This window comes from Triticum aestivum, chromosome 5D, assembly GCF_018294505.1.
Source record: "Triticum aestivum cultivar Chinese Spring chromosome 5D, IWGSC CS RefSeq v2.1, whole genome shotgun sequence".
NCBI lineage: Eukaryota > Viridiplantae > Streptophyta > Magnoliopsida > Poales > Poaceae > Triticum > Triticum aestivum.
The window spans coordinates 102,306,252-102,378,121 of NC_057808.1; the positions used below are offsets into that span (position 1 = coordinate 102,306,252).

Here is a 71,870-nt window from a genome sequence, read left to right on the forward strand (position 1 = left end):
GACAAAAGCTCGGTATGATGACTACTTGATAGTTTAGTGCACCATGCTTTACGGCTTACAACCGGGACTTCAAAAATGTTTTAAACGCCACGGAGCATATAAGATGTTCCAAGAGTTGAAATTGGTGTTTCATACTCGTGCCCATGTCGAGAGGTATGAGACCTCTGACAGTACTTTGCCAATAAGGTGGAGGAGAATAGCTCAACCAGTGAGCATGTGCTCAGATTGTCTGAGTACTACAATTACTTGAATCAAGTGGGAGTTAATCTTCCAGATAAGATAGTAATTGACAAAGTTCTCTAGTCACTATCACCAAGTTAATAGAACTTCGTGATGAACTATAATATGCAAGGGATGACAAAAGTAATTACCGATCTCTTCGCGATACTGAGATCGGCGAAGGTAGAAATCAAGAAAAGAGCATCAAGTGTTGATGGTTAACAAGATCACTAATTTCAAGAAAAGGGCAAAGGCAAAGCAGGGGAACTTCAAGAAGAACGGCAAGCAAGTTGCTGCTCAAGTGAAGAAGCCCAAGTTTGGACCTAAGCCTGATACTGAGTGCTTCTACTACAAAAAGGACTGGTCACTGGAAGCGGAACTACCCCAAATAATTGGCGGATAAGAAGGATGGCAAAGTGAACAAAAGTATATTTTATATACATGTTATTGATGTGTACTTTACTAGTGTTTATAGCAACCCCTCGGTACTTGATAATGGTTCAGTTGCTAAAGAGTAGTAACTCGAAACGGGAGTTGCATAATGAACAGAAACTAGTTAAGGATGAAGTGACGATGTGTATTGGAAGTGATTCCAAGATTGATATGATCATCGCACACTCCCTATACTTTCGAGATTAGTGTTAAACCTAAATAAGTGTTATTTGGTGTTTGCGTTGAGCATGAATATGATTTGATCATGTTTATTGCAATACGGTTATTCATTTAAGTTAGAGAATAATTATTGTTCTGTTTACATGAATAAAACCTTCTATGGTCATACACCCAATGAAAATGGTTTGTTGGATCTCGATCATAGTGATACACATATTCATAATATTGAAGCCAAAAGATGCAAAGTTAATAATGATAGTGCAACTTATTTGTGGCACTGCCGTTTAGGTCATATTGGTGTAAAGCGCATGTAGAAAATCCATGCTAATGGGCTTTTGGAACCACTTGATTCTGAATCAGTTGATGCTTGCAAACCATGCCTCATGGGCGAGATGACTAAGACTCCGTTCTCCGAAACAATGGAGCGAGCTACTGACTTATTGGAAATAATACATACCGATGTATGCAGTCCGGTGAGTGTTGAGGCTCGCGGCGGGTATCGTTATTTTCTGACTTTCACAGATGATTTGAGCAGATATGTGTATATCTACTTGATAAACATAAGTCTGAAACATTTGAAAAGTTCAAAGAATTTCAGAGTGAAGTTGAAAATCATCATGACAAGAAAATAAGGTTTCTACGATCTGATCGCGGAGACAAATATTTGAGTTACGAGTTTGGTCTTCAATTAAAACAATGTGGAATAGTTTCACAAATTTGTGCCACCTGGAACACCACAGCATAACGGTGTGTCTGAACGTCATAACCGTACTTTATTGGATATAGTGCAATCTATGATGTTTCTTACCGATTTACCACTATAGTTTTGGGGTTATGCATTAGAGACAGCTGCATTCACGTAAAAAAAAGGACACCATCTAAATCCGTTGAGACGACACCGTATGAACTGTGGTTGGCAAGAAACCAAAGTTGTCGTTTCTTAAAGTTTGGGGTTGCGATGCTTATAAGAAAAAGTTTCATCCTGATAAGCTCAAACCCAAATCGGAGAAATGTGTCTTCATAGGATACCCAAAGGAGACAGTTGGGTACACCTTCTATCACAGATCCGAAAGCAAGATATTCATTGCTAAGAATGGATCCTTTTGAGAGAAGGAGTTTCTCTCAAAAGAAGTGAGTGGGTGGAAAGTAGAACTTGATGAGGTAACTGTACCTGCTCCCTTATTGGAAAGTAGTTCATCACAGAAATATGTTCCTGTGACTACTACACCAATTAGTGAGGAAGCTAATGATGATGATCATGTAACTTCAGAGCAAGTTACTACCGAACCTCGTAGGTAAACCAGAGTGAGATCCGCACCAGAGTGGTACGGTAATCCTGTTCTGGAGGTCATGTTACTTGACCATGACGAACCTACGAACTATGAGGAAGCGATGATGAGCCTAGATTCCACAAAATGGCTTGAGGCCATGAAATCTGAGATGAGATCCATGTATGAGAACAAAGTATGGACTTTGATTGACTTGCCCAAATGATCGGCGAGCCATTGAGATTAAATGGATCTTCAAGAGGAAGACGGACGCTGATAGTAGTGTTACTATCTACAAAGCTAGAATTGTCGCAAAAGGTTTTCGACAAGTTCAAGGTGTTGACTGCAATGAGAGTTTCTCACTCGTATCTATGCTTAAGTCTGTCCGAATCATGTTAGCAATTGCCGCATTTTATGAAATCTGGCAAATGGATAAACAAAACTGCATTCCTTAATGGATTTATTAAAGAAGAGTTGTATATGATGCAACCAGAAGGTTTTGTCAATCCTAAAGGTGCTAACAAAATATGCAAACTCCAGCGATCCATCTATGGACTGGTGCAAGCATCTCGGAGTTGGAATATACGCTTTGATGAATTGATCAAAGCATATAGTTTTATACAGACTTGCGGTGAAGCCTGTATTTACAAGAAAGTGAGTGGGAGCACTACAACATTTCTGATAAGTATATGTGAATGACATATTGTTGATCGGAAATAATGTAGAATTATTCTGCAAAGCATAAAGGAGTGTTTGAAAGGAGTTTTCAAAGAAAGACCTCGGTGAAGCTGCTTACATATTGAGCATCAAGATCTATAGAGATAGATCAAAACGCTTGATAAGTTTTTTCAATGAGTACATACCTTGACAAGATTTTGAAGTAGTTCAAAATGGAACAGTCAAAGAAAGAGTTCTTGCCTGTGTTACAAGGTGTGAAATTGAGTAAGACTCAAAGCCTGACCACAGCAGAAGATAGAAAGAGAATGAAGGTCATTCCCTATGCCTCAGCCATAGGTTCTATAAAGTATGCCATGCTATGTACCAGATCTATTGTATACCCTACACTGATTTTGGCAAGGGAGTACAATAGTGATCTAGGAGTAGATCACTGGACAGCGGTCAAAATTATCCTTAGTGGAATAATGATTGTTTCTCGATTATGGAGGTGACAAAAGGTTTGTAGTAAAAGGGTTACATCGATACAAGTTTTGGCACTAATCCAGATGACTCTAAGTCTTCATCTGGATACATATTGAAAGTGGGAGCAATTAGCTAAAGTAGCTCCGTGCAGAGCATTGTAGACATAGAAATTTGCAAAATACATATGGATCTGAATATGGCAGACCCGTTGACTAAACTTCTCTCACAAGCAAAACATGATCACACCTTAGTACTCTTTGGGTGTTAATCACATAGCGATGTGAACTGGATTATTGACTCTAGTAAACCCTTTGGGTGTTGGTCACATGACGATGTGAACTATGGGTGTTAATCACATGGTGATGTGAACTATTGATGTTAAATCACATGGCGATGTGATCTAGATTATTGACTCTAGTGCAAGTGGGAGACTGAAGGAAATATGCCCTATAGGCAATAATAAAGTTATTATTTATTTCCTTATATCATGATAAATGTTTATTATTCATGCTAGAATTGTATTAACCGGAAACATAATACATGTGTGAATACATAGACAAACAGAGTGTCACTAGTATGCCTCTACTTGACTAGCTTGTTGATCAAAGATGGTTATGTTTCCTAGCCATAGACATGAGTTGTCATTTGATTAGCGGGATCACATCATTAGGAGAATGATGTGATTGCATTGACCCATTCTATTAGCTTAGCACACGATCGTTTAGTATTCTGCTATTGCTTTCTTCATGACTTATACATGTTCCTATCACTATGAGATTATGCAACTCCCGTTTACCGGAGGAACACTTTGTGTGCTACCAAACGTCACAACGTAACTGGGTGATTATAAAGGTGCTCTACAGGTGTCTCCAAAGGTACTTGTTGGGTTGGCGTATTTCGAGATTAGGATTTGTCACTCCGATTGTCGGAGAGGTATCTCTAGGCCCACTCGGTAATGCACATCACTTAAGCCTTGCAAGCATTGCAACTAATGAGTTAGTTGCGAGATGATGTATTACGGAACGAGTAAAGAGACTTGTCGGTAACGAGATTGAACTAGGTATTGAGATACCGACGATCGAATCTCGGGCAAGTAACATATCGATGACAAAGGTAACAACGTATGTTGTTATGCGGTTTGACCGATAAAGATCTTCGTAGAATATGTGGGAGCCAATATGAGCATCCAGGTTCCACTATTGGTTATTGACCGGAGACGTGTCTCGGTCATGTCTACATTGTTCTCGAACCCGTAGGGTCCGCACGCTTAAAGTTCGATGACGGTTATATTATGAGTTTATCTGTTTTTATGTACCGAAGGTAGTTCGGAGTCCCGGATGAGATCGGGGACATGACGAGGAGTCTCGAAATGGTCGAGACGTAAAGATCGATATATTCGACGACTATATTCGGACATCGGAAAGGTTCCGAGTGATTCGAGTATTTTTCGGAGTACCGAAGAGTTACGGGAATTCGCCGGGGAGTATATGGGCCTTATTGGGCTTTAGGGGAAAGAGAGAGGAGAGGCAGGGCGCCCCCCCCCCAAGGCCTAGTCCGAATTGGACTACGGGGAGGGGCTGCGCCCCCTCCTTCCTTCTCTTCTCTCTCCCCTTTCCTTGACTCCTACTCCTACTACTTGGAAGGGGGGGAATCCTACTACCGGTGGGAGTAGGACTCCTCCTAGGGCGCGCCATAGAGAGGGCCGGCCCTCCCCCTCCTCCACTCCTTTATATACGGGAGGGGGGGCACCCCTTGGAGACACAACAATTGATCCCTTGGATCTCTTAGCCGTGTGCGGTGCCCCCCTCCACCATAGTCCACCTCGGAATATCGTAGCGGTGCTTAGGCGAAGCTCTGCATCGGTAGAACATCATCATCGTCACCACGCCGTTGTGCTGACGGAACTCTCCCTCAAAGCTCGGCTGGATCGGAGTTCGAGGGACGTCATTGAGCTGAACGTGTGCTGAACTCGGAGGTGCCGTACGTTCATTACTTGATCGGTCGGATCGTGAAGACGTACGACTACATCAACCGCGTTGTGCTAACGCTTCTGCTTTCGGTCTACGAGGGTACGTGGACACACTCTCCCCTCTCGTTGCTATGCATCACCATGATCCTGTGTGTGCGTAGGAAAATTTTGAAATTACTACGTTCACCAACAAGACATACATCAAGTGTTCTCAAATCCTTAAAGACTCAATCCGATAAGATAAATTCAAAGGGAAAACTCAATCCATTACAAGAAGATAGAGGGGGAGAAGCATCATAAGATCCAACTATAATGGCAAAGCTCGCGATACATCAAGATCGTGCCATATCAAGAACACGAGAGAGAGAGAGATCAAACACATCTACTGGTACATACCCTCATCCCCGAGGGTGAACTACTCCCTCCTCGTCATGGAGAGCGCCGGGATGATGAAGATGGCCACCGGTGATGATTCCCCCTCCCCCCTCCGGCAGGGTGCCAGAACAGGGTCCGGATTGGTTTTTGGTGGCTACAGAGGCTTGCGGCGGCGGAACTCTCGATCTAGGTTATGTTCTGGAGGTTTGGGGATTTATAGGAGAGGTTGGCGTCGAGAACAAGTCAGGGGGCCCCACAGAGAGTCCACGAGGCAGGGGGCGCGCCCTCCACCCTTGTGGGGCCCACGGGACTCCCCTTCGGTAACTCTTCGTTCCAGTATTTTTTATATTTTCCAGAAAAAGTCTCCGTTGATTTTCAGCGCATTCCGAGAACTTTTATTTCTGCACAAAAACAACACCACGGTAGTTCTGCGGAAAACAGCATCAGTCCGGGTTAGTTCTAACCAAATCATACCAAAATCATGTAAAAATATTATAAACATGGCATGAATACATTAAAAATTATAGATACGTTGGAGACATATCTGGGTCCGCACGCTTAATGTTCAATGACGATTTTGTATTATATGAGTTATGTGATTTGGTGACCAAATATTGTTCGGAGTCCCGGATGAGATCACAGACATGACGAGGAGTCTTGAAATGGTCGAGAGGTAAAGATTCATATATAGGACGATGATATTCGGACACCGGAAGTGTTCCGTGGGTACCGGTTACATATCGGGTCACCGGAAGGGGTTCCGGGCATCCCCCGGAAACTACATGGGCCTAATGGGCCAAGAAGGGGACAGCCAGCCCCAGGGGCTGGTGCGCCCCATGTAGGCCAAAATAGGGGGGAAGGAAAGAGGAGAAGAGGGAAAGGAAGGTGTCGTGGAATTGTCACGGCTGATGTCCTCGAGCTAGGACTTAGTCGTGGAGCCATCGCTACTAGGAAGCTTGAAGGGGTTAATGTGGGACAAGGAACACGAGGGTTTATACTGGTTCGGCCCCTTACGGTGAAGGTAAAGGCCTACGTCCAGTTGAGATGGTATTGATTAGGGTTACGATCACCAGGGAGCTAAACTGCTATGCCCGGCTTTCGATGAGATTGTTATCGTCCTCAAACCGCTACCGGGTCGTCCCTTTATATAGGGAGGCTGACGCCCAGCAGCCCTTAGAGTCCCGGCCGGCTCATAAGAGCGTCCGGCTCGGACTCTCAATCATACTTGCCTTGCACTACAAGTTCTACTATAATAACAATTGTAACTACGGGCCCTAAGCCATATCCGGGTCTTAAGCCCATCTCTGGCCCACCGTCTTCAAGCTTGGCTCCGGGCTTCTGGTAATGACCATTGGAGTAACCCGGCCCCTCCTGGCGGGTGACTCTAAGGTCTATATCCTCAACATTAGGCCCCAGATTGATTTGAGCCGGCTCATGTCAATCTTCAACTCTGCCGACAGAAAAAATCTCCGGCTTACCATTCATGTGAAGGCCATAACCCGGCGTGACGTCATCCTCTGGTCTCCGGATAATCCGCCGTGACGTCATCTTCCATTAAGCCCGTTTTTTACTCCACCAGATCCGCAACGGATCTTTGCTTTTACTGTCATCCCAAAAATCGAGGCGCCGTGGGGGGAGATAATCACGCCGTGGTCTCCTTGAATCTCGCGCCCACTTACGACCTTGCCTTATAAATAGGCCGGCCCGACGGGCTTCTCTGCCACTCTTCTTCCTCCTCGCGCCGCTGCCTCTCTCCCTGAGCTCACACTTCGCCGCCGTCGTCTCGCCTCCGGTCTTCGTCACCCTTGCCGCTGCATCACCCTGACTCGGACCAGATAAACGGCGGCGACTCCCGCACCTCTTCAGCTCCGGTAAGTTCTCACTACCCCATAGAGTAGATCTGCAGTAGGGTTCCTCCACGTTCTTCGTGTTCGTCACCATTGCCCGCAAGTTCGGTAGTTCTCCTAGTTACTGCTCCTTCTTGATCTTAGGCCTGCATAGAACTAGTGCGGTAGTTGTTTTAAGATCCATTTCACACGCAAGTAGCCTTCCTTGTACTGCATAAGAATCTTGTTCGAACCCAAGAACTCCCTCACTTCGGTTTCTAGGTCTAGAAATTTTTTCCTTTGCCCAACCATTTTGATCCAAAAAAGTTACTGCAATATGTGAAACCTGTTTTACCACACTTAGTAAAAACTGCAACCATTGAACCTTGGCGGCTTACAATCCCGGTTTAAAAGAGACCACGCGCCGTAGAATCCTCCGGCTTTAAAGAAAACCATGCTTCGTAGAATCCTCCGGCTTAACTGTGGTAAGGCCGTAGATAACCAACTTACTCTGAATGCCCCTGTGGCTTAAATAACCCACTGTACCAGAGTATATATCATTAGTCCCCTTCATAAGCCGCCACCTTAGTTGTGAATTGTAGATCTCCGGCTTAAAATTAACCCGGACATTTTTCCTTTTTGTCATAGACTGCCAACTTTCACCATGCCTTCTAAGGCTCCCATCACTTGCAACTGGATGAGGTCCAACGTCACCAACGAGACCCTAGCCAATTTTGTTAAGTCCGGATATCTGCCTAAGAAAGAAGTCATGTCCTACCGTGCCCCTGACCCGTCAGAAGAAAGACCACAGCCAAAGGACGGGGAGGTAGTGATTTTCGCAGATCATATGAGCCGGGGCTTCGCACCGCCCGGCTCAAAGTTTTTTAGGGACGTGCTCAACTTCTTCGACTTGTGGCCTCAAGATATAGGCCCCAACTCAGTATCCAACATCTGCAATTTCCAAGTCTTCTGCGAGGTTTACCTTGGAGAAGAGCCTAGTCTGCTGCTCTTCAGAGAGCTTTTTTATTTAAACCGCCAGAATGAGTGCGCCAACGGACCAAGTCTGGAGTTAGGTGGCATTTCCATCCAGCGGCGTAGGGACTGTCTTTTCCCTTACGCAGAGCCGCCGAGCCACCCCAAGGACTGGAACATGACTTGGTTTTACTGCCAAGATACGTCCCCGGCTGATGAAAGCCCGCTGCCCGGCTTTCGCCCAACACGTCTGGAGCCGACTCACCCACTGTCGGACAAGCTGACTCAAGCGGAGCGCCAGCCTCTGCTTCCTACTATCAACAAAATCAAGGCCCTCCTGGGCAACGGTCTGAATGGAATTGACCTGGTCCGGGTCTGGATCTCCTGGCGGGTGATCCCATTGAGCCGCCGCCCCGGCTTAATGTGTGAGTACACAGGGCGAAAGGATGACCCTCAGAGGCACAGCCGCAATGATCTTCCAGAAGACGTTGCAGAGGAGGAGACCAAGGCTCTTTTAAACGAGAGCCTGGCAGACTGCGGAAGGACCGGGTTAGCCCCCTTCTGCAAGACCAATCCAGCCCCAGCGGTAAGCCGCTGACTTTAACTTTTCGTCTGCATATAACCTTCATCTGAACCGTTTTAAGAATTTGTCATTGTATTTTTCAGGCTGATGATAAGTTCTGGCGGGTCAAATATGACCACGAGGCGGCCAAGAAAGCCAGGAAGGCAAAGAAAGCCGCCAAGAAAGCCGCCCCTCACAAAAAAGGAAGCAGGCCTACTGCTTCGGAGCTGATGCAGTTAAGCGACAGCTCCGAGTCAGAGGTAACTCCTGATCATTTAAGTCCTTACTATATTCACTGTTTGTTGCTGTCCACCTTATCAATACTTGCTCACTGACGGGATGACACCGGCGCAAGTAACCCGGTGGCTGAAGAGGTAATGTCACTTTCCTCCGACTCGGAGCCCTTGCCACAGCTGAAAGTCCGAAGGGTAACCCGGAAAGTAAGCTTTTCACATCCTTTAGCTCATCAAGACCCTCAATTTCTTTTGAAGCGACAGGTTCACGAAAGCCGGCGTCACACCCGGACCAACAAGGACACCGACCTCTCCGCCGGGTTACCCGATGCAACAAGGAAGCGCCGAACTAAGGTTATTTCCCACTTGTACCCTTTTCACCCGTTGGCGGGTGTTATCCGTCAGCCACTCAACTCTTCTGACTCCAATTACCAAGAGACCTCCCCCTCTTCGGGTGACTCCATGCAGTCAAATCTGCCGGCTTTCAAGACCGTGCCCGGGTAACAACAATCATCTCATGTTGTTCTAATCTTTTACTCATAGTCTTTGTACTAACCTTTGTTGTTCTTTCAGTGCCCAGGCAAAGCTCACCAAGAGGGTGAAGAAAAAAACCAAGTCGGCCGGAGTGACGGATTTGCCTGAGCCGGCGGTAACAGTCCAAGAACCGCCAGCTGCCTCCGCCACCGAAGCCACCACTCCAATGGACACGGCTCCTGAAGCCACCGCCCCAACTACCAAGGCAACGACCGAAGCTTCGGTTAACCCGGAGGCCTCCGGCTCAGCTCCACCAGCAGACGACCCGGACGTGGTAATCACCCGGATAGAGTTTGTTGAGCCGGGGAGACCGACCGTGTTGGCCAAGTGCTCCGCCAAGGGGGAGTTGCTGCAGCCCCACCGGGCGAATCTGGACCTCTCCAACTACAGCAACCTGAGCATTGGAGAGCTCGTCTCTGGCTACATCAGCCAAGTACATAAGAGCCGGGACGCCGAGGTCGCCATGGTAAACCAGATCCAGCAAAAATCTGAGGTATCCTTCTGCTATCTCCTTACTTACTGCATAGTTATCTTTGCCATGTTAGCCCCCAAGTCGACGACTTATGATTTGAATATGTTGTAGACTTATGTTCCGGCTTACTCAATTGAGCCGGCTGTATGTAGATAGATACATTCAATATGCATTAGCCCCCAAGTGCCAAGTATCTTTGCTTGGAAAGTGCTTGGGACTTATATAGTAACTGCTCATGTCATAACCCGGAAATTTATTCAGGCTGTTGGCAAGAAACTAGAGTCGGACCTTGCGGATCTCAAGAGCCGGCTGAAGACGCAGGAGATGGAGACCCGGAAAGCAAACGCCAAGTTTGTCTCCAGCATCGCCGCTCAAGAGAAGCTGAAGACAGAATTTGATGCTGAGCGGAAGGCCTGGGCTGAAGAGAAGGCCGCACTGGTGACCCGGGCAGAACAGGCAGAGAAGACTCTCTCTGAGAAGACCGCCGAGCTCTCCGGCCTAAAGCGCCAGGTTTCCCAAATGGTGGCCGCCATCTTCGGTAAGTCGCCTCACCGGCTTTCATCAATGTTAGAATGTTTATACCTCATGATTCATCCTTGTCGCCGACTTACTTGATTCTGTTAAACAGGTCCCAGAAGTGCCAACCTCAACCAGAGCGTGGTCACCAAGTTAAAGGTCGTGTATACCCTGGTGGAGCAGCTCTACACCGGGTCACAGCGTGCCTTAGCTGTGGTGGCCCTCTCCAACAAGGTGCCGACTCACCTGGCAGAAGTCCTGCGCCGGCTCACCGTTCTTCCTCAGCGGATCCAAGAGCTGCGACGGGCTTCTGCGAGAGCCGGAGCGATCGCCGCGCTGAGCCGGGCCAAGGCATTCCTGCCGAAGTTAGACCCGGCGAACATCGCCCTTGGCTATCCAAGCCTGAAGGAAGACGGCTCAGCTTTCGATCAGAAGGACTTCGCGGCGTGCGTGAAGGCTGTACGCCCGGTGGCCACCCTCATCGGGAACGACACAGATCTGACCAAGTACCAGCCGGGTTATGACGTGGAGAATCAGAGGATTCCAACCCCTCGCTATGAAGCCCTCAACCTGATCCTATCGGCTCGTCAGCACACCTTCGCCCCGGAGATTGACCCAGCCGGGTTGATTGACGAGGAAGCCCAATTCAAGGCTCTCCGCGGCATCGACTGGAAGTCATCAACCTTCCAGGTCTTGGGATCAGCCGGAGGAGAGGACAGGAACGAGCCGGAAACTTCCACTCAGCGGGCATCGTAACTCGGCCGGCGGTTTACCAAACAATGCTCCACCCTTTTTAGACTTGATGAGTTTTGTGATAGAGTAGGTGCAACAGTCTATCTCTGCCGTGCCATCGTGCACGTATTGAATGCCAAGGTCTTTTGAAATTATCTCTTTGATGTCTCTCCGGGTCATAATCATCCCTTTGTTTTTCTCAACCTGAAAGAGGTGCCTTTAAGTATCCTGCACAGAAAGGCAAATCACAAGTCTTGAGGCGGCTTACCGCCCTGAGAATCAGGTGTTTTGGATAGATAACCCGGAATATGAATCAAAAAAGACTGGTCCTCAATTATATCCTTAACACAGCCGTAATAACACCCTTAGCGGCCTGTAAACATACTTCCGGTTTAAATAACCCGGGTAACCAGGTTGGTATCTTAACTCCGAGTTACCTGTCTTTATGACACCCATGGTGTTCAACTAACACTGTAAACCAAAGTTAAGCCGGCAAAGCGAGACCCGACCGTACACACCTGGACATATTCAGAGTAAACTTGTGATAGAACATAGGAACTTAGGGGCTTCTAGTTCGAAGACGACCGGAAACCCGGCCCAAAGGGGCTAGGCTAAGATTCGGATACGATCACATAGCCCCCAGTGGGTGTGGCGATGCCAATCAAGAGGGTACCGACAGCTATGTTCTCTTTGGTTCGAATACGACCATGTTTGAACAGGAAGCCCCCAAGTGATTTCAAGAATTGTTTAACGACGCTGATTCGAATACGATCCATGTCGGTTCTCAGAGGGGTTAAACCATGATTCAAATATGACCAAAGGTAATTTCCCAATGAGCTCGGCACTTTGCTAATCAAATGGGTATCGACAGCTATGTTCTCTTTGGTTCGAATACGACCCATGTTTGAACAGGAAGCCCCCAAGTGACTTTACTGCTTACGGCTAAGTTAGAAGACGATCCTAAGCCGGATCCTCCTTTAAATCATCATGTAATCTTGCAATAAGAACAACACGTGTATATTTGGAGGATAAAAAAGTACAGAGGTCCTGCTTTATTGCTTATCATAATATATACATGGTTAAGAGAAGTATATACACCACGAGAGCCGGTGGCTCAAGTGTAATAAGGCCGAAGCTGAGCTATGTTCCATGGCCGACGGGTCTCCTCCTCCGATTTACGTGAATCTTTGTGCTCCCGAATGTCAATGAGGTAATATGACCCGTTGTGCAAGTTCTTGCTGACCACAAAGGGCCCTTCCCAAGGCGGGGATAACTTGTGTGCATCTGTTTGATCCTGGATGAGCCGGAGCACAAGGTCGCCTTCCTGGAAGACCCGGGATTTGACCCGGCGGCTATGATAACGGCACAGGTCTTGTTGGTAAATCGCTGAACGGGCTGCTGCCACATCACGCTGTTCGTCCAACAAGTCAAGAGCATCTTGGCGCGCCTGTTCATTATCCGTCTCAACATAAGCCGCCACGCGAGGTGAGTCGTGACGGATGTCACTGGGGAGGACTGCTTCTACTCCATAAACCATGAAGAAAGGCGTGAAGCCTATAGACCTGTTAGGAGTAGTGTTGATACTCCATAAGACGGAGGGCAACTCCTCCACCCAACAACCCGGCGTCCGTTGTAAAGGGACCAAAAGCCGGGGCTTGATGCCCTTCAGAATCTCCTGGTTAGCTCTCTCAGCTTGACCATTGGATTGAGGATGAGCCACTGAGGAAACATCAAGTCGGATATGCTCTCGTTGACAAAACTCTTCCATAGCGCCTTTGGAGAGATTGGTGCCATTGTCAGTTATGGTGCTGTGCGGAAAGCCGAAGCGAAAAAACACCTTTTTCATAAATTGAACCGTCGTGGCTGCATCGCACTTGCTAACTGGCTCAGCTTCCACCCACTTTGTGAACTTATCAACTGCCACCAAGAGGTGGGTCTTCTTATCCTTGGACCTTTTAAAAGGCCCAACCATATCAAGCCCCCAGACCGCAAAGGGCCAAGTGATTGGGATCATCCTCAGCTCCTGAGCCGGCACATGAGCCCGTCGTGAGAACCGCTGGCAACCATCACATTTACTGACCAAGTCCTCTGCATCAGCATGAGCCGTCAACCAATAAAAACCATGACGGAAAGCCTTGGCCACAAGAGACTTTGAGCCGGCGTGATGGCCACAATCCCCTTCATGGATCTCACGCAAGATCTCTTGACCTTCCTCAGGGGAGACACAACGCTGAAACGCTCATGTAACACTGCGATGATGTAACTCGCCATCAATAACAATCATTGACTTGGCCCGCCGGGCTATTTGCCTGGCCAAGGTTTCATCCTCAGGCAACTCGCCCCGGGTCATGTAAGCCAGATATGGCATTGTCCAGTCTGGTATGATATGGAGAGCCGCCACCAGTCGTGCCTCCGGGTCAGGGATAGCCAAGTCTACCTCCGTAGGCAACTTAACCGAAGGGCTATACGGAACATCCAGGAAAGTGTTAGGCGGCACCGGCTTTCGCTGAGAGCCTAGCCGGCTTAAGGCATCAGCCGCCTCGTTCTTCCTGCGATCAATGTGCTCTACTTGGTAGCCCTGAAAGTGCCCAGCAATGGCATCAACTTCGCGGCGATAAGCCGCCATTAGAGGGTCCTTAGAATCCCACTTGCCTGATACCTGTTGAGCCACCAAGTCTGAGTCACCGAAGCACCTTACCCGGCTCAAGCTCATCTCCTTAGCCATCCGAAGACCGTGAAGCAAGGCCTCGTACTCAGTCGCATTGTTAGTGCAAGGAAACATCAACTGTAGCACATAATGGAACTTGTCACCTTTAGGGGAAGCCAATACAACACCAGCCCCCGAGCCCTCCAACTGCCTGGGCCCATCGAAGTGAATAGTCCAATATGTGTTATCCGGCTTCTGCTCAGGCACTTGTGACTCTGTCCAATCATTGATGAAATCCACCAAGGTCTGAGATTTAACCGTAGTGCGTGGCACATATTTGAGACCATGAGGTCCAAGTTCTATAGCCCACTTAGCAATTCTCCCTGTGGCCTCTCTGTTTTGGATGATGTCACCAAGGGGGGCAGAGCTGACCACAGTGATGGGATGACCCTGAAAATAATGCTTAAGTTTCCGGCTCGCCATGAACACACCATACACAAGCTTCTGCCAGTGCGGGTACCGTTGCTTGGACTCAATGAGCACTTCGCTGACATAATAAACCGGCTGCTGGACCGGATGTTCCTTACCCGCCTCCTTGCGCTCTACCACAATAGCCACACTGATGGCTCGTGCGTTTGCCGCCACATACAGTAGCAAGGGCTCCTTATCAACCGGAGCAGCAAGGACTGGGGGCTCTGCCAGCTGCTTCTTCAAATCCTCAAAGGCGGTATTAGCTACATTATTCCAGACAAAGTTATCAGTTTTCTTCATCAACTGATATAAGGGCATGGCCTTCTCACCCAAACGGCTTATAAAACGGCTTAAAGCAGCAATACGACCCGCCAGGCGCTGAACGTCATTTATACACGCCGGCTTAGCCAGGGGGTGATGGCCTTGATCTTCTCCGGGTTAGCCTCAATGCCCCTGTCAGAAACCAAGAAGCCCAAGAGTTTGCCTGCAGGAACACCAAAGACGCACTTGGCCGGGTTAAGTATCATCTTATAGACCCGGAGATTATCAAAGGTTTCCCTTAAATCATCTATCAGGGTTTCTTCTTTTATGGACTTAACCACAATATCGTCCACGTAAGCGTGAACATTACGCCCAATCTGTTTATGAAGACAGTTCTGTACACAACGCTGGTAAGTCGCCTGTGCACACTTGAGTCCGAAAGGCATGGATACATAGCAGAAGGCTCCAAAGGGAGTGATGAACGCCGTCTTCTCCTGGTCCTTAACTGCCATCTTAATCTGATGATAACCGGAATAAGCATCCAAGAAACTTAGACGTGCACAACCTGCCGTAGCATCAATGATTTGATCAATACGGGGGAGGGCAAAAGGATCAGCCGGATACGCCTTGTTCAAGTCCGTGTAGTCCACACACATCCGCCAGGTGCCGTTCTTCTTGAGTACGAGCACTGGGTTAGCCAACCACTCTGGGTGAAAGACTTCAACGATAAACCCGGCCGCCAAGAGCCGGGCCACCTCTTCACCAATAGCTTTCCGCCTCTCTTCATTAAACCGCTGAAGGAACTGTCTGACCGGCTTAAATTTAGGATCAACATTGAGAGTATGCTCAGCGAGTTCTCTAGGTACACCTGGCATGTCAGAAGGTTTCCATGCAAAGATGTCCCTATTCTCACGGATGAACTCGATGAGCGCGCTTTCCTATTTTGGATCCAGGTTTGCACTGATGCTAAACTGCTGAGATGAGTCACCTGGAACAAAATCAACAAGTTTAGTCTCATCAGCTGATTTAAATTTCATTGCCGGCTCTTGTTCCGTAGTTGGCTTTTTCAGAGAGGTCATATCTGTTGGGTCAACATTGTCTTTGTAAAACTTCAACTCCTCTGTAGCACACACAGATTCTGCATAAGCCGCATCGCCTTCCTCACACTCCAGAGCCACTTTCTGGCTGTCGTGAACCGTAATAGTCCCATTGTGACCCGGCATCTTGAGCTGTAAATACACATAACACGGCCGTGCCATGAACTTGGCATAAGCCGGCCGTCCAAATATAGCATGGTAGGGACTTCTTATCTTGACCACCTCAAAGGTCAATTTCTCCACCCTATAGTTGTTCTCATCACCAAAGGCCACTTCCAATTCGATCTTGCCGACTGGATAAGCCGACTTACCAGGTACTACACCATGAAAGATAGTGTTTGACTGGCTGAGGTTCTTATCAACCAACCCCATACGGCGGAAAGTCTCATAATAGAGGATGTTGATGCTGCTGCCTCCGTCCATGAGCACCTTTGTGAATTTATATCCTCCCACTTGAGGAGCCACCACTAAAGCCAAGTGGCCCGGGTTATCCACCCGGGGAGGGTGATCCTCCCTACTCCACACTATAGGTTGCTCAGACCACCGCAAGTAGCGTGGGATCGCCGGCTCAACAGCATTCACAGCCCTCTTGTGAAGCTTCTGATCTCGCTTGCACAAACTAGTGGTAAACACATGATACTGTCCACCGCTAAGCTGCTTTGGATTGGTCTGATAACCCCCCTGCTGCTGTTGATGACCCTGGCCAGACTGTTGATTAAAGCCCCCTTGGCCGCTCTGAGGACCAGAATTTGAGCCGCCCCCCGGGCCATGAAAGCCGCCGGCGCCTGAGCCGCCGGCACCTGAGCCGTCGCCCGGGCCATTGTAGTTTTTAAAGGCTTTCATGATTGCACAATCCTTCCATAGATGAGTCGCTGGCTTCTCTCTAGAGCCGTGTCTCGGACAAGGCTCATTCAACAGCTGCTCCAGCGAAGGTCCTGACCCGCTGCCTCGGGGAGGGGGGCCCTCCCCTTGCGTTGCTGGTTATTGCCTTGTGCGCTGGCGTTGGCCACAAACTCTAGGCTGCCATCTGCCTTACGCTTGCCTCCTCCTTGGTTCCCCGGGTTAAACTGAGGACCCTTGCCATTGTCATTCTTCTTTCCCTTCCCTGTCCTTTCATCATCTGAAGGGGGATCCTTGGTACCATCAGAATCGGCGTACTTGACAAGAGCCGCCATTAGCGTACCCATATCACTGCAGTCGCGCTTAAGCCGCCCGAGTTTCATCTTCAGGGGCACAAAACGGCAATTCTGCTCCAGCATTAAAACCGCTGAGTCGGCGTCCATCTTATCTGACGAGTGTATGATCTCCTTGACCCGGCGAACCCAATGTGTCGTAGACTCACCCTCCTGCTTTTTGCAGTTAGTCAAATCCACAATTGACATAGACTGCCTACAGGTATCTTTGAAGTTTTGGATGAACCGGGCCTTCAGCTCAGCCCAAGACCCAATGGAATTCGGTGGTAGCCCTTTCAACCAAGTGCGGGCAGTCCCATCTAACATCATGGTGAAGTACTTGGCCATGGCCGCCTCACTGACCTCCAGCAGCTCCATAGCCATCTCATAACTCTCGATCCAGGCTGCGGGCTGCAAGTCAGCTGTGTAGTTAGGCACCTTCCTAGGGCCCTTGAAATCCTTAGGCAGACGTTCATTACGGATAGCTGGCACTAAGCAAGGGACACCCCCGGTCCTGGTAGGGATACCCACATCAATGGAAGCCGGGGGGGTCTGGTAAGCCGTCAATTGCGGCACTTGCTCTGCCTCTTGCCGTGCTTGGTCTGCTGCGTAAAAGGCTCCATTATGAGCCGGACCATGGCCAGGGGGCGGGTCATGGCGTCGGACATTACTTGAGCCGGTTGCTGAGACCATGTGCCGGCTGTAACTCGGGCTCTGGCCTGGACGAGGGGTCGAGTGGATCCTGTCCCGGCTGTAGGAGTACGCCTCTTGCTGCGCCAGAGCTGTCTGAAGGAGTTCCCTGACCCGCCGGGTTTCAATAGCCGTCAGAGAGTTGCCGTCAACTGGTAGAGCCGCCAGCCGTGCTGCCGCAACGACCATGTTCTCCAGCGGGTTATTATAATGACCCGGGGGTATTGGCACATACTGAGGCGGGGCAGGGGGCACCTGGGGAGGCCCCATCACTCGTGGCTGAATAAGGGGTCCAGACCCGGGCGCTATGATCCCTGGCGGGTTACTAGACCCTGCACCTGGCGTGTTGAAGAGGTTGCGTGGATCGTAAGCCGGAGGGAGTCGAGATTGGGCCTTTTGATGCCTCCTTCTCAGGACCTCATTGGCCGCGTTTTGATCCATCGTGAGTTGGAAGGACTGCGCCTGGATCAGCTGGGTTTGGGCATCGAGAGCCGCCCTCTCCGCAGCCAGCCTGATCCCTTCCGCTGCAAGATCCTCTTTAGCCTTCACTAGATCCAATTTTAACTGTGCCACCTCCGCGTCATGCCGAGCCTGATCCGCCGGGTCAACCGTGGCGGTTAACAGGGCCGTCATCTTGTCCGTGAGATCCATTAGCACCTGAGCCGGCGAAGGCACCGGGGTTCCCGCTCCAGCAGCGGGGTTCTGAACAGGCTGCGCACCAGCCATAAAAACTCCAACCTGACTTGGCGGCTCAAACAGGTCCGGAATACTGTCACCATCGGAACAACCCATGAGCCTGCCATCCTGAAGTTGGTACAACGAGTTTGACTCATCGGTGGCCGACTCGCCGTCAGAGCCAGCGGCCGTCTCATCACCAGACCCAGCTGGCTCAGAGGGTCCTCCATGGATGCATCCCACAAAAGCGCGCCTTAAGGCAGGCCGGGCCCGGGCGGGTCGTGCGCGCTGAGCCGTTTCGATGAGATCGGCGCAGAGATCCGGCTCAGGTCCCGGCTCACCAAAATCTTGCCAATGAAGACATGAATTCCACCGAAGGGGACCCGGTACCCTACTCAATTGAGCCGGCGTCGGGGCCCCAGTTTGCATCATCGATGTAGAGCTTGCCGCGACGGCTCTTGGTCATCCGGCCCACAGCGTATCCCTTGAGCCCTTCGAAGCTGCCCTTCAAGAACTCAAATCCACCGTGCGCTGGCCCCACGGTGGGCGCCAACTGTCGTGGAATTGTCACGGCAGATGTCCTCGAGCTAGGACTTAGTCGTGGAGCCATCGCTACTAGGAAGCTTGAAGGGGTTAATGTGGGACAAGGAACACGAGGGTTTATACTGGTTCGGCCCCTTACGGTGAAGGTAAAGGCCTACGTCCAGTTGAGATGGTATTGATTAGGGTTACGATCACCAGGGAGCTAAACTGCTATGCCCGGCTTTCGATGAGATTGTTGTCGTCCTCAAACCGCTACCGGGTCGTCCCTTTATATAGGGAGGCTGACGCCCAGCAGCCCTTAGAGTCCCGGCCGGCTCATAAGAGCGTCCGGCTCGGACTCTCAATCATACTTGCCTTGCACTACAAGTTCTACTATAATAACAATTGTAACTACGGGCCCTAAGCCATATCCGGGTCTTAAGCCCATCTCTGGCCCACCGTCTTCAAGCTTGGCTCCGGGCTTCTGGTAATGACCATTGTAGTAACCCGGCCCCTCCTGGCGGGTGACTCTAAAGTCTATATCCTCAACAGAAGGGGAGGGATTCGGCCTCCCCCTTCCTTCTCTCCTCCCTCCTCCTTCCTCCCCCCTCCAGATGAATATGGAAGGGGGGAGGCCGATTTGGGAGGCGCCCAAGTAGGATTCCTCCTACTTGGGGCACCCCCTTGGCTGCCCTTTCCTCCCCTCCAACCTATATATATGAGGGGGCACTGCTAGAACACACAATATTGATTATTAGTCGTGTGCGGCGCCCCCCTCTACAGTTTACGCCTCCGGTCATATTCGCGTAGTGCTTAGGCGGAGCCCTGCGTAGATCACTTCACCATCACCGTCACCACGCCATCATGCTGACGGAACTCTCCCTCGGCACTTTGCTGGATCAAGAGTTCGAGGGACGTCATCGAGCTGAACGTGTGCAGAACTCGGAGGTGTCGTACGTTCGGTGCTTGATCGGTCGGAACGAGAAGAAGTTCGACTACATCAACCGTGTTGTCAAACGCTTCCGCTTTCGGTCTACGAGGGTACGTGGACACACTCTCCCCCTCTCGTTGCTATGTATCTCCTAGATAGATCTTGCGTGAGCGTAGGAATTTTTTTAAATTGCATGCTACGTTCCCAACACTTGGAGTGCAAGTCAGAGAAGCCTCGAGGCGGCCACAAGGACGTAGGGCGCGCCCAGGGGGATAGGGCGCGCGCCCCACCCTTGGGGGCCCCTCATGAATCCACCGACCTATTTCTTCTGCCTATGTATTCTCAAATATTCCAAAACCTATCAGGAGAGCCACGAAAACACTTTTCCACCACCGCAACCTTCTGTACCCATGAGATCCCATCTAGGGGCCTTTTTCGGTGTCCTGCCGGAGGGGGATTCGATCACGGAGGGCTTCTACATCAACACCATTGCCTCTCCGATGAAGCGTGAGTAGTTTACCTCAGACATACGGGTCCATAGCTAGTAGCTAGATGGCTTCTTCTGTCTCTTTGATTCTCAATACTATGTTCTCCTCGATGTTCTTGGAGATCTATTCGATGTAATACCTTTTTGCGATGTGTTTGCCGAGATCCGATGAATTGTGGATTTATGATCAGCTTATCTATGAATATTATTTGAATCTTCTCTGGATTCTTATATGCATGATTTGATATCTTTGCAACTCTCTTCGAACTATCGATTTGGTTTGGCCAACTAGATTGGTTTTTCTTGCAATGGGAGAAGTGCTTAGCTTTGGGTTCAATCTTGCGGTGCTTGATCCCAGTGACAGAAGGGGAACCGACACGTATTGTATTGTTGCCATCGAGGATAACAAGAATGGGTTTTCATCATATTTCTTGAGTTTATCCTGCTACATCATGTCATCTCACTTAATGCGTTACTCTGTTCTATGAACTTAATACTCTAGATGCAGGCAGGAGTCTGTCTATGTGTGGAGTAATAGTAGTAGATGCAGGCAAGAGTCGGTCTACTTGACACGGACGTGATGCCTATATTCATGATCATTGCCTTAGATATCGTCATAACTTTGCGCTTTTCTATCAATTGCTCGGCAGTAATTTGTTCACCGACCATAATATTTTCTATTTTGAGAGAAGCCTCTAGAGAAACCTATGGCCCCCGGGTCAATTTTCCATCATATAAGTTTCCGATCTACAATTTTAGTTTCCAATCTACTTCCATTGCAATCTTTTACTTTCCAATCTATAAACCAAAAATACCAAAAATATTTACTTTACCGTTTATCCATCTCTATCAGATCTCACTTTGCAAATAACCGTGAAGGAATTGACAACCCCTTTATCGTGTTGGGTGCAAGTTGGTGTTTGTTTGTGCATGTATTCGGTGACTTGCATGTTGTCTCCTACTGGATTGATACATTGGTTCTCAAACTGAGGGAAATACTTACTCTACTTTGCTGTATCACCCTTTCCTCTTCAAGGGAAAAACCAACACAAGCTCAAGAGGTAGCATGCGGCTGGGGCGATGCCGGCTCGTCCTTCACGCGGCGGAGGCATTGGGGGGATTCCAACTCCTGCTTCACGTGGCCCCCGATGTGGAGGCCGCTATTGCTGAGCGGGGACGCTGGCTCATCCTTCACCTGCCGGAGTGGGGATGTGCTACTTGTGAGCTACATTGGGTTTTCCCCAAAGAGGAGGGGATGATGCAGTACAGTAATGATAAGTATTTCCCTCAGTTATGAACCAAGGTTATCAATCCAGTAGGGGAATCACGCAACAACTAGTTAGCAACACCTGCACACAAAATAACTAATTCTTGCACCCAACGCGAACAAGGGGTTGTCAATCCCTTGGCGGTTAATTGCAAGATTAAATTGTATGTTGATAGATAGATAGATAGATAGATAGATAGATAGATAGATAGATAGATAGAACAAAAATACAAAATAAAATAAATAAATTAAAATTGCAGCAAGGTATTCTTAGGATTTTTAATATATGATAGAAGTAGACCCAGGGGCCATAGTTTTCACTAGAGGCTTCTCTCTTGAAAATCGCATATGGTGGGTAAATAAATAACTGTTGGGCAATTGATAAAAAAACAAAAAAAAACATGACGATATCCAAGGCAATGATCATGTATATAGGCATCACGTCCGAGACAAGTAGACCAAAATGATTCTGCATCTACTACTATTACTCCACACATCAACCGCCATCCAGCATGCATCTGAGTATTAAGTTCATAAAGAACGGAATAACGCCTTAAGCAAGATGACATGATGTAGACAAAGTAAACTCACGCATGAATAAACCCCATCTTTTTACCCTTAATTGCAACGATACATACGTGTCATGTCACCTTCTGTCACTGGGATTGAGCACCGCAAGATCAAACCCATCACAAAGCACCTCTCCCATTGCAAGATAAATCAATCTAGTTGGCCAAACCAAATCAGTAGATCAGAGAGAAATACGAAGCTATAACAATCATGCATAAAAGAATTCAGAGAAAACTCAAATAATATTCATGGATAATCTGATCATAAACTCACAATTCATTGGATCCCAACAAACACATCGCAAAAAATGATTACATCGGATAGAACTCCAAGAACATCAAGGAGAATATTGTATGGAAGATCAAAAAGAGAGAAGAGGCCATCTAGCTACTAACTATGGACCCGTAGGTCTGTGGCAAACTACTCACACATCATCGGAAGGGCATCAAGGTTGATCTAGAGCCCCTTCATGATTGATTCCCCCTCCGGCGGAGTACCGAAAAAGGTCCCGAGATGGGATCTCTCAAGAACAAAGGCTTGCGGCGGCGGAAAAAGTATTTCGTGGACTCCTCTGTTGGTTTCACGATTTTAGAGAATTTATAGAGTCGGAGTTAGGTCAAACAGAGACACATGGGCCCCACAAGCCACCAGGGCGCGCCCTACCCCCTTGGGCGCGCCCTAGTGCCTCATGGGCCACTTCTCCATCTTCTCATCCCCTTCCGAAGCTTCCAGGGTCTCTTATGTCCAGAAAAAAAACCACCAAAAAGTTTCATTGCATTTGGACTTCGATTGGTACTGATATTCTAAAAAACTAAAAACAGGCAAAAACAACAACTGGCACTGGGCACTAAGTTAATAGGTTAGTCCCAAAAAATGATATAAAGTTTCTTGTAACTGTATATAAAACATCCAAGATTGATAATATAATAGCATGGAACAATTAAAAAATAGAGATACGTTGGAGACGTATCAGGATGCCGGCTCCCGCTTAACCCGGACCCGCGGTAGGTACGGTGGCTCCTCCTTCACGTGTGCCGATGATGGTGTAGCCGGACCCGTCTGACGAAGCAAATGCTCCGTCATGATCTCCACTTGATGGACGAATTTTTCGTCCGCCAGAGCTGACAGGGCCGCTGCTATGGCTGGTCCTCCTCGTCACCGGAGGAGATGACTATCTCCTCCTTGTCGGAGGAGCCTGCCGCCGTGGATGTGAATGGTCCAGGTGAGCGAGGGCGACGACGCCATGATCCGCCTGACGACGAACTGCCGCCTGCCGGCGCGAAGAACTATCATCGCCGCTGGACTCAGAGTGGAGGAAGGGCTCGACGAGGGGAGGAGGATGGTGCAGTTCTGGACAGCGACACAGCACGGCTTAAATAGCCGCGACCAGGCCACGTGGAGGGCGGTTGATACGTCTCTAATGTATCTATAATTTTTTATTGTTTCATGTTATTATAGTATCAATCTTGGATGTTTTATATGTAATTTTATATTATTTCCTGGGACTAACCTATTAACCCAGTGCCTAGTGCCACTTGCTGTTTTTTTGCCTGTTTTGGTTTTCCAGGAAATCAGTACCAAACGGAGTCTAAACGCTACAAAACTTTTTGAAGATTTTTTTCTCGACAAGAGAGACCCTAGAAACTTCAAGAGGAGACTAGGGGGCAAATGAGAAGACGACAAGGCAACAGGGCGCGCCGGGGGGGCTGTTACCTTGTGGGCCCCTTGTGACTCCGTCTGGCCTAATTCCACATCTATAAATTCTCTAAAATTGGGAAACCAACAGAGAGCCACACAAAACACTTTTTCCGCCCTCGCAAATTTCTATTCTTCGGCAATCTCATCTGGAGGCCTTTTCCGGCACTCTACCGGAGGGGGAATCGATCACGGAGCACTCCTACATCAACCTTATTGCCCTTTCGATGATGCGTGTAGTTTACCACAGACCTACGGGTCCATAGCTAGTAGCTAGATGGCCTCTTCTCTCTCTTTGATCCTCAATACAATGTTCTCCTCGATGTTCTTGGAGTTCTATTCGATGTAATCTTCTTTTGCGTTGTGTTTGTTGTGATCCGATAAATTATTGGGTTTATGATTAGATTATTCATGAATATTATTTGAGTCTTTTCTGAATTCTTATATGCATGATTGTGATAGCTTTGTATTTATCTCCGATCTCGGTTTGGTTTGGGCAACTATATTGATTTACCTTGCAATGGAAGAGGTGCTTTGTGATGAGTTTGATCTTGCGGTATTCAATCTCAGTGAGAGAAGGGAACAAGACACGTATTTGTATTGTTGCCATTAAGGGTAAAACGACGGGGTTTATTCGTATTGATTGAGTTTACTTTGTCTACATCATGTCATCTTGATTAATGCATTACTCTTTTTTATACTTAATACCATGGATGAATGGTGGATAGCGGCCGATTGGTGGAGTACTAGTTGTAAACGCAGGCAGGAGTCGGTCTACTTGTCTCGGGCGTGATGCCTATTTATATGATCATTGCCTTGAATATCGTCATAACTATGCGTTTTTATCAATTGCCCCAAAGTAATTTGTTTACCCATCATATGCTAAGTGTTCAAGAGAGAAGCTTCTAGTGAAAACTATGGTCCCTAGGTCTACTTTTATCATATATAAAATCCAAAAACACTTTGCTGCAATTTTATTTTCTTCTTTTATTTTGCAATTTACTTTATCTATCTACCACTACGAGATTTAATCCTTACGAGTAACCGCCAAGGGGATTAACAACCCTCTTGATCGCGTTGGGTGCAAGTATTTGAATTTGTTTATGCAGGTGTTGTTAACGAGGTTCTTTGTGATTCTCCTACTGAATTGATAACCGTGGTTCTTAACCGAGGGAAATACTTATCTCTATTGTACTGCATCTACTCTCTTCTTGGGGGAAATCCCAACGCAGTTCACAAGTAGCAGTGGTCAGTCCGTTTCAATGCGGCGCAGCAGCCGGAGTTGGTTTCTCGAGACGCGGCATCCGCATTGAAGCGGCGGCGACGCCCAAGAGGCCGCGTCCATCTGTTCCGCCTTTCCGTCCGGCCAAATCCCGGCATCAATGGCGGCCGCTGCATGCCTCGGGCTGGCATGAATGCAGCAGGTAAGTGGCGCAACGCGTGGGATAAAAACGCGGGAAGGGCTGGTGGGTGGTTTGAGTGGGTCAGGGCGATTAGAAGCGGGCGTGACAACAGTCCGGAACTTCCGCAAACCTTATTTTTCTTTGGTTTGCCGGATAAATCACGTCAGAACCGTGCCGCGGACCGATACATGAACGTTGGATGACTTCAGCGGTCCAGACAGCACGGTTGGGACGAATGCGAGTGATTTAAGGGTCGGCGTTGAGATGCCCTTACCTGTATCTAAGCTATCATGGGTGCGCACATGACAACTGCTACCCTGCGCGATCGAGCAGCAGCACATGGGAAGACGCACATGAAACCGCACTGATTAATCGCAATGCAATGCAACCACGGGCATCTCATGTAGTACTGCGAATCTGCATATCCCCCCAGATCTGGGTGCTAGCGGTGACATGCAGGGGCTGAAGCTTCGTGAAATGCATGGCGTGGGCTGATTGTACGAATCCACACGCGTAGTTGCGTAGGGAAGAAGATAGGCCACTGGAAAATCTGGACGTTGCAGACGCAAAATAGTATAGAAATCTTGAGATTATGTGTTAGTACTTGATTAATTGGTTAGAGAAACGAGTAAAAATGCATTTGAGAGGAACTAAACGTTCGAAATTCAGTACCAAGCTCCACTCAACAACTACAACAAAATCAGTACCAGGCACACTGGCACGGAAGCACGGAGATCTATGTGCCTGGTGCTTACTGCGGAGGAAGCAAGTTCCGAACTTCAGAATTCATGTTCTGTGGTGACTTGAGATTGTAAAAAAGAAGATGTTTATATTCGTCAGAGAAGAAAGAAGATGATTGTCGTCGAGACAGAATCTCCAGCAACCCTTTTCTGGGCACACTCAAATGCGATTCCCCCACAAATAGGAAAATAAAAGTGTAAAGAAGTGTAGCGCACAGCTCACACAACGACATGATCACATCGGATAAAAAAATTGAGGCAATCACAGAGAGATGAAATAAAAGAAGAAATGGTGCCATGTCCTGTCCTCACTGAGACTCAGACGACCTCCCGTCGCTCTGTCCTGCATCCTTGCCTCTTCTCCACACTCATCTCCAAGGCATAAACCTCTCCCTCCCTGTCTGGCAATCATCATTGTCAACAATGGCGGAACCCAAGGCGGCCAAGAGCAAGTCGTCGTCCAAGTCCAAGAAACACCACCACCAGGGGGACGGCGAGGCGTCCAAGAAGGCGACCAAGGCGAAGGCCGAGGCCACGGCCACGCCGTCGCCGGCGCCGGCGCCGTCGCTCGACGCGCACTTCAAGCCGTGCGCCGACGTGGCGGGCCTCCGCTTCGGCGCGCAGCTCGTCACGCGCGCGCTCACCGTGCGGCGCGCCGGCCCGCTCGAGCTGCCGCACCTGCTCCGAGTCGTCGTCCCCGACGCCGGCGCCGGGCAGAGCACGAAGGGCAAAGGGGCGCAGCCGCTGTCGTTCGCGCCGACGACGACCGCGTACATCCCGACCAACTTCGCCATCCTGGCGCACCACGCGTGGCACACGCTCACGCTCGGGCTCGGCACCAAGAACTCCAAGGCCGCCGTCTTCGTCTTCGAGTCCGCCGCCATGAAGGCCGCCGCCGACGCCGCCTGGCCGCAGGTGCTGCCGCTCGGGGACGTCGGGAAGCGCCTTCTCCGCGCCGCCCCGGGCGCGCCGGAGATGGCCCGCTTCAAGTTCCGCAAGGGCTGCGTCACCTTCTACGTCTACGCCGTCCGGACCGCCCGCGCGCGCGGGTTCGCGCGCGCCGATGAGCTCAGGGCAGTCATCGAGGCCGTCGCCAAGCTCAAGGACTTCTTGGACCACACTGCCATGCTCGCGCTCCCGGGTCAGAGGAGCATTGACGCCGCCGCTCCGGTCGGCATCGTGCATTGATGCAAACTTATATTTGTATAGAGATTTCTTCTTCTTTCTTTTTCTTTTGTTCTGGCATGTGATTAATTTCTGAATGTGACATCTAAAAAAAACTGAATTTGAGCACTTGTTTTGTGGATTGAGATGCTGAGAAATTCCTAAACTCTCTTGTTACTTAGTCGATCGACGATTGGCCTCAGGAGATGTAACTGCAATAAATAGCATATCTTCCAGGTTGGAAAACGGGAAGCTGATCTTGGCTCTCTCATCCTTTGATTCTTCATGCTGTGACGAGATACATGCTTGAAGTACACAAAATTGTCAGAGTTCAGTTCTGAATGTGACCCCAAGTTTTTATGCAAATTTGATCAGGATTGCCGAGCTGCTTTCTGCAATATTATAAGTGAATCTTCAACAGTGTTAAGTCTTGAGGAATGCTTCAGTTGGGGAGCATCCCATACTGAGATGAAGTGCAGAGCTGAACTCCATCATTGCCTCAAGTTGAGCTGTACTTTACAGCCATGAGATTCTACTTCCAGGTCACAGGTCTCCAGAACGAAAGCTATATGATATTCCTCCTCACTGTGAGGCCATCTCCTTCCACAGTTCCACTGCCACTCAATGATTGCTTCTATTTTATTTGTGTGATACCGCAATGTAATAGCCACAAATGCTCTGGAAACATAGGTCTTAATTTGAAGAGTACCATTTTCTCCCTCATAAGCAAGAACCAATTTCCCCTAAAGAAAAAGAAAGCAAGAACCAATTCACAAGTGCAGAAAAAGGCTCAAGAAGCAAGCTCAAGAGGACATGGGGATGCATAGAACAACTCACAATCTTGGTACTGACACAATGATAATTGCATTAGAGCAAGCAAGCAAAGCAGCTTCCTTCACCATCGACATGCCACCATAACCCACATGGATGTAAAACAATGCACACCCACCTGGAGCACACAGCTGGTAGTGGGCAGAAGGTGACCAACCTGCTCACCCAAACTGCCAATGACCAAGCTCCAAAACCAGGCAATGTGATCATGCCCAGACCATGGGAAACCTCCAGGCATGGTGCTGCTGATGGCATGATGCGTTCATGTGCATCGTCCTATATTCTTTGATCTCAAACAAAAGTAGATGCCACAACAAAGGGCAAGGCAAAAGGCGCCTTTACAGATCTTGCACTATGATGTTTCCGCATTACACAGCAATACCAGAAAGTCTACTAAAGAAGTTGAGATCCATGAATTTGACCAAAATAAAATTCAGATATAAACTCTACTAGACGAGATATCAAAGGAAGGATATATTTCGATCTATTAAGTAGCACAATGTGGCGCTTAACGGGAGGAAGGGCTCGATACAATAGTTCAAGTAATTTTATTTAACATGATAAGCAGCAGTGGGTTCATTAAGTACTGAAAACTTTCAAGGATTACAAACTGATCCTGACCAGATGGGCAATGTTAGAAACTTGGAAGGGGCAGGAACACATCATTTGATTAGTCGGGTGTGGCAACGCCTTGGTTAAGCTCAGCAAATCGCATGCCGACCCTCATGGAGTGCTTCAGGAACTTCTCAGCGCAGCGGCGGACACATGACTCCTCTTGCTTGTCCAGAGTCTTCCTCCGGAATGTGTCAACACAGTCCTTGAAGCATGTCTCCACCAGCGCATTGTACATCCGTAGACTGAAACAACAAAGCAGATGTTACAATGTGAAAACTATCAAGAGTAGGTTGAAATTTCTGAAAGAGATGAGGAATATTAAGTGTGGTGGGGGTTACGTATTTATGAATGACCAATCTGTCCACTTCTGACTATATACACAAGGTAAGGATGAAGGGGTTATTCTAGTGGGCAATACTATTTCGAAACAATCAGACATCATTATTTCACCACAAATGTTAATTATGTTACCTGTGGTAACATAGACACAATCACCTAGACGTTCTACAACAGAATCAAAATCCTTTATCAACTCCAGCATAAACCAATGGAACAATTCAGAGAGTAACCTTAAACAGCAATGTAGTGAACTTCTGCAAGAACTAACAAAACTAATCCAGATAACATATGTTCTTGCACTTCTGGTACCAGAATCTACACCAAAATAAAGACCACTGCATCTGAATAGCTAAAAAAACTAACTACACAATTAACAAGTTTTTTTCCTTGCGGGGTAATCAACATGCTATATGATGCAAAGCTGCACGCTTCATCGAGAATAGGCACGAACCTAACTCAGCTAGGTGAGATAATCCAACCACAATAGCCACTCAAACCCAAGTGGCACATAGCAGATAACGAACTACAATGCATTGAAACTAATATCAGGTTTCAACTATCTAGGCAGAACAACAGGCAGCTCAAATTTAAACCTATCTCGCGTGATTTGAAACTTGAAGGGACTGCAAACTCACAAAAATCCTATGGATACCTGGAAACTAAGCGTACTAGTTCTATCGAGCGCACACTCAATATCCTAGAGATCATATATGAAAGAAATCACTGCCCAAGTGCCCAGATACACATCTTCAGTAACTTATCCCTCATCCATGAAAAACGCCTAGATAGTCAGAGGAACAAACATGAGTGCCGACCTAATCACTGCTTTTCGGGTGGCGCAAGAAACAAGCTCCGACCTAAGGCTATCGATATCAGATGACGGACGAGACCGGGATCGAGAGGCCGTATTATCAGGGGTGCGTGTTGCGTGTACCTGTCACGCATCTGGAGCTGTTCGATCATGGCGGACATGCGCATCTTGTCCTCGTCGGGGAGGTTGTCGAGGTCGCCGAGCATGCTCTTGTCCATGGTTGCCGCCGCCGCACGAAGAGGGAAACTAGGGTTCTCGGAGAGGGGAGACGGCGAGACGGCGAGATCTAAAACCTCGAGGGACTCATTTTTCTTTTCTTTTATCAGATCAGATATACCAGGCCCAGGCGTTGTGCTGGGCTCGTCGTCCATATTGGGCCAGGCCCTTTGGGTTTCACGAGTGACAATTCCCTTCTTTCAGATTCAGCCCGAAACATGGCTAAAGCAAGATTTTTAGTCCGGCTATCTTATACTGAGAAAAAATTGAACAAAGACAGCTTAGGGTTTGAGAGAGGAGCGGCCGCTGAAGGGTTTACACAGTCCCTCTCCTTCTGTTGTCATCTTTAACGCTCAGAGGTGAGAGGGCCTCAGATATAAGAGTTTTGCGTTTTTGTCGGTGTCTCCGTACTCATGTTTTTAAAAATATTTTTTCCTGCAGTGCGATGGAGCCAGAGAGGTTTATGTCCTTGCAGTATTCAAATTTGTTGAGTTTATATTATGGAAAACGTTTCGATCCGGCCGACCAGCCTAAGCTTCGGCTGGTCGCGTGCTCCCGGCACGATCTACCTGGATCGAACAACCAGGGAGACCGCACACTCATATGTTTTGTTGTCCCATACTATGTACGTCAAGTTTTTTTTTTTCTTATCTTTTCTCTACAACCCTCTCCTTCACTCATTCTTCCCTCTTTTCTTCCCAATCGAGAGATACAGCTCCATGGCTACCCCTAGGTGCTACTATGAAGGGGCGTTCTCATGCTTGACCCTCCCTCTCCTCTCTCTACCTCTGAAACTGGTGAGCATGACGACGGCAGGGTGACAAGGACAGGACGGTGCTGCCACAATCGGTGTCACACGTTGCTACAAACACCCCGTAGAGTGTGAGCTGCGTTGGTTCTATCGCGAGACATTTTTTTTATGCAATCGTCGTAAATTTTTGCTACTACGAGCATCAACATTTGCTACATCATTAATGATGATGTTGGACACGCGACGGCGGCAACCACATTTTTTGCCGCAACTGTGTCAATTTTGCTACGACCGGCGACATAATTTTTTACCACCTTTCTTTTTTGGCGGTCACTAGCAACGAAAATCGGAAAAGGTGCAGCCGACGACGAGAAAGCTTCAACCAGCTTCTGAAAAGCCTCAACGAGATAATGGTGAGCTGACAACGGCGAGTGGCAATGACATGAGCTGCTTTCGTCGACTCACGGGGGTGCTACGATAGGCGCACGAACACGATATACGACGGCCGGTGGCACTATGCTTCAACCAAAGGTGGAGCACGGCCAGTTGCAAGGCCATCTGACGACTGTGGCGAGGGTGCGGCCCCTGCTATGATTGGCGAGCAGTGCCGACAATGGGGACAGCAATGACGAGCGCGCGGGAGCCCGCGAGACTAGCAGCAGGCGGCGTATCATGTGGGATGCATGGAGGGGGGACAGGGTGTTGGGTGAGTTGCGAGAGGAGGACGAAGAAGTAGGGGAGATCCAACGATGTGAGGGCCTCCAATCGCACAGTGCACGAGTACCGGCCGAAATTTTGACCGGTCGACCGGTGCCTAGCGCTCGCCTTATATAATTATGTCGTATTGTTTTTGTTAGTTTCATCAATTGTGAAGTTGAAATCTTTTATCAACACTATGATCAAGATCTTGGTTCGACAATCTGCACTTCTAGGGATTACCCCGACCCAAGTTTGTTCATCTATTTGGATGGATGACTCAATGGGGAAACTTTCTGAATAATCAAGTTCATGCGGATGAACGAGCAGAAATCTTGCTGCTATGATCAAATTGCAGTCTCTACTAGATGTCTTACAATTGTTTCATCTTGCAAAGATTAATACTATGGAGAAGATATCTCCAAAGGATTTTGTTGTAATTCTTATCTATAGGAACTAATTTGTAATTTGTTTGATGTTGTATCCAAAGTATTGTACATGTGATGGTTACGAGCGTAAATAAAGTTTCAGGTGCTGTGCAGTGTCCTTCATCTACACTCTACTATGGGCAAAACCCACCCATCATCGAGATAACTACTGTAGATGGGACGGCTCGCTTCGCCACGCTCGATAATAGCCACGCCATTATGCTCAAAAAAAAAAAAGCCACGCCATCGATGTGATTTTAGTTGGCTTGGTCTAGACTCTGGGTGTGTGCATTTTCGTGTCTATTTTTAGAGAAAGATGGGCAACGTTACCTCTTACCTACCCCGCCAAAAAGAATTGTTACCTCTTACATGCATACCAATCTTTGTTTAGTTGTGCCGCTGGTTTGGCGTGGGTGTGTGAGTTTTTTTTTCTGACGTGCGGGTGTATTAGTTGTTGACTTGTCGTGAACGTATGGTGTTCGCCTGTTGTTCCTTTTTTTTCAGAATGTCCGCCTGCTATTTTGAGTGGTGTCCATCTGCTAAAATTCACCACACCCAGTGCCCCATCATGCCCCTGCTGCGGCTGCTACACAGCCCACCCAGCGAACCCACACACTAGGATGAGCAGATGCAAGCCTGCAGTGTTGTAACAGAATAGAAAACATCTGCCACAGGCCCACAAAATAGTACCGAGGTCCACATTCCAGCCAGAGCAAACATCCTGCTAGCCTGGGTGTCACCCAAGATAGCGACGCATAAACTTGAAGAAGATTCCATTAGTGGCACTCTATCATGGTGGTTTCGGTATTGCCTATGCTGGATTACCCATGTGTTGTTCTTCGCAGTTCACCCTTTATCATGTATTTTTTTTTGAAAAGAAGGATTACCCCCACCCTCTGCATCAAAATGATGCATGCGGTCATTTTTATAAAGCTTTTCAACAGAGTCTGACAAAAAAAATACAAAGATCAAGCCAAAGCCACTGTCGAGACAAACAAAGTCGCTATACCTACAAGTATAAAGATGTGCCCTGACCGCATCAACGGGCATCATCTAATCCAGTGGCCTCAAGAAGCCGCTGGCCTGGCAAGCTGAGAGCACCAATCGGTCTAGGCGTCCCACAACGCGCATCACATGCACACACTCTAGGATCCGCCGTTCAATCTTTAGGAGGGATCATTGCATAGACCTTGCCAGGCCCATCTGCTGTCGACTTCACCATGACGCCAGAAAACGCCACCAGCCTACACGTGTCCATCAACCCTCTATCATACATGGCATTGCGATGCGCTATATTGGTCTCCTGTGTGTGTGCGCGCGCGTCCCTTCGCAAGATGTATTGCTCCTTCGACTGTTAAGATTTTCGATCCGCTTTCGCACATAAACTAGAGAAATGGTTTTCAACCCATATAAACCGGATCAGTCTCTTTTTGGATTGAGATCAAAATATAGGTGGGAATTTCTCCCCCACCCCCGCTTCCCCAATGATTGATTTTAAAAATAATTTGAGATCTATGGTGATGGGGTTTTTATTCATCTATATATGAGAGACTTATTATTGTTATCTAGCTTCCGAAGAGCGTGAAATTTAGTTGCTTCTAATTTGAGCATTGCTCAGTAACTGTTTCTTCTGTAGATATCGGTATTTTCTCGTTTTAATGTAAAAGATCGGACATATGGTTGAAATTTTCGACGTGTTTTTTGTCCAAACCTATGGTGTATTTTTCCAGACAACACATAGAGAAGCAAGGAAAGCAGGAGCTAGAATTTGAACTCTTGTGATGAAGAACCTCAGTTCCATCACGATCTAAATCAAACATAGACTAATATTGTGACAAGGAACATGTGTTTTAATATTCCAAAGTAATCCTATGTTGTGCTCTTCACCGTATTAATAATCAAGATTAATTTTGTCACTTTCTATTCAAACGTCCTTGATTGGATTGTTGTATTATTGTATTGCTGTGATGGATAGTTTCTGCCAAAGTCAGGTGTGATTTCCGCAAAAAAAGGAAAAAGCAGTTAGGCGTGATTGCTAAAATAAAGAAGAAGGTAAAAAAGTCAAGATTAATTTTGTCACTTTCTATTCAAACGTCCTTGATTGGATTGTTGTATTGCTGTATTGCTGTGATGGATAGTTTCTGCCAAAGTCAGGTGTGATTCCCGCAAAAAAAGGAAAAAGCAGTTAGGCGTGATTGCTAAAATAAAGAAGAAGGTAAAAAAGTTAGAATTGAATCATCTGGCAAGTATACAATTGAACTGAACCATCTACAATGTAAAAAAGTTCACTAAATCACCCACCGTGGGGCTCGAACCCACGACCACAAGGCGCCCCCAAGCTTGTGGCCTCCTGGTATCGTTCGGTGCCCATCTTCTACTATATGAAGGGTTTTGACCTAGAAGAAATAGGAAGAGAGCTTTCGGGACGAAGCGCCGCCATCTCGAGGCGGAACTTGGGCAGAAGCAATCTAGGGCTCCGGCGGAGCTATTCTGCCGGGGAAACTTCCCTCCGGGAGGGGGAAATCGAAGCCATCGTCATCACCAACGATCCTATCATCGAGGGAGGGTCAATCTTCATCAACATATCAACCAACACCATCTCCTCTCAAACCCTAGTTCATCTCTTGTGTTCAATCTTTGTCCCAAAGCTCATATTGGTACCTGTGGGTTGCTAGTAGTGTTGATTACTCCTTGGAGTTGATGCTAGTTGGTTTATTTGGTGGAACATCACATGTTCAGATCCTTAATGATATTCAATACCCCTCTGATCCTGAACATAAACATGCTTTGTAAGTAATCATGTGAATTTGGTATTCGTTCGATATTTTGATGAGATGTATGTTGTCTTTCCTGTAGTGGTGTTATGTGAATGTTGACTACATGACACTAAAGTTCACTAAATCACCCACCGTGGGGCTCGAACCCACGACCACAAGGTTAAGAGCCTTGCGCTCTACCAACTGAGCTAGACGGGCCTGATGTTTGCAAAATAACACTATTTATATGGATTAAGAGACATCAAGATAGTGTATAGCTGCAAATTCCAAGGACCAAAGCAGCGCTTCAAGACCACAGTGATCATCGGAGAATATAGCCAAAATTCCTATTCGTTCACGGAAGAACGTTTTCCTGCTTTCAAAAACGAGCATTTTACATGTTCAAACTGGAGGATAAACTCCAGCATGATATCACTTAGGACAGTCAGCTCAACTGCTCGAGACACTGTGCGTATACCAACCAGGCAAGCAATATGAACTACAACGAGCTCCCTGGCAGTTTGAGTACAATTAGAATGCATACAGTACAAGTATAGACCAAGCACATAACTAAGACCTGTCTTTCAAATATTCTATTCACCTGCTATCTACTTCCATGTCTATTCTGCTTTCTGTGTCTAGAAACAACGCATTGCCAAGTGTTCAGAGACAATTAGCTTTTACTCCAGAAGTCATTCGTTGATAGATATTAACACTATCTGAAGAACAACATCATCCAGAAGGTCCTCCACCATAAGATCCTCCAGGTCCAGCGCGACACACTCTGCGTCGTACAGCAGGTTCATCCAGCTGTCCTTCCTCATAACATCATGCGCCACAATGTCGTCCACCGTCTTGTTGGGCTTCCACTGAAGACTAAGGTAGCAGCTAACGTTTGCCCACACCTCCTCGAGGACATGGGACCCCATGGGTATCGGCCTGGTGCGCGGGTCGAAGCGCGAATGCCATGGACCGTTGACAAGGGAGGAGTCGTAGATGTGCATCAGGACCTCGTTGATGATATCAAACAGGAGCATGCGCCTGACGATGCTGTGGGGCTCGTCATTGGTCATCTCAAGATCCTGACATGAGCATTCTGCCTCCTCGAAGATCACTGGGCTGAGTGGCTGGTTGGATGCATACCAATCGGCCTCGCCACAGCTGAACCCGGATTTCTTGAGTATATCCTTCACATACTGGAAATCAGCCTCATTCTTGTCGTTGACATAAATGTGCAAGGAACCTGCATCATTTTGTTCGGTGAATTCATGTATAAACTGGAACTCTGAATTCGAATCATCGGCACCCAAGGGCAGCGCCGGCTTGACCAGCCACTCTTCATCCTCGACAGCATTGGCACCTAGCAGTTGTGGTGTCTCAACAACCCACTCTTCGTCCTCATGATCAGTAGCATCGATGCCTGAGGGTTGCAGTGGCCTAATTAGCCACTGGTCATCCTTGAAATTGGCAGCATATTCTCCTGAAGCCTGTGATGGCTTGACCAACCACTCATCTTCCTCAAGTTGCATATCTTCAAATGTCGCTTCTGAATCTGAATATGTCAAGAACATAAGTGTACTAATCTTCCTTAAAAATAGAATAATGCCTCACAGTCGTATAGATATAATCATGGTAAAATGCATGCAAGTGCAAGCTATTAGTTTACCATGGCATGGAAAATTAGGAAGAATTACTACTTCCATACAAAAGGTGATATTATGAAAGTATTTGGGTTATTGTTTATGAAAACAACCGATGCTTCATATTTTCATGACTGTTTCTATAGAAGTTAGCTACTCTGTGTTTAAATGGGAAATATACCAACCAAATTTTGCTACTTGTTTGTTCCGATGTCTACAGAGGTTCAAGTTTCACTATACTTCACCTGCTACAGAATGCTCAGTAAAACTGCGGCTGTGATCTTGAAAAAATGTCCGGTCAAAAGAAGGTAAACTGTTGATGCGTCGATGGGAGAAAGACTGGCCAAAAGAAGACAAACTGGGAGTTCGGAGAATGCTACGTAAATCTTCTTCTAGGGAACAAAGGAAAGCACCTTCTGCAGAAATCGCCGGAAACAACAGTAAGTCTCTTTTATGTAAAGTTCACCTTAAGATAATCTTCCTGTCCTTTCATACCTTCATCATTTTGTTCACTGTAAATATCTGCTGTTCTTTCTGTGATATAATCAGGGTACAAATTTCCTTCTGTGACAATACTGAAGGAGCCATTTTGATGTGAAGAAAACCGATCAGATTCCACATCATATGTCTTGGGCACAATCTGAGAACCAGGAAATTCAGTTAGAGCATCTTTTTGAGGAGCATATAATTCCATTTCTGGAAGAGAAGTTATTCTTTTGATGTGCATCGGCGACTTCTTGTCTCTTAAGCTTGCATCGTCTTCCACTGCTGTACTTGGTCTTTCGAAGGAAATCCTTGACTCCCTTGACAATGAATCATAGAGAGTCGAGTACTTGTCTACTGATTCTGCAATAGAATATGATCTTCGTATTTGTTTCTCCTCCTGGGCAAATTTCTTCGTGGAGGTGCTCTTGGTTAACTCAGCCATCTTTTGGCCATAAGGCATTTTATGAAAAACTCCGTCCTTTACGACATGTTTGATCTTCTTACTTATAGCTTTAAATCGACTTGAAGCGGTTCCAGCTTTTTTTAGGCTTCTTGATTCTGCAAGAGAAACTGTTGATGCCTCGACACCAGAAGGAATTCTTGTACTGATGACTTTTGCGCCTTCAAGGTCAGATTTAGGCCTTGACGGCGACCTTTGGATTTCTGCCCTTCTGCTTTTCTCACTGTCGCTCCGATCAAATATAGGGTTACGCTTCCCTGATGATCCTCCTGGTCTTGGGAACGATTCTAATTTGCTCAGCGGCACTGCACCGCTAGAGGAAGCTTCTTGCTCTTGCTGTTCAGGTGGTACTAACAAGGAAGGATCGTGAAGAATCTTGAGAAACAGTTCCCTGTGTGCATTGAACAATTCAAGGAAATCCAAGAACTCCTTCGAGTGATGCGTTGAATCATCAAGGCTTTTCTGCTTAGAGGAGACCTCATTCTCAGTAGTAAGGTTCTCAGGTATGGTCTCACAGGGTGCTTCTGCAATCAAGTTATGTTTGCCACTAATGCTACCAGAAGCCTTGCGTGACTCCTGAAAAACGGGACCTCTAGGGCTCTGATGTGATGACTGCGGTGCACCCTGACTAGAGCCTGTCTCATTGGAGCTCGATTCGTTCATTCGCTGGTACTCCAAAGCCAACTCATCAGGAACCACATATTCGAAGCACTTTGAATGATGGATTGAGCCGGAGCGTATCAAACGTGATGACGATGGGGAGCTGTCACGCGGATTGGAATGCGATTCAATCTTCTTTTGATCTTTCTTGTGTGTTTTCTTCCTGAACATGAGTGTCTTCCATGTAAACATGCTGGCCTTCGCCGTTGGAGAAACGCTGTCAGTCTCCTTCTGAGTATTAGAAAGAGTTAGCGATTAATACGGCGTGTAGAGTCATTTTAGCCACAGGCTGCACTCGGGAACTTAAGATAAATATCAGAAAATGAGTTGAAAATTGACAGGCAGGCTCTTAGTTTTCTTGGGACTCAGAACATGACAATTTTAAATTTCTGGCTTTCTCTAATGCTAATATACCAATGATCAGTAGATACCTATGAGAGGTTGAAGCCTGCCTTTACCATTAAAGCAAATGCAAAGTTGAATTTGAGCACATACCTGAACAGTTTCTTCTTTTTCTATGCCGTTTATGGGTTTCGGAACTTTTACTCCTGCATCATATATAAAACGAAATAGCAAACACATTACAACTTTATATTGCCAAGAAAGATGTGGTTATCGGAGTCGAGCCTTTTTGCAACCAACTTTGGCAAATGAGCAGCAATGCATAATCTATAGCAAGACACAATCATGTAAAGACACTAAGTCTTCAGAAACTGCAAAATTGCTGCTGGAAGCATGCAGAACCTTACTGAGTGTGTTGTCATTTCCTTCCCCATGCTTTTGATAGGCAATCAGTTTTGGCGTTTGCAATTTTTGGTTGAGGGCAAGAAATTTGAACAAGCCCTCGAGGCAGCCTGGGCCCCGCCTATCGAGCCGCCTGCCCTCCGCCATTGTTCTGGTGAAAGCTGAAATCAATGCAGAAGGAAGTTAGATCCTGAACACCTGCAGCTAATCCAAAACGGTGAGATATCCCATATTTCACTTCCCATCGCACACAAATAAAGATATCTGTATTATATATACGTGCCATCATATCTTTTTTCTTTCTGAGAGAGAATTAGATAGAAAATGCTACTCCCTCCGTAAAGAAATATAAGAGCGTTTAGATCTTGAGTGCTACTTTAGTGATCTAAACGCTCTTATATTTCTTTACAGATTGAGTACTGTATAACTTATATTGAACACATCATGACGTGTTCCAAGTTGTTTAGAAAATCATGTATTCCAAGTAAATCAAATAGCATAGCCCGTCTCGAGTCTCGACTCTCGATTTTCTTGAAGGAAAAAGCATTTCGTTTCGAATACTAACAGCTGAGACCTTTTTTGGGGGCTTATCCTAAATATCTAACAGTTAATTCTGGGGGATGGTGAAAATCTGCGACCAAACCAAAGAAACGCAATGCAGATCCTTTAGGCAGGGTTAATAAAAAGGCCCCTAATCCATCAAATTGCAAGATTTCCAAGGATCAGCAGACACTCGAAGATGAAAAGTACCACATCACCTCCCGCAAAAAAAAAGTACCACATCACATGGCAAGAAAAAAAGGATTAACACCATCCTTAATAACATGAAAAAAGGGGGGGAACAGCGCGAGATCATCATACCAGGGTGGAGAAAAAGGGCTCGTTCCTCGGGATGTGCGGCGGGAGAAGGGAAATGGAGCTGCTGCTCCTCCCCTCCATTGACGGACTAATGCCTATTTCCGCTCTCTGTTGTTTCCCCTCTTTCCCTATCCCTAGAGGTTAAACAAAAAACTGAGCGTGAGCGCAAGAGAGAGGAGAGAGAGCCGGAGAGGAAGGCGCTCCTCCTCGCCTTTCTTAGTCTCTCTTCTCCCGGGCTTGGAGTTAGAAGCCCAGTAATGCAGAGGCCCATGAGACTTTTTTTTTGAAAGCGCGGCCCATGAGACTTGAAGGGCCACGCGAGGATCTCGAATCGGATTTGCTTCCTTCCGTAACCGGCTCAAACTGGATGACGACGTCTCCTGTATAAATGTCGAGCCCCCGCGCCCGGTTCCTTTGCTACTCTCGCGCGTCGATCGGTCTCAGGTCGCAGAGCAACTCTCGCGCGCGTACGCATGCATATGGATCGCCGGAACAGCTACGCCGCCCGCGAAGCGCAGGACATGACCCCGGACGGTGTGCCGGCGACGGAGGAAGTGCCCGCCATGCCTCTGGCAGTAGGCGACTGCGGAGTGGACGCCTCGCCTCTGGAGGACAACGGTGACGCTAATGGTTACGAGGAGGGTTACTCGACGCCGACGTCACCGAGGAGCCGGCTGCGGGCGCCCGACGTGTGCCCGGGGGCGCCGCGGCTGCGGACGGAGGGGGGACCGCGCAGGAGGAAGAGAAAGCGGACGGAACACAGCGGTGCCGTGCTGATACCGGGGGGCCGTCGGCTCTTCCCGCCGACGTACACTGGTGGCGTCATTGTTGAAAAGTTGTCCCATCTATATATGTAGTTTTTTCTCTTCTTTCGCGTGTAAACATGAGTTGACTACATCGATTATACATAAAGGGCAAAGTCTAAAAAAACGAGCAAATATTTGAACTCTTCAAACTCTTTCTTCCTTCATGACACAATCTGATATTTTTCTGAAGGCGGCCGTAGGCAAATAACAAAGGTATCAAACGATAGACCTGTAAATACCAATGAGGATTCTTTCATAGTTTTAATTTAAACCGTAATGTCAATGCTACGATGCAAGCACACAATCATTAAAGTAATCAACCAACATTGGTTTAAGTGCCAACATCGATATTCCAGGGGCAAAAAACTGAACAGACAGGTCGTCGTTCTCGAGGACGTAGCGGGCAGGATAGATATTGTGAGGACAATCCTCCTCGCGGTGACCATAGGAAAAATCTAAAACAACGAAGATTTCTTATTGTAGACGATGTCATCTCTAAAGAAGAAGACTGTAACATCCCAAATTGAATTTGGAATGTTATACATTACATAATCTTTGCATATCATATTTTATTGCATTTGGCTTGATCCTAGAAATTCTACGCAACTCAAGGACCCACGGAGGGAGTTGAGAATTTCGTAATTTTCATATTTGAGTTTTCTCGAATTTTGAAAAGAGGATCGTTTGATTTTAAATTATTTTCTCTCCGAAATATTTCTTTTATAAAAATAAAAGAGAGAGGATAAAATGACTTCCTAAAAATAAAGAAATATTGGAGATTTAATATTAAAATCAAATAAGAATTTTATTCGGAGTTTTATCACTATTTTATTTGAATTAGGAAAAATGTGCGTTTTTTTAAATTGCATTAGAGTCCCAAATAAATGTTCACCTTGTCCGTTAGAATTTTAGAGGACGGGGAAAATTTATTTCAGGATTTTTGGAATCCATTTAGTATTTTTTTTATTTGTTTTTCTGCGCGAAATAATTTTAAAAAAAAGTTACCGACCTAACCAGGCCGTGTCCGACCTGGACACTAGCCCGGCCGGCCTTTATAAGCCGCGGAGGCCCGAGCCGCAGCCCCGCCATCCGCAAACCCTGGCCGCCGGAGCCTCGCCCAGCCGCCGCCGCACCGCCCGCGCCCCCAGCGCAGCCGCCGACCCGAGCCCCGCCGCCGCCGCACCGCCCGCGCCCCCCAGCGCAGCCGCCGACCCGAGCCCCGCCGCCGCCGCCCGACCCCGCCGCCGGAGCTGCCGCCGTTTCGCCGGACCTCGCCGGAGGTAGCCGCGAGAAAACCGATCGGTTTTATTTTTGAAACCCTAGATCCCTTTTTTTATTTTAGATCGTTTTTTTTGTTTAGTTATTTAGCGAACGCCCGTTCGTTCGTTCGTTTCAACGAACGGTTTTCATCAGTTAACCGCAGACAGCGAACGTTCGTTTGTTAGTCTGTTCGTCAGTTTTTTTTCTCGGATTATCCGCGATTATTTTCGATTGCGATTTCTGATCCAATTTTCGTTTTAGTTTATCTTTTCGCTCGTTTATCGGAATCAGGCGATTCAAGCGCCTAGAGTTTCGTCTCGAAGCCCTCTTTCTGTTTAATCAACTTAAACAAGTTTTTGCTACTGTAAAATTTAACTTTAGTAACTTTAGTCCAGATTAGTAAACGAAGCTCGTTTCTTTCGCAGTTTGAGTTTCGTTGCTTCGTTTGATTTGATTCTTTTTGCAAACCGGTGTTCTTAAGTTGAACTTTCTGGTTAGATCTTCTTATTTGAGTTTTACCCGTGCATCGTTGCTTGATTGCTTATTGTATGCTTGTTTGTTTGCGATAGAGTACCCGGAGTGCGAAGCGTGCTACTACAAGTCTCTAGGTTTCACGGATCATCAGTAGGGCAAGTAACACTTTGATCATACCTCTTTACTACCCAGTTTTATTGCATTAGATCAATCCTCAAACAATTGCATGGTTAGGATATGATTTTAAATTGTGGGTTTTGGGAAGTAGATGAGGTAGTACCTATTCACCTGTTTATTATCAAACCCTGGGAGTTACTTCTACGTTGCCTATATTGCTATGCTATGCTCGTAGACGTGGTTTGGGTTTGAGTGTATTCATGACGGATGTGAGTATTCTTAATTAATGGTTAACTTAAGGTGGCAACTTTAATACACATCTGGGTGGATTGAGGCACCTGGGGAACCCAATGTTGTCTGTATTTTGGAAATCCCGGGGTACCGTGTGATTCTCCTATGGACTACCACCCAGGCTCAAAGGGATCATAAGATTATTCATGCTAGAAACTTCCGTGTGCAGCCACATGCCATTATGGGCTCTGGCATAGTTGAGTAAGTTGCGGGAAACCTTTCCATGATGGGCTAGCGGATGTAGGGGATTGTAGGTGTACAGGCCTATCTATCGGTTAAGGGGACCTCTTCGGAAAGACTGTGTCTCGGTCATCCGTTTCTCAAACATCATGTAGTGCGAGAAAACCAACGGAGGAGATCGAGTCTTGTGGGAAAAAGTGCACAAACCTCTGCAGAGTGTACAAACTAATCATGGTTAGCCGTGTCCCCGGTTATGGACATCTTGAGTATCTAGTTCCTGGATTATCATGTGGATCTCATCACTCTTAATATAATTTGATTGGGTTTAATGATGATGCTTAATTGGGATTGAGTTGGGTGAACCTTCTCAATGTTTAACAACCACCATGATAGTTAAATAAAATTTTGTTGTAGGAAATTTTTTGCTTTCCGCAAAACATATTAACCATACAGCCTCCACCAGCCATATATGCATGTAGTGATAGCTTTATTATGTTCATTACCTTTTTGTGTTGCCTTGCCAGCATATTCTATGTGCTGACCCGTTTTGGGCTGCAACGTATCATGTTGCAGACTTTTCAGACGACGAGTAAGGAGCCTTAGGTCGTGGTCTTTGACTCAGTGATGCCATTGGAGTTGATGGACTCACTTTATCTTCCAAGCCTTCCGCTGTTATCGTATTAGATGGCCTTAAGCCATATTTATTGTAATTAGTTCTCTTTTGAGACATTCGATGTAATAAGTGTGTGATTGCTACTCTGTTATAAATCCTTCAAGTACCGTGCGTGTCAGCATTACCGATCCAGGGATGACACTGATGCACAGAAATCAGACTGTTTGAGGTCTGGTCGCTACAAGATGGTATCAGAGCACACGCTGACTGTAGGACACGACCACTAAGCTAAAGCCCTAGATCACTACTCTCTTCTCATTTCTGACTCCTCACCATTTTTCTACTCCTTAGGATGGCGGACGCAAGGAACAAGTTTGCACAACCAGATGAAGACACCCCCTTTGGACGACACTTGAAGGAAGTCACTAGGTACCTGAACATTGGAATACCAAGCTTCACCGGGACTTACAACACCACTTTACCAGAAGAGGAGCGCTGGATGATTCAAGTTCAAGTTCCAGGAAGGACATTCACGCCAGTCACTGAGCCCATAGAGTTTTTCTTTGATGCACCAACCTGGAGTCTAGGAAAGAGTATGGCAGCCCACATCACCATGGGACGCATCGGAGAAGTTTACCACAAGGATCTCAAGGATACTATCTACCAGATTTGTGGGCGCCGAGATGAGCAATGGGAGATGATCAGCACCAGGAAGGATAGATCGATTGCAGCTTTCATCCAGGAGTTAAACCAGCACATTCGACGCCAGGAGAACTAGATGTGCGCAGGCATGACAGATTTGAAGAAGGCGATGACAAGGATCACGGAGCTGGAGGAAGAACTCAAGGCTACTCGCGAAGATTATGAGGAGGAAATCGTCGTACTAGTGAAGAAGAATGACGACCTGACAAGGAAGCTGGGAGTATTCATGGGAGACCCCGCGCCAGGAGGAGAAGATGACGGTTCCACTTGCCCGGAGAACTACATCATCATCGACGACACCAACTCGGACCCCGACGATAGCGATGATGACTATGTTGATGAAGCTGGAGCGGATATCATGGAGTCTTCGACCGATCAATTTTTCTAGTCGACCACCATATCAGTAGTAGTATTCCACCATGTATATAGTATAGTCCGAGCACTTTTGTAACGATAGTTCTAGACCGATTGTATGCCCTTGCTTGATTGATTGAGTGATATGTTTGTGTTTGTCTCATGTGCATATGGGTAGTGTTTTCCCCCTAGACCTCATTCTACTCTGTTTTCTCATCTTTTCTAAACCCAGTAGATGCCTCTGAGACGCGACAATGGATTTGCTTTCCCACCGGAGCTCACTCAGTTGATCCAGCAGCAGAATGCATTGATACAGATACTTGTCCAGAATCAGAATCAGGGGAACAACAACAACAACAACCCACCACCACCACCACCTGTTGATCATTTAGCCCGTTTTCTAAGGCTGAATCCGCTGGTGTTCTCCAGTAGCACCGAGCCGATAGTTGCAGATGATTGGCTCCGCAAGATTGAAAGGGAGTTGACCACTGCGGGATGCACAGATGCAGAGAGAGTGCGTTTTGCCGCACATCAGATTGATGGACCCGCAACATCATGGTGGGAGAATTTCACAGTCACTTACCCCATCGACACTGTTACATGGGACCAATTCCAGCAGGCTTTTCGCACTGCCCATGTATCAACAAGAGCTATGGCCATGAAGAAGCGCGAGTTTCACAACTTATGCCAAGGTGGACGCACAACTGGCCAGTATGTGGATGATTTTAGTAAGCTAGCGCGTTATTCCCCAGATGACATCGCTACAGATGCAGCTAAGCAGGAGAAGTTTCTGGAAGGACTGAACGATGAGCTGAGCATGCAGTTGATGGTGGAAAATTTCAATAACTACCAGGAGTTGGTTGATAGAGCTCTCATGATTGAAGGGAAGCAGCAGCAGATTGACAACCGCGAGAGGAAGTATGGACAAGGGAAGTATAATTCTGGAGCTCAGCAGAGGCCCCGTCTTACCCCAAACTCGGGAGGACCCCTTCAGCATAACCATGGAGGCCACAATCACACTGGAGGAGGTTCACACAACCATAGTGGCTCCAAGAACGGGAATGGTAATGGAGGAAACATCGATTGCGCCAGTAAGTCGATTTTGCTCACAACCCCAGAAGGAAGAAGGATCAAGTATGTATCCCGACATGTGCCGAGTAGGACTCAAGTAAATTCCTTATCAGGAGTTGTACAGGAGGAAGTACCAGTGGTGAAGGATTTCCCGGATGTATTTCCCGAAGATTTGCTAGGCATGCCACCGGATAGAGACATTGAGTTTTTGATTGAGCTTTTGCCAGGCACAGGGCCAATATCCAAGAGACCGTACAGAATGCCCGCAAAGGATTTGGAGGAAATTAAGAAGCAGATTAAGGAGTTACTGGATAAAGGTTATATACGCCCAAGTTCGTCACCTTGGGGATCACCAGTGCTTTAGTGGAAAAGAAGGATGGATCGTTAAGGATGGTTGTTGATTATCGAGGATTCAATGAGGTGACGATCAAGAACAAGTACCCACTGCCGATGATCAATGATTTGTTTGACCAGTTGCAAGGATCTAAGGTGTTTTCCAAGATCGATCTGCGATCAGGGTACCACCAACTGAAGATTCAAGAGCAGGATATACCTAAGACAGCTTTACCACGAGGTACGGGCTATATGAGTATACCGTTATGTCATTTGGCCTGACTAACGCACCAGCCTATTTTATGAACATGATGAACAAGGTGTTTATGGAGTTTTTGGATAAGTTCGTCGTGGTGTTCATTGATGATATTCTGGTCTACTCGAAGAATGAAGTGGAGCATAAAGATCATTTGCATTTAGTACTTGGGAAGCTCAGGGAACATCAGCTATACGCCAAGTTCAGCAAGTGTGAGTTTTGGTAGAAGGAAGTTGGATTCCTTGGACATGTTATATCCGGAGAAGGAATAACGATATACCCCACCAAAGTTGTCACTGTGACAAATTGGGAAGCACCACGTCAGTTGGAGAGATCCGAAGTTTTCTTGGACTCGTAGGATACTACCGGAGGTTCATTGAGAATTTCTCGAAGATTGCAAAGCCTATGACGGAGTTGTTGAAGGACACCAAGTTCAAATGGACTGAGGAATGTGAGGTCAGTTTTCAGGAGTTGAAGAAACGCTTGGTTACATCACCAGTGTTGATTCTGCCAGATCAACGCAAGGATTATGAAGTGTATTGCGACGCTTCTCGTCGAGGACTGGGAGCCGTACTTATGCAGGAGGGAAGAGTTGTTTCATATGCCTCACGACAGCTTAAACCCCATGAGATGAATTACGCTACCCATGATTTGGAGTTAGCAGCCGTAGTGCATGCATTGAAGACTTGGAGACATTTTCTCATCAGAAACCATTGTGAGGTATACACGGATCACAAGAGTTTGAAGTATATCTTCACGCAGAAGGAGTTGAATCTCAGGCAGAGGAGATGGTTGGAACTCATTAAGGATTATGATATGAGATTGCATTATCATCCCGGAAAGGCTAACGTAGTAGCCGATGCGTTGAGCCGCAAGAGTCATGTCAATACACTCATGACTGGAGAATTACCCAAGGAGTTAGCAGAGGACCTTCGCGAGCTACGTTTGGAAATAGTTCTGAGAGGCTACGTAGCAGCATTGGAGATTCAATCTACTCTGATGGATAAGATTAGAGAAGCTCGGAAGACGGACAAGGAGATAGCCGAGATAAAGGAAAGGATGAGCAAAGGAAAGGCTAAAGGATTTCGTGAGGATGAGCATGATACCTTATGGTTTGAGGACCGCGTATATGTGCCTAATGATCCGGAGATCAGGAAGTTGATTTTGCAAGAGGCCCATGATTCGCCATATTCGATTCACCCAGGAAATACCAAGATGTATCTGGATTTGAAGGATAGTTTCTGGTGGACCGGAATGAAGAAGGATATTGCGGAGTATGTAGCAGTTTGTGATGCATGTCAAAGAGTGAAGGCAGAGCATCAGAAGCCAGCAGGATTGCTACAACCATTGCCGATACCCGAATGGGAGTGGGACAAGCTAGGCATGGATTTTATCACGGGATTGCCCAGGACTCGTTCAGGCTATGACTCGATATGGGTTGTAGTCGACCGTTTGACGAAAGTAGCTCATTTCATCCCAGTGAAGACCACCTACACCAGTGCTAAGTTGGCAAAGATATACATGACCAGGATTGTATGTTTGCATGGAGTTCCGAGGGCCATTGTATCAGATAGAGGAACCCAGTTTACCTCAAAGTTTTGGAATCAGTTGCATGAAACTTTGGGAACCAGGCTAGAGTTCAGTATAGCTTTTCACCTGCAGACAGATGGACAGACTGAGAGAGTCAATCAGATTTTGGAGGACATGTTGAGAGCTTGTGCACTAGACTATGGATCTAGTTGGGACGATAATTTGCCTTACGCAGAGTTCTCTTACAACAATAGCTATCAGGCCAGTTTGAAGATGGCCCCTTTCGAAGCATTGTACAGAAGGAGGTGCAGGACACCGTTGTTGTGGGATGAAGTCGGAGACCGACAGTTGTTTGGACCAGATTTGATTAAAGAGTCTGAAGAAAAGGTCAAGCTGATTCGCGATAGACTCAAGGTAGCCCAGTCCAGGCAGAAGAGCTATGCGGATTCTAAATGCCAGGAGACAGTTTACGAAGTTGGAGACATAGTGTATCTTCGTGTATCACCACTCCGAGGAGTGAAGCGCTTTGGAGTTAAGGGAAAGTTAGCACCACGTTTTGTGGGACCATACAAAGTTTTGGAGCGTATGGGAGAAGTTGCTTACAAGTTGGAATTGCCCGAAGGATTGTCAGGAGTTCACGATGTGTTCCACGTTTCTCAATTGAAGAAGTGTCATGCAGAGATGGCTGATATCCCTCTGAGAGATACAGTGCCACTGGAAGCGATTCAGTTGGATAGCGATTTGACCTACAAGGAGAAGCCAGTCAAGATTCTCGAGTTTGCCAGCCGAGTTACACGCAGCAAAGTTATCAAGTTTTGCAAGGTTCAGTGGAGCCACCATACCGAAGATGAAGCCACCTGGGAACGAGAGGAAGACCTACGGAAGGATCACCCTCACCTATTTTCTAGCCAACCCGAATCTCGAGGGCGAGATTTATCTTAAGGGGGGTAGGTTTGTAACATCCCAAATTTTTAATTTGGAATGTTATACATTAGATCATCTTTGCATATCATATTTTATTGCATTTTTTTTATCCTAGAAATTCTACGCAACTCAAGGACCCACAGAGAGAGTTGGGAATTTCGTAATTTTCATATTTGAGTTTTCTCGAATTTTGAAAAGAGGATCATTTGATTTTAAATTATTTTCTCTCCGAAATATTTCTTTTATAAAAATAAAAGAGAGAGGATAAAATGACTTCCTCAAAATAAATAAATATTGGAGTTTAATACTAAAATCAAATAAGAATTTTATTCGGAGTTTTATCGCTGTTTTATTTGAATTAGGAAAAATATGCGTTTTCCAAAATTGCATTCGAGTCCCAAATAAATGTTCACCTTGTCCGGTAGATTTTTAGAGGACAGGGATAATTTATTTCAGGATTTTGGGAGTCCGTTTAGTATTTCTTTTATTTGTTTTTCTACGCGGAATAATTTAAAAGAAAGTTACCGACCTAACCGGGCCGTGTCCGACCTGGACACTAGCCCGGCCGGCCTTTATAAGCCGCGGAGGCCCGAGCAGCAGCCCCGCCACCCGCAAACCCTAGCTGCCGGAGCCTCGCCCCGCCGCCGCCCCCCAGCGCCGCCGTCGGACGCTGCCTCGCCGCCGCTGCCCGACCCCGCTGCCGGAGCCGCCCGCCACCGCTGCCGTTTCGCCGGACCTCGCCGGAGGTAGCCGCCGCCGCCTCGGTTTTCACGAGAAAACCGATCATTTTTTTTAAACCCTAGATCCCTTTTTTTATTTTAGATCGGTTTTTTCGGTTTAGTTATTTAGCGAACGCCCGTTTGTTCGTTCGTTTTAACGAACGGTTTTCACCGTTTAACCGCAGACAGCGAACGTTCGTTTGTTAGTCTGTTCGTCAGTTTTTCTTTTTCTCGGATTATCCGCGATTATTTTCGATTGCGATTTCTGATCCGATTTTCGTTTTAGTTTATCTTTTCGCTGTTTATCGGAATCAGGCGATTCAAGCGCCTAGAGTTTCGTCTCGAAGCCCTCTTTCTGTTTAATCAACTTAAACAAGTTTTTGCTACTGTAAAATTTGACTTTAGTTCAGATTAGTAAACGAAGCTTGTTTCTTTCGCAGTTTGAGTTTCGTTTGCTTCGTTTGATTTGATTCTTTTTGCAAACCGGAGTTCTTAAGTTGAACTTTCTGGTTAGATCTTCTTATTTGAGTTTTACCCGTGCATCGTTGCTTGATTGCTTATTGTATGCTTGTTTGTTTGCGATAGAGTACCCGGAGTGCGAAGCGTGCTACTACGAGTCTCTAGGTTTCACGGATCATCAGCAAGGCAAGTAACACTTTGATCATACCTCTTTACTACCCAGTTTTATTGCATTGGATCAATCCTCAAACAATTGCATGGTTAGGATATGATTTTAAATTGTGGGTTTTGGGAAGTAGATGAGGTAGTACCTATTCACCTGTTTATTATCAAACCCTGGGAGTTACTTCTACGTTGCTTATATTGCTATGCTATGCTCGTAGACGTGGTTTGGGTTTGAGTGTTTTCATGACAAATGTGAGTATTGTTAATTAATGGTTAACTTAAGGTGGCAACTTTAATACACATCTGGGTGGATTGAGGCACCTGGGGAACCCAGTGTTGTCTGTATATTTTGGAAATCCCGGGGTACCGTGTGATTCTCCTATGGACTGCCTCCCAGGCTCAAAGGGATCATAAGATTATTCATGCTAGAAACTTCCGTGTGCAGCCACATGCCATTATGGGCTCTGGCATAGTTTGAGTAAGTTGTGGGAAACCTTTCCATGATGGGCTAGAAGATGTAGGGGATTGTAGGTGTACAAGCCTATCTATCGGTTAAGGGGACCTCTTCGGAAAGACTGTGTCTCAGTCATCCGTTTCTCAAACATCATGTAGTGCGAGAAAACCAACGGAGGAGATCGAGTCTTGTGGGGAAAAGGGCACAAACCTCTGCAGAGTGTACAAACTAATCATGGTTAGCCGTGTCCCCGGTTATGGACATCTTGAGTATCTAGTTCTTGGATTATCATGTGGATCTCATCACTCTTAATATAATTTGATTGGGTTTAATGATGATGCTTAATTGGGATTGAGTTGGGTGAACCTTCTCAATGTTTAACAACCACCATGATAGTTAAATAAAATTTATTCCTTTGTTGTAGGGAAAAATTTGCTTTCCGCAAAACATATTAACCATACAGCCTCCACCAGCCATATATGCATGTAGTGATAGCTTTATTCTGTTCATTACTCTTTTGTGTTGCCTTGCCAGCATATTCTATGTGCTGACCCGTTTCGGGCTGCAACATATCATGTTGCAGACTTTTCAGACGACGAGTAAGGAGCCTTAGGTCGTGGTCTTTCACTCAGTGATGCCGTTGGAGTTGATGGACTCACTTTATCTTCCAAGCCTTCCGCTGTTATCGTATTAGATGGCCTTAAGCCATATTTATTGTAATTAGTTCTCTTTTGAGACATTCGATGTAATAAGTGTGTGATTGCTACTCTGTTATAAATCCTTCAAGTACCGTGCGTGTCAGCATTACCGATCCAGGGATGACACTGATGCACAGAGATCAGACTGTTTGAGGTCTGGTCGCTACAAAGACTACCAAAACCCTAAACACACATATTTCTTGTAAAAAATTAAATGTATATGCTTATGTAGAAAAGACAATTTCCTGTCAAAAAGAAAAGACAACTCACTTGAATTGCTTCAATAATTACACTGAAAAAAGTTTCGATCAGGACCAACCTTCTTTCATACCGCTCACCGCCCTACCCAATCGGCTAACCGACACATGTTATTATCGACGGCTCTGCCAAGGTGGCGGCTCCCGCTGGCAAAGCTGGTGCACATTCTCTTGGTTCAGGGATTTTCGTCGGGTCCTAACGGTGGCAAGGGAATGTGAATTTATAGTTGTGGAAATGTCATGACAGGTCACCAAGATCTAGACCACAAGTACAATGGGGCACAATATACCCATGTTCGGGGGTTGGGGGGAAGGGGTGCTCCATGCCTTCTTTTTTCTATCATATATTACAAAAGAGTACAAAGATCAATTACAATGAGGGTAGTCGGCAAGTTGGAAGAACTCGACGTGATCTACCATATTCAAACAATAAGCGTAATCCCTATGCCTATGCATAGAATTCAGGGGCAGGAGTCTCTGTAGAGTTGATGTTCACCTCTTTGGTCTATTTCGAGTGTATCCCAGATGGATTCCTAATTATTTGTATGGTAACTATACCCCTCAGAGCATCTCCAATAGCTCTCCTATCAAAAAAGAAAGAAAAACTATCGTTTATGGGGAGTTGAGCCAAAAAATAGCTCTCCAATAGCTCTCGTAAACCTAGTTTTTTAAAGGGATCATGTCTATTTCTCCAAACTTCCCTCATGTTTACGAGAAAATGACCCTTCCCGTATAATTTGGCGGGCTGGAAACCACTTGAAATTTCACGGGAGAATACCCTCGCACAACCCCCGCTCCCTCGCGCCGCCACCATGTCGAGCTGCCATCGCAACACCATCGTGTTGCGGCCACGCCTTCCCGCGTCGCCCCGCCTCATCGCACCGGCCATCGTCGCATGCCTTTCGGTCATGCCGCGCCGCCACGCCGTCGCGCCTCCCCGTGCGGCTGCACCGTCCAGCCGTCCAAGAACCGCCACCGCCGCTCGTATGCGCCTCCATACAATTTCGCCGCAAAGGTATCCGATGATTTTCTTGACTCAATTTTATGTTCGAACAAAATTTTGTTCACAATGTGTGTGCTCATATTGTTTGTTATTGTTTGCATTGTTGATGAACGCTCTTGTTCAATATTTTTGCGAGGAATCATGTTCGTATGAGGACGACGAACTTGAAATGCTGATTTCTTTTTCATCAGTCACGATGGAAAATAAGAAGCCGATGCGGGGAGGTTCAAGGTCTGATCATCTTGTATTTCATCGGAACAGGCAAACCGGTCATGACAAGCTAATCAATGACTATTTTGGTGAGAATCTGAATGCCAATGTGTTTGTTCCTGCAAATTGCTCATGCCGTGGAAGATCATTGCACGTACTTTACACAAAGAAGAAATCCAGTTGGTCAACAAGGTCATAGTAGTTTGAAAAAGATTTCACCGGCCATGTGAATGCTTGCATATGGTTGTCCAATTGTTCCATTAATGATTGGATTGGAATGGTATAGCTTACTTACATCAAGAGTTTGAACAAATTTGTGAAGTCTGTCATTGAGAAATTTGGCGAAGAATATATCCGAGCTCCAAAATGAAGAGGGCACTACAATAATTCTTGCAAGCATCGAATGCATGCATTGAAAATGTAACAATTGTTGTACAACATTGCATGGACAATTCAAAGGAAAAGGTACAGATGCAACTACAATTCTAGAAGTTATGGCATCAAATGACCTATGGATTTGACATTCATATTTCGGATTGATAGGATCTAAAAATGATCTGAACGTGTTGCAAAGATCTCATCTGTTTGTAAGGCTTTCTGTTGGAGAGGTACCTCTTGTGAATTTTGAAATCTGGGTGTCAATACAACATGGGCTACTTCTTGCTGATGGCATTTATCCTGCATGGAAAACATTTGCGAACACAATATCAAACCCTCAAGGTAAGAAGTCATTTTGCTAGGTAACAAGATGCATGTAGAAAGGATGTTGAACAGGCATTTGGGGTTCTCGAAGCTCGCTTTGCGATTGTTCATGGTCCTGGACAGTTCTGGAAACAAACGGACTTGTGGCGCATCATGTCCACGTGTGTGATATTGCATAACATGACCATGGAGGATGAGAGGGAATAACCGCCTAACTATCGCTATGAGAATGAGGGGAAAAAAGTTTACATACCACCGGTTCAGCCACAGAGGGATGAACGATGACTGCAAAAATTTCTTGAAGTGCATTTACAGATTGAAAACCGCGCCAGTCATGAACAACTTCGTGATGATCTAGTTAAGCACTTGTGCACGTTTCATAGTCAATAAACTTTGTACTATGTTGTATTTACAATGATTTGGACCCTTAATTATGTTTGAATTTAACTTTCGAACCAAATTTCATATATTGTGGACTTGAGATTATTATCAAGTATGTGTGTTTGATATAATATTGTGATGCCCTTAGGTGGTGGCGCTCCAATTGGGTTCACTGGTTCATACTTATTTCCCAGGAGGATCCAAATACAATCTCCACAACATCGGACCTCTAGTGATTTAACTTACTATCAACAACCCCACCATCGGTATTCCTAATAGAGTTCCTCCGCAAACAAGGTCGATGTAGATTGTCACTATCTTCTTTCATCTTTGATAGTTGAAAAAAAATTCGTTGCTTCCAAAATCCGCATATCTTTAGTTAGTCTTGGTCACTGAGAGTCCGAGAATGGCCGAGATTTAGTTCTTAAACATGTGTCAGTGTGTCCTTCTCAACACATTATACCAGCGACACTTGTGAATGGTAATGCAACTAGGCTTGACGTTTACGATTTACAACAAGTTTCCACTTTCCTTGAGTCACGACGTCTACAAAGACGCTCCCGTGACACTAATTCTTGTGCAAACGCAACAGAGGTAATATCACACAATCTTAATAATTCAAGTTGCTACGATTTCGGTTGCTAGGATGTCCATGAAACAAGTTAGACGCCTCTAATAATTTTTGCAATTTTATCGTGGTTCCTGCAGTTTTCATTGCAAACAAGTAGCTACCTACGTAACCATCAAGCATGTTTGCTTCAAGTTGCTAGTTTAACTTTCATGAAACAAGATCTTGATGAAACTCTGGAGCCCCATATTAAACTTCATTAAATGCGTGACCCTGATGTAGATCAGATCTACAAGTCCCTTTCTTTGCAAAAATTGATATTTCTTGACTAAAGTGAAACCCAAAGAGATCGATCCGTGACGTTGGTCTGACAATCAACATACTCAAATGCAGCATCGAAGAAACACCATACCTTAGTAACAAAGTCTCACGATGCCATCAACATAAAAAAATTCAATTGAAGGGAACCAACAAGAACATCAAGTAAAAGATCCAATCTATTACCCGCACAATTATTATGTTTGCAATGCACGCACATCACTATTTGCCCTAGATCGTACCTACATCTACTCACAGTATCTCATTGATACAACTATTGGGAAACATAGTACAAAATAAAATTTTCCATGCTAACGATCAAAAGCTAGGACCAACTATGAAGATGCAACAAGGTAGATTAGATCATTACCGACAAACTCAATAGGGAGAAGAGGTTGGTGAAGATGTGCGGATTCCCGCAGTTAGGTTAAACCTCCCAGCCGCGAGAATTTCTCGTGATCTAGGATCAAAGGTACGACCCTCTATGATATCCACATGTATGGAGTCCAGGACGAAGGGCAACCGAAGGATAAGGAAGTGGAGCAGCCTTCTGGCGGTGAGAAGTTACACACACACACACACAAAGAGAGAGAGAGAGAGAGAGGCGCATCCAACAATTCCATGTGGGATCGGAGGGTAGACCCTTCTCTATATTTATAGGCGTAGGGGGAGGGCCAAGACTTGGAGGAGGGGCTCCCTCCCCTAGGATCGGCCCACCAAGGACGGTGCGGCCCCCAAAACTTTGCCACCACCCCTTGCCTTGCCCCTAGGACTTGTGGGTGTGCCCCATTTGGGGCGTCCTAGGCCCATGTGACTGCCCCCCCCACTTGGGCCGGGAGCAACTCTCTAGCGCCTTCCGAAACTTCCCGAAAGGTTCTGGAAAATTCTAAAAATGGGATCGATGAGCCTTAAGCACGTGACCCTGCGGGTTTAATATGCAAACATGACCGGAACACCTTCCGGTCAATAATCATTAGCGGAATCTGGACACCCATATTGAAAAGCCTACATACATATGAATATATTTGTCGAGTGAACCTTTTGTTTGCGTACATAATTCCCTTTGCTTCGCTATACATAACAAAACCCGAGGCGAGATTTTTGTTGGTATCCTTGTGAATCAACGACTTGATCATAATACCAAGTTATCATCATTACCAGTGTTGTTATCTTTTCTTGTTTTCATATTCTGCTATCCCCGTGATCATATTACACCGTGTCTGGCCAAAAAATGATGGATACCATAATACCGAGTGGCCCCGTAGTATTTCTCCATCCTCGGAGGAGCAAAATCCCAGTCTTGAACTATCAAGTCCCTAGACATGTACTCCTTCTATCCATCTGTATAGGGCCTAATACGTTTTTGAGGCTAACTTTGACCACATGTAGAGCAATAATATATGAAATGAAGTTACATAAAGCATACCCTCGAATTCATACGTGAAAGGAGCTTCCAATGATATAATTTTCACATTATACATCTCATATACTATTGATCTTATCAACAGTCGAGGCAACCTCAAAAATTGCATAAGGCCCTATATATATGGATGGAGGGAGTATACTTTTCCAATGTATCCGAAAGTTGCCGTTATAATTACCCAGTTACAGGTAATGTCGTGGAATTGTCACGGCAGATGTCCTAACACAAGGACATAGGAGTGGAGCCATCACAACTAGGTTAGCTTAAAGGGGTTAATCGGGACAAAGGACACAGAGAGTTTATACTGGTTCGGCCCCTCACAATGAGGTAAAGGCTTACTCCAGTTTGGGGTTGTATTGCTTGGGTTTCGATTACCAGGGAGCAAATCCGCTTGACCTAGTTCTCGACTTGTTCTTTCTTGAGTTAACCCGCCGCCGGGTCACCCCTTTATATACACAGGTTGATGCCCGGCGGCTTACAGAGTCCTGGACGGCTCATACACAATGTTTCTGGCTCGGTGACTAACTAAGCTTGCCTTACAATACAAGTTACACATATGGCGGTTCATCCTCTTGGGCCTCAAGTCGCCTCTGGGTCTTGGGCCTTCAATAGGCTTCCTTCATGACCCGCCATCTTCATCTTTAAGTAGTTAGTGGTATGACCCGGCCCCTACTAGGCGGGTTATACCCAATAGTTATATCCGCAACATTAGGCCCCAAGTTGATTTGAACTTGTTCACATCAATCTTCAGTACTTGACTTGTCAAAATCTTGCATCGTCCGTGATACGTCTCCAACATATCTACTTTTCCAAACACTTTTGCCCTTGTTTTGGACTCTAACTTGCATGATTTGAATGGAACTAACCCGGACTGACGCTGTTTTCAACAGAACTGCCATGGTGTTATTTTTGTGCAGAAATAAAAGTTCTCGGAATGACCTGAAAATCCATGGAGACACGTTTTGGAATTAATGAAAAATATTGGCGAAAGAATCAGCATCAGGGGGCCCACAGCCTATCCACGAGGGTGCAGGGCGCGCCCCCTGCCTCGTGGGCCCCATGGGACTCCACCGACCTCAACCCCAACTCCATATATTCACTTTTGGGGAGGAAAAAATCAGAGAGAAGGATTCATCGCGTTTTACGATACGGAGCCGCCGCCAAGCCCTAATCTTCCTCGGGAGGTCTGATCTGGAGTCCGTTTGGGGCTCCGTAGAGGGGAATCCGTCGCCATCGTCATCATCAACCATCCTCCATCACCAATTTCATGATGCTCACCGCTGTGCGTGAGTAATCTCATCGTAGGCTTGCTGGACGGTGATGGGTTGGATGAGATTTACCATGTAATCGAGTTAGTTTTGTTAGGGTTTGATCCCTAGTATCTATTATGTTCTAAGATTGATGTTGCTATGAATTTGCTATGCTTAATGCTTGTCACTAGGGCCCGAGTGCCATGATTTCAGATCTGAACCTATTATGTTTTCATGAATATATGTGAGTTCTTGATCCTATCTTGCAAGTCAATAGTCACCTACTATGTGTTAAGATCCGGCAACCCCGAAGTGACAATAATCAGGACCACTCCCGGTGATGACCGTAGTTTGAGGAGTTCATGTATTCACTAAGTGTTAATGTTTTGGTCTGGTATTCTATTAAAAGGAGGCCTTAATATCCCTTAGTTTCCAATAGGACCCCGCTGCCACGGGAGGGTAGGACAAAAGATGTCATGCAAGTTGTTTTCCATAAGCACGTATGACTATATTCGGAATACATGCCTACATTACATTGATGAACTGGAGCTAGTTCTGTGTCACCCTATGTTATAACTATTGCACGAGGAATCGCATCCGACATAATTATCCATCGTTGATCCATTGCCTACGAGCTTTTCACATATTGATCTTTGCTTAGTTACTTTTCTGTTGCCACTGTTACGATTGCTACAAAAACTGCTACTATTACTTTTGCCACCGTTACCGTTACTTCCATACTACTTTGCTACTAAATACTTTGTTGCAGATATTAAGTCTTTCAGGTGTGGTTGAATTGACAACTCAACTTCTAATACTTGAGAATATACTTTGGCTCCCCTTGTGTCGAATCAATAAATTTGGGTTGAATACTCTACCCTCGAAAACTGTTGCGATCCCCTATACTTGTGGGTTATCAGTCCGTTTTATAAACTTGCTGTAACCCACCATGACGTCTGCTCACAAAACCACATTAATCCGCCATGACATCATCTCGCATAAATTTCGTACGAGACCCAGAATATCTTAACAGATCCTTATCTTTTAATGAACATCCCAAAAATCGAGGCGCCCACATAGCCACATGATGATTTTGGCCTCCTTGATTCCCGCACATGCCTTGTATCCATCCTCTTATAAATAGGGACGGGGTCTTTTTCATTTCCCCCCTTGCCTCCTCGCCTTCGTCTTCCTCTCGCGACTCCTCTGCACACCCGAGCTCCGTCGCCACCGACCTCCGTCCGCTGCACCAACTCAGGCCGCTGCATCAACCTGGCTGGACCAGAGAATGCCAGCGCGCCACCGCTGTCCATCAGCATCCATAAGTTCATCGGCGTTCTTTGCTGTTCTTCACCGTTCCTCCATAGCGCGCTCATTTCAATCTGAAAAAAGTATTGAAGGCGCACGGAAGTTGTTTGACACCCCCTCTCAATCATAGGGGTCATCTTTCTTATACAGAAAATCCTCAAGCAAACAAGTTCCTCCATTATCACAACCTTTAGGTTTAGAATTTATTTTTCTTTTCCAAACTGCGGCAGATCCAAAATTATAAAATCAATCTGCAGAATCTTGTTTATCCAGCACTTAGCCAAATGTTTACTGATAGATCAGAAGTATCATAACTGTCATGGTGGCTCATATAACCATCGTGACCCGCCATATAGCATTAGGCCTCGTTTAAGCCGCTATCATATGCTTCATAACCTGTATAACCCGGTAATATTCTCCGGCTTAACCATGCTTGCTTATTCATCCTCATAAGTCGGTTCTGCACAATGTATTTGACCTTTAAACTCTGGCCGGCTTAACAACATAATTCTTAACCTGGCAATACTTTCCTTTGTAGTTCATAATGTCAAAAGCAAAATCCGTCACCTCTGGTTTAGAATTTACTTCATTTTCTGAACTGCTGTAGCTCCATAGCCATTAGCCCTTCACGGCGGTTTAAACAATAATTTGTAACCCGCCAGGTGCCTGCCGGTTTAATAATGTCTTAAATCATCTTGTTTAGGCCGTGCACCCCAATCATGACTAAGATAGTTACGTCATGCGGCTGGATCCTGTCTATTGTCACAGAAGATATGCTTCAGGAATATGTCAAAATCGGCTTCTTACCAGCGAAAAATGTCATTCACTGGCGTGTTCCCAAGCCAGATGAAGTCAGACCTAAGCCGCAAGATAAGGAGATTATTGTTTTTACTGATCACATGAACCGGGGTTTCTCACCGCCCGGGTCAAAATTCTTCCGGGATGTTCTGCATTTCTTTCAACTTCATCCTCAAGACATCGGACCCAATTCCTCTCAAATATCTACAATTTCCAAGTCTTCTGCGAAGTATACCTTCAAGAGGAGCCCAGCGTTGAACTCTTCAGAGAATATTTCTATCTGAACCGCCAGAACGAATTCACCGATGGACCCAGCTTAGAGCTTGGTGGAGTCTCAATTCAGCGGCGGAGAGATGCCATCTTTCCTTATGCTCAGCTTCCAAGTCATCACAAGGATTGGAATCAGACCTGGTTCTATTGCCAAGATACTTCTCCTGCTGACAAGAACCCCTTGCCAGGTTTTCGTGACCAGTGGCTCAGCCCGAGGCACCCTCTCCCCGAACGGCTCACCATTGCTGAACAAGCCAAACTTATGCCTACCTTTTCAAAGGTTAGAGCGTTGTTAGCCAATGGATTGACTGGTGTCGACCTGGTCCATTGCTGGGTGGCTTGGAGGATCATACCTTTGAGCCGCCGGCCCGGGTTAATGTGCACATATACTGGTGATACCAAAGATCTGCTGCGCCACTGCCCAGCACATTTGTCTGATAAAACGATTAATGATATGACCAAAACCCTTCTCAACGAAAGCTTGGAGAGCTGCAGCAAAGTAGGACTAAACCCCTTCTGCAAACTTAACCTGCCACCTGAGGTAAGCTCCTCAATCCTCTTATTTTTCTTCACTGTTTATATGATCTGCATATCTCTTACCTTCATATGACTTACACAGGCTACATCCGCCTTTTGGAACAAGAAGTATGACGAGAAGACGGCCAAGAAAGCCAGGGCCAAGACTAAAGTCTTTAAAAAGAATAAGAAGAAATCTACCGCCTCAGAACTTTTAAACTTGGAGGAGGAGGATGAGTCGGAGGTAGACCTTGATTCCCTTGGCTCTTTTTTAATTATCTTATTGACACTGATTGCTATCAGGATGACGCAGAAACCTGCCAGGCGGGTGATGAAGAGGTAACTATTATTTCCTTCGACTCAGAGCCTTTGCCAAGACAGAAAATTCGACAAGTGACCCGGAAAGTATGGTTTTCTCACCCTTTAGCTTACTTGGATCCCAACTTTATTTTTAAGCAACAATAGCATGAGAACCGGCGCAGAACTCGGACTAGCGGAGGTGGAGAGCTTTCCTCCGGTTTACCTAACACACCAGCCCCACGCAAATGCCGGAATGAGGTGCTTCAGAATTCCAACTCTTTTTATCCCAAGGCAGGTCTTATTCGCCAGCCAATTAATCCTTCCGACTCCAATTATCAGGGGACTTCTCACTCCTCTTTTGGCAATTCATCTCAGACCCAGCTTCCGGCTTTCAAGACTGCCCCTGGGTAAAGATTTTATCTTTGTTATTTCACATTTATGCACATACACTGACCTCGTCTCTTGTCCGTAGTGGGATGGCAAAACCTAGCAAGAGGGCAAAAATTAATAAACCGATCGATGACCCAAAAGCTCGTGAGCCGGAGAAGCAAGCACCGGTATCTGAGGCTTCTGTGCAACACCCGGAGGCAAGTGTCGATGACCCGCCACTAGAGAATCCTGGCACCTCCACTGATCATACCATTATCGACCCTTTGAGTGCTGAACCGCCAAGCCCAATCAAGCCTTCAGGACCAAATACTGAAGAGGTTCTGATCACCGGCACCGGTTTCCGAGAACCGGGGAATCCCACTGCCCTCGCGAAACACTCTGCCAAAGAAGAATTGATTGAGAAACGTAAAGTCAAGTTTGACATGGCCAATTATTCTCATCTGCGCATCGGTGAAGTACTCTCCGGCTATCTCAGCCAAGTGCACACTAGCCGCGATCTGGAGATTCACATGGTCAAACACATGCACCAGAAATATGAGGTATCAACTTCTGCCTTGTCTGTAAGATATATTCCTTCAACCCCCAAGTATACTGAATATGATAGAATTGAATATGTTGTAGAATTTTAGATAGCCTTATATATGTATCAAAGTCAAAACCAGTAACCCCCAAGGGCCGGCTTAAACTTATCAAGTTAAGCAGGGGCTTCAGATAGTAGTGATCAACTTTGCACCTGTAGCCCCCAAGGGCCGGTTTAATCAACATGAATAAGTCGGGACTTATCACCGTCACCGAATAAAATCTCACCTTATCGCCCTCACAGGCTGGGTTATCTTGGAAAAAGATGAACCGGATTTGTCTGTCATTGCTTCATAAAACAAACTTTCTGCACCCATTAGCCCCCAAGTGCCAAGTGCTATTGCTTGCAAAGGGCTTGGTACTTTTTCTTGTATTAGACTGTAGCATAACTGTAAATATTTGTTTCAACCTTCTATTTGCAGGAGGCCTCCAGTCAATTTCAATCTCAATTGGCCGATTTAAAAACCCGGCTCGAATCGCAAGAAGCTGAGACTCGGAAAGCTGACTCTAGATTCAAGTTTAGCTTGGATGAAACGGAGAAGCTTAAAATCGGGTTTAATGCTGAGAAAGCCGCCTGGGATGAAGAAAAGGCTTCCTTGATGTAGTGGGCAGAAAACGCTAAAACTTCTTTGCAAGAGGTCACCACCGAGCTTAGCTGTTTAAAACGTCACATTGCACAGATGACTGCCGCTATATTTGGTAAGTAACACCAAAATATTGTGATAAATTGTGATTTCTTGATGCTGTAAATGACCTGATGACTTACTCGCATATTGTGTTGAACAGGCCCCAGGAGCAACAATCTTGGTCAAGAAATGTTAAAGCTCAAGCGGTTTACACGCTGGTGGAACAACTATATACTGGTGCTCAGCGTACAATAGACACCATCTCACCAACCAATCAAGCAACATCCCTTCTCAGTGATGTGTTAAGCAAACTTTCTGTCCTGCCCACAAGAATTGAAGAAATCAAGTGGTCAGCTGCAAGAGCCGGTGCCATTACGGCTTTAAGCCGGGCTAAGGCATGGCAGGCAGAATTAGACCCGGCCGAGCTAGCTACAGGCTGCCCTAGCTTCAAAGAGGACGGGTCTCCCTTTGATAAGAAGGATTTTGCTACCTGTGTGAAGGAGATGCGTCCATTGGCGAGCCTTATTGCCGAAGAAACAGATCTGTCAAGATATCAGGCGGCTTATACAGCGGACAATCAGAAGATGCCAATGCCGGCTTACAAAATTGTGGATCTCATCCCTCCAATATGTAAGCAAACTTTTGCCCCTGAAATCGATCCATCTGAGCTTATCGATGACGAAGCTGAATTTCAAGCCTTGACTGGCATCAATTGGTCATCACCTAACTTCCAGACGATGGAGGAAGAAGAAGAACCGTCGTAGGATGACCCGGAAGCCTCAACCCGCCAAGACCAGGAAAATTAATCCGCTGGACGGCTCATAACCTACCTCTTCAGACATTGCTTAAAAAACACTTAATCATTTGGGCTTGCAGAGCCATGTAATTGACTAGTTAAACAATGATCTTTCGTGCCATCATGCGCGTTTTATCCTCTGGAAAACTGATGGTACTTGTTCTTTTGCCGTGAAAGATTATGGAAAGTAGATCATGTTATCCCATAATGCATCTGCGCATATTGAAGAAAAAATGCCCTAGCGGTTTTCGTCAGGGCGGGTCATAACATCCGACATGATATGTCCTGGCGATCTAAAGTCTATAATCAGGGAGGTTTGAAAAAACCAAATATTTATTCAAATATGATATCATACCTATAGACCAATAGCATATCGGTGCTGTAAATATGTAAGTTTGCAAGCGGGGAGCTTAACATAAATCCAGAAGAGTGCAGCTCGATTCTGTTTTGCAAAAAAATTCGTTTTTATCCCATAAGCCGGCTCTCACGTGACATAAATCCGTTGTTTTAACCTTAACCAGTTCAGGGTCTTATTGAAAAGAGTAACTGACAAGAGTACAAACAGGCCACATAGCGGAGAGACTACGACAACCGGTGAGTTTTTCCTAGCTCTCTGTAAGCCGGCTCTCACGTGACAAAGGCCGCCATTTTAATGTTGACAAGTTCAGGGTCTTATTTAAAAGAATAACTATCAAGAGTATGGTGGGTCACCTAGCGGAGTAGCATCAAGCAAATAGGCAGGTTTAACTCAATGTTTGGCTTGGAAACCGGATCACATGGGTGTGAACAACTATGCTCGGGGAGCAGGAAGCCCCCATGTGACCAATAAGGTGGCCGGAGGCTGGATCAAGATGGGTGAGCGAGCTATGTTCATTGAACAGGAAGCCCCCAAATGTGCAATAAGGTGGCCGAAGGCCGGATCAAGATGGGTGAGCGAGCTATGTTCAATGAACATGAAGCTCCCAAATGTCCAATAAGGTGGCCGGAGGCCGGATCAAGATGGGTGAGCGAGCTATGTTCAATGAACAGGAAGCCCCCAAAATGTCCAATAAGGTGGCCGGAGGCCGGATCAAGATGGGTGAGCGAGCTATGTTCAATGAACAGGAAGCCCCCAAATGTCCAATAAGTCAGCTTGAGAACCGGATCTCATGGGTGTGAACAGCTATGCTCAATGAGCACGAAGCCCCCATGAGACCGGTGAATCAGGGAACAAAGACTCAATTTTGCTTGAAATTGAAATGACAGAGGCCCCGAATTCGCAGGGGTGCCGGCTTTATTATACTGGATCATAATATATACATTGGTCTAAATATGTACATCACAAGAGCCGGTGGCTCAGGTGTAATAAGGCCGAAGATGAGCAATATTCCACGGCAGGCGGGTCTCCTCCTCCGACGTGCGTGAGTCCTTATGGTCTCGAACATTGATAAGGTAGTATGACCTGTTGTTCAAGTTTTTGCTGACCACAAAGTGCCCTTCCCAAGGTGGGGATAGCTTGTGTATGTCAGTTTGATCTTGGATGAGCCGGAGCACCAAATCTCCTTCTTGAAAGGTCCTGGTTTTAACCCGGCGGCTATGATAACGATGCAGGTCTTGCTGGTAAATCACCGAACGAGCCGCCGCAAGGTCACACTCCTCGTCCAGAAGGTCAAGAGCATCCTGACGTGCTTTTTCATTATCAGCTTCAACATAAGCCACCACACGGGGTGAGTCGTGACGGATTTCACTTGGGAGAACCGCCTCTGCTCCGTAAACCATGAAGAACGGCGTGTAACCCATAGATCTTTTGGGGGTGGTATTGATACTCCAAAGCACTGAAGGTAACTCCTCAACCCAACAACCCGGCGTCCTCTACAGGGGGACCATAAGCCGGGGTTTTATGCCTCTCAAGATTTCTTGATTGGCTCTTTCAGCTTGGCCATTGGACTGGGGGTGAGCCACTGATGACACATCAAGATGAATATGCTATCGTTGACAGAACTCTTTCATAGCACCTTTAGACAGATTAGTGCCATTATCAGTTATAATGCTGTGATGGTAGCCGAAACGGAAAATCACCTTTTTGATGAATTGAACCGCCGTCGCCGCATCACACTTACTGACCGGCTCTGCCTCAATCCACTTAGTAAACTTGTCAACCGCCACCAAAATGTGGGTCTTTTTATCCTTGGATCTTTTAAAAGGTCCAACCATATCCAGCCCCCAGACTGCAAACGGCCAAGTAATTGGAATCATCCTCAATTCTTGAGCCGGCACATGAGTTCGTCTTGAAAATTTCTGACAACCATCACATTTACTGACCAAATCTTCTGCATCAGCATGAGCCATCAGCCAATAAAACCCATGACGAAAAGCCTTAGCCACAAGAGACTTAGAGCCGGCATGATGACCACAGTCTCCTTCATGAATCACTTGTAGAATCTCACGGCCTTCCTCCGGAGAAATACAACATTGAAACACCCCTGTGACACTGCATCGTTGCAACTCTCCATTAACAATAGTCATTGACTTAGACCACCGGGTTATCTACCTGGCCGAAGTTTCATCTTCAGGTAACTCGCCTCGGGTCATAGAAGCCAAATATGGAACCGTCCAATCAGGAATAGCATGAAGAGCCGCCACCAACTGCGCCTCCGGGTCAGGAACAACAAGATCTTCCTCCGAGGGCAATTTGACTGAAGGGTTATGCAGAATATCAAGGAAAACATTAGGTGGTACCGGCTTATGCTGAGACCCTAGCCGGCTTAAAGCATCAGCCGCCTCATTTTTCCTGCAATCAGCATGTTCCACTTGATAACCTTTGAAATGACCAGCAATAGCATCAACCTCTCGGCGGTAAGCCGCCATGAGTGGATCTTTAGAATCCCAAGTGCCTGAAACTTGCTGAGCCACCAAATCTGACTCGCCAAAACACCTCACCTGGCTTAGATTCATCTCTTTAGACATCCGAAGACCATGGAGCAAGCCTCATACTCAACTGCATTGTTAGTACAAGGGAACATCAACCTTAAAACATAACAAAATTTATCACCTCGTGGGGAAGTCAAAATAACTCCAGCCACCGAGCCTTCCAACTGCCTGGATCCATCAAAGTGAATAGTTAATATGTGCTATCCGGCTTCTCCTCAGGCATCTACAACTCGGTCCAGTCATTAATAAAATCCACAAGTGCTTGAGACTTGATAGTTGTCCGAGGCATGTACTTTAAACCATGGGGCCCAAGCTCAATGGCCCACTTCGCTACCCGACCTGTGGCTTCTCTATTTTGAATAATATCCCCCAAGGGAGCAGAACTAACCACAGTGATGGGATGACCAAAGACATACTGCTTCACCTTACGACTAGCCATGAACACTCCATACGCCAGTTTCTACCAATGTGGATACCTCTGCTTGGATTCAATGAGGACCTCACTGATATAATAAACCGGCCGCTGAACCGGATATTCCTTGCCTGCCTCTTTCCGTTCCACCACAATTGCTACACTTACGGCTCGGCTATTAGTAGCCACATATAGCAATAAGGGCTCCTTGTCAATAGGAGTTGCAACGATAGGCGGCTCAGCTAACTGTTTTTCAATGCTTCAAATGCTTGATCAACAGCATCACTCCAGACAAAGTGATTTGTTTTTTTCATCATCTGGTAGAGAGGGATAGCCTTCTCGCCCAGCCGGCTTATGAATCGGCTTAAGGCTGCAATACGACCCGCCAGGCGCTAAACATCATTTATGCACGCCGGCTTAGCCAAAGAAGTGATAGCCTTGATTTTCTCCGAGTTAGCTTCAATGCCCCTTTCAGAAACCAAAAAACCCAAAAGCTTGCCTGCTGGCACACCTAAAACACACTTGGCTGGGTTAAGCATCATCTTGTAGACCCGGAGATTGTCAAAGGTCTCTTTCAAATCATCTATCGAAGTCCCTTTCTTCCTGGATTTCACAACAATATCATTCACATAAGCATGAACATTGCGCCCAATCTGGTCATGGAGGCAATTATGAACACATCGTTGATAAGTCGCCTGAGCACTCTTGAGCCAAAAAGGCATAGACACATAGCAGAAGGCTCCAAAGGGAGTGATGAAAGTTGTCTTCTCCTGGTCCTTAATTGCCATCTTGATATGATGATAACCAGAGTAAGCATCCAAAAAACTCAAACGCTCACAACCCGCTGTAGCATCAATAATCTGATCAATACGGGGGAGAGCAAAAGGATCAGCCAGACATGCCTTGTTAAGGTCTGTGCAATCCACACACATCCGCCAAGTACCGTTCTTCTTGAGTACCAGCATCGGGTTAGACAACCACTCAGGATGAAAAACTTCCACAATAAACCCAGTTGCCAAGAGCTGGGCCACTTCTTCACCAATGGCCTTGTGCCTCTCTTCATTGAAACAACGAAGGAATTGCTTGACTGGTTTAAACTTTGGATCGATATTGACAGTGTGCTCAGCGAGTTCCCTTGGTACACCTGGCATGTCAGAAGGTTTCCATGCAAAAATATCCCGGTTCTCACGGATGAACTCGATGAGCATGCTTTCCTATTTTGGATCCATATTAGCACTAATACTGAACTGCTTGGATGAGTCGTCAGGAACAAAGTCAACCAGCTTAGTGTCATCTGCCGATTTAAACTTCAACAACAGGTCATGCTCTGTGGTTGGCTTCTTCAAAGGTGTCATATCTGTCGGGTCAACATTGTCTTTGTAAAACTTCAACTCCTCTGTTGCACACACCAACTCAGCATAAGCAGCATGATACGTCTCCAACGTATCTATAATTTTTTATTGTTCCATGCTATATTATATTCTGTTTTGGACATTAATGGGCTTTATTATACACTTTTATATTATTTTTGGGACTAACCTATTAACCGGAGGCCCAGCCCAGAATTGCTTTTTTTGCCTATTTCAGAGTTTCGCAGAAAAAGAATATCAAACGGAGTCCAAATGGAATGAAACCTTCGGGAACGTGATTTTTTGGAACGAACGTGATCCAGAGGACTTGGACCCTATGTCAAGAAAGCAACTAGGAGGGCACGAGTAGGGGGCGCGCCTACCCCCCTGGGCGCGCCCTCCACCCTCGTAGGGCCCACGTTGCTCCATCGACGTACTTCTTCCTCCTATATATACCTACGTACCCCCAAACTACTAGATATGGAGCCAAAAACCTAATTCCACCGCCGCAAACTTCTGTACCCGTGAGATCCCATCTTGGGGCCTTTTCCGGCGCTCCGCCGGAGGGGGCATTGATCACGGAGGGCTTCTACATCAACACCATAGCCTCTTCGATGATGCGTGAGTAGTTTACCTCAGACCTTCGGGTCCATAGTTATTAGCTAGATGGCTTCTTCTCTCTCTTTGGATCTCAATACAAAGTTCTCCACGATTCTCGTGGAGATCTATTCGATGTAATCTTCTTTTGCGGTGTGTTTGTTGAGACCGATGAATTGTGGGTTTATGATCAAGATTATCTATGAACAATATTTGAATCTTCTCTGAATTCTTTTATGTATGATTGGTTATCTTTGCAAGTCTCTTCGAATTATCAGTCTGGTTTGGCCTACTAGATTGATCTTTCTTGCAATGGGAGAAGTGCTTAGCTTTGGGTTCAATCTTGCGGTGTCCTTTCCCAGTTGTATTGTTGCCATCGAGGATAACAAGATGGGGTTTATATCATATTGCATGAGTTTATCCCTCTACATCATGTCATCTTACTTAAAGCGTTACTCTGTTCTTTTGAACTTAATACTCTAGATGCATGCTGGATAGCGGTCGATGTGTGGAGTAATAGTAGTAGATGCAGGCAGGAGTCGGTCTACTTGTCGCGGACGTGATGCCTATATACATGATCATACCTAGATATTCTCATAACTATGCTCAATTCTGTCAATTGCTCAACAGTAATTTGTTTACCCACCGTAATACTTATGCTCTCGAGAGAAGCCACTAGTGAAACCTATGGCCCCCGGGTCTATTTTCCATCATATTTAATCTCCCGACAACAAGCTATTTCTGGCGCCGTTTTTATTTTGCTTTCTTTACTTTGCATCTTTATCATAAAAATACCAAAAATATTATCTTATCATATCTATCAGATCTCACTTTCGTAAGTGACCGTGAAGGGATTGACAACCCCTTTATTGCGTTGGTTGCGAGGATTTTATTTGTTTGTGTAGGTGCGAGGGACTCGTGCGTGGCCTCCTACTGGATTGATACCTTGGTTCTAAAAAACTGAGGCAAATACTTACGCTGCTTTACTGCATCACCCTTTCCTCTTCAAGGGAAAACCAACGCAGTGCTCAAGAGGTAGCAAGAAGGATTTCTGGCGCCGTTGCCGGGGAGTCTACGCAAAAGTCAACATACCAAGTACCCATCACAAACCCTTATCTCCCGCATTACATTATTTGCCATTTGCCTCTCATTTTCCTCTCCCCACTTCACCTTTGCCGTTTTATTCGCCCTCTCTCTTTTCCGTTTGCCTCTTTTTCGCTCGCTTCTTGTTTGCCCGTGTGTTGGATTGCTTGCTTGTCACGATGGCTCTACCTAGATTTGGTGATCTTCACCTTAAAAGGTTAGAAGAGATTGAAAGCAACGTCAGGAGTTTTATGGTCTTGCAATTTGAGCATAATAATTTCTTTAGAAACGAGCTTAAGGAACAAAAAAGCTTTATGGGTTATATGAATAAAGAGCTCGATGATATGTCTAAAGAATTTGATGGTTTGAAATCTCAGATTGCTCATCTTGAGAAATTAATAGCTGAAGTTTCGGATAAGCAGGCCACCTTAGTTAATAAGATGGCCGCTAAGCCAGATTTTTTTTGGGAAAATAAAGATGAAGATCTAAAAGTTATTGATGTGTCCCCTATTAAATCTTTGTTTTGCAATATGAATCTTGATAATGATGGGACTGAATATGATCCACCTTTACCTAGAAGGCGTTCCAAAAATTCGGAGTTTTTAGATCTTGATGCAAAAATTGGTAAAAGTGGGATTGAAGAGATCAAAACTCTAGATATTAATGAACCCACTATTTTGGATTTCAAGGAATTTAATTATGATAATTGCGCTTTGATAGGTTGTATTTCCTTGTTGCAATCCGTGCTAAATTCTCCACATGCTTATAGTCAAAATAAAGCCTTTACTAAACATATCGTTGATGCTTTGATGCAATCTTATGAAGAAAAACTTGAGTTGGAAGTTTCTATCCCTAGAAAACTTTATGATGAGTGGGAACCTACTATTAAAATTAAAATTAAAGATCATGAATGCTATGCTTTGTGTGATTTGGGTGCTAGTGTTTCCACGATTCCAAAAACTTTGTGCGATTTGCTAGGTTTCCGTGATTTTGATGATTGCTCTTTAAACTTGCACCTTGCGGATTCCACCATTAAGAAACCTATGGGAAGAATTAATGATGTTCTTATTGTTGCAAATAGGAATTATGTGCCCGTAGATTTTATTGTTCTTGATATAGATTGCAATCCTTCATGTCCTATTATTCTTGGTAGACCTTTCCTTAGAACGATTGGTGCAATTATTGATATGAAGGAAGGGAATATTAGATTCCAATTTCCGTTAAGGAAAGGCATGGAACACTTCCCTAGAAAGAAAATAAAATTACCTTATGAATCTATTATGAGAGCCACTTATGGATTGCCTACCAAAGATGGCAATACCTAGATCTATCCTTGCTATTATGCCTAGCTAGGGGCGTTAAACGATAGCGCTTGTTGGGAGGCAACCCAATTTTATTTTTAGTTTTTTGCTTTTTGCTTCTGTTTAATAATAAATATTTGATCTAGCCTCTGGTTAGATGTCTTTTTATGTTTTAATTAGTGTTTGTGCCAAGTTTAACCTCTAGGATCTTCTTGGATGATAGTTATTTGATCTTGCTGAAAATTCCAGAAACTTTCTGTTCATGAAAATAATTGTTAAAAATCACCAGAACGTGATAAAATATTGATTCCAATTGCTTCTGATCAATAAAAAAATTGTCTAGGTCTTCCTATTTTGGCTGAAGTTTTGGAGTTCCAGAAGTTTGCGTTAGTTACAGATTACTACAGACTGTTCTGTTTTTGACAGATTCTGTTTTTCGTGTGTTGTTTGCTTATTTTGATGAATCTATGGCTAGTAAAATAGTTTATAAACCATAGAGAAGTTGGAATACATCAGGTTTAACACCAATATAAATAAATAATGAGTTCATTACAGTACCTTGAAGTGGTGTTTTGTTTTCTTTCGCTAACGGAGCTCACGAGATTTTCTGCTGAGTTTTGTGTTGTGAAGTTTTCAAGTTTTGGGTGAAAGATTTGATGGATTATGGAACAAGGAGTGGCAAGAGCCTAAGGTTGGGGATACCCATGGCACCCCAAGATAATCTAAGGACACCAAAAATCCAAAGCTTGGGGATGCCCCGGAAGGCATCCCCTCTTTCGTCTACTTCCATCGGTAACTTTACTTGGAGCTATATTTTTATTCACCACATGATATGTGTTTTGCTTGGAGCGTCTTGTATTATTTGAGTCTTTATTTGTTTGTTTGCCACAATCATCCTTGCTGTACACACCTTTTGAGAGAGACACACATGATTCGGAAATTGTTAGAATACTCTATGTGCTTCACTTATATCTTTTGAGTTATATAGTTTTTGCTCTAGTGCTTCACTTATATCTTTTAGAGCACGGTGGTGGTTTTGTTTTATAGAAACTATTGTTCTCTCATGCTTCACTTAGATTATTTTGAGAGTCCTACAAAACAGCATGGTAATTTTCTTTAATTATGATAGGCATTCAAGATTAGTAAAAAAATTTCTTATGAGTGTGTTGAATACTATGAGAAGTTTGATACTTGATAATTATTTTGAGATATGGAGATGGTGATATTAGAGTCATGCTAGTTGAGTAGTTTTGAATTTGAGAAATACTTGTGTTAAAGTTTGTGATTCCCTTAACATGCACGTATGGTGAACCGTTATGTGATGAAGTCGGAGCATGATTTATTTATTGATTGTCTTCCTTATGAGTGGCGGTCGGGGAAGAGCGATGGTCTTTTCCTACCAATCTATCCCCCTAGGAGCATGCGCGTAATACTTTGCTTCGATAACTTGTAGATTTTTGCAATAAGTATATGAGTTCTTTATGACTAATGTTGAGTCCATGGATTATACGCACTTTCTTCCTTCCACCATTGCTAGCCTCTCTGTACCGCGTACTTTTCGCCGGTATCATACACCCACCATATACCTTCCTCAAAACAGCCAC

The 71,870-nt window shown here is 45.8% G+C and overlaps 3 protein-coding genes and 1 non-coding gene across 7 annotated transcripts; 1 reads left to right on the forward strand and 3 right to left on the reverse strand.

The window, feature by feature from the left end:
• Positions 1 to 26,231: 26,231 nt before the first annotated feature.
• Positions 26,232 to 27,501, forward strand: LOC123119694 (uncharacterized). Its single transcript, XM_044539588.1, has one exon. It carries the CDS (start codon positions 26,482 to 26,484, stop codon positions 27,244 to 27,246), a length of 765 nt encoding a protein of 254 aa, XP_044395523.1. The 5' UTR covers positions 26,232 to 26,481; the 3' UTR covers positions 27,247 to 27,501.
• A 1,011-nt stretch (positions 27,502 to 28,512) lies between these two features.
• LOC123119695 (mitochondrial import inner membrane translocase subunit Tim9) lies at positions 28,513 to 30,134 on the reverse strand. The gene is made up of 2 exons (XM_044539589.1): positions 29,942 to 30,134; positions 28,513 to 28,910 (listed from the first exon to the last, which is right to left on the reverse strand). Exons 1-2 carry the CDS (start codon positions 30,034 to 30,036, stop codon positions 28,724 to 28,726), a joined length of 282 nt encoding a protein of 93 aa, XP_044395524.1. The 5' UTR covers positions 30,037 to 30,134; the 3' UTR covers positions 28,513 to 28,723.
• Positions 30,135 to 34,811: 4,677 nt separating this feature from the next.
• Positions 34,812 to 34,884, reverse strand: TRNAK-CUU (transfer RNA lysine (anticodon CUU)). The gene has a single exon. It is a non-coding gene; the product is annotated as a tRNA-Lys (tRNA).
• Positions 34,885 to 34,996: 112 nt separating this feature from the next.
• LOC123119696 (uncharacterized) lies at positions 34,997 to 39,711 on the reverse strand. 4 transcript variants are annotated; one of them, XM_044539591.1, is made up of 6 exons: positions 39,517 to 39,711; positions 38,661 to 38,816; positions 38,407 to 38,459; positions 36,801 to 38,139; positions 36,551 to 36,721; positions 34,997 to 36,217 (listed from the first exon to the last, which is right to left on the reverse strand). In XM_044539591.1, exons 2-6 carry the CDS (start codon positions 38,800 to 38,802, stop codon positions 35,358 to 35,360), a joined length of 2,565 nt encoding a protein of 854 aa, XP_044395526.1. In that variant the 5' UTR covers positions 38,803 to 38,816; positions 39,517 to 39,711; the 3' UTR covers positions 34,997 to 35,357. The 4 variants fall into 4 exon arrangements, with proteins under 4 accessions (XP_044395526.1, XP_044395525.1, XP_044395528.1 ...); XM_044539590.1 differs by having other exon boundaries at positions 36,801 to 38,142; XM_044539593.1 differs by having other exon boundaries at positions 38,656 to 38,816; positions 39,517 to 39,688.
• Between the last annotated feature and the right edge of the window lie 32,159 nt (positions 39,712 to 71,870).

What these genes read in the sequence shown, in the direction of transcription:
- LOC123119696 (XM_044539590.1), bottom strand. Translation starts at nt 38,802, where the DNA reads ATGGCGGAGGGCAGGCGGCTCGATAGGCGGGGCCCAGGCTGCCTCGAG. An exon ending in AGGAAATGACAACACACTCA is followed by an intron (nt 38,460 to 38,660) that starts GTAAGGTTCTGC and finishes TATATGATGCAG; the next exon opens with GAGTAAAAGTTCCGAAACCC. An exon ending in CAGTGAACAAAATGATGAAG is followed by an intron (nt 36,722 to 36,800) that starts GTATGAAAGGAC and finishes CGATTTCTGCAG; the next exon opens with AAGGTGCTTTCCTTTGTTCC.
- LOC123119695 (XM_044539589.1), bottom strand. Translation starts at nt 30,036, where the DNA reads ATGGACAAGAGCATGCTCGGCGACCTCGACAACCTCCCCGACGAGGAC. An exon ending in CAGCTCCAGATGCGTGACAG is followed by an intron (nt 28,911 to 29,941) that starts GTACACGCAACA and finishes TTGTTGTTTCAG; the next exon opens with TCTACGGATGTACAATGCGC.
- LOC123119694 (XM_044539588.1), top strand. Translation starts at nt 26,482, where the DNA reads ATGGCGGAACCCAAGGCGGCCAAGAGCAAGTCGTCGTCCAAGTCCAAG.